The 72,089-nt window shown below is 40.6% G+C and overlaps 3 protein-coding genes across 3 annotated transcripts in view; 1 reads left to right on the forward strand and 2 right to left on the reverse strand.

Moving 5' to 3' along the window:
- Nucleotides 1–6,695: 6,695 nt before the first annotated feature.
- Nucleotides 6,696–50,653, reverse strand: arhgef2a (Rho guanine nucleotide exchange factor (GEF) 2a). Its single transcript, XM_069715101.1, has 23 exons — nucleotides 50,418–50,653; nucleotides 42,057–42,219; nucleotides 41,349–41,416; nucleotides 36,629–36,677; nucleotides 36,207–36,339; nucleotides 35,350–35,459; nucleotides 33,981–34,124; nucleotides 33,379–33,629; nucleotides 33,028–33,153; nucleotides 31,334–31,451; nucleotides 30,621–30,697; nucleotides 29,207–29,378; nucleotides 27,178–27,254; nucleotides 26,871–27,043; nucleotides 20,231–20,298; nucleotides 19,003–19,191; nucleotides 17,994–18,077; nucleotides 17,092–17,141; nucleotides 13,780–13,815; nucleotides 13,652–13,699; nucleotides 11,006–11,332; nucleotides 9,111–9,273; nucleotides 6,696–8,183 (listed from the first exon to the last, which is right to left on the reverse strand). Exons 1-23 carry the CDS (start codon nucleotides 50,478–50,480, stop codon nucleotides 8,155–8,157), a joined length of 2,718 nt encoding a protein of 905 aa, XP_069571202.1. The 5' UTR covers nucleotides 50,481–50,653; the 3' UTR covers nucleotides 6,696–8,154.
- Nucleotides 50,654–57,517: 6,864 nt separating this feature from the next.
- On the forward strand, nucleotides 57,518–59,120 carry c1galt1a (core 1 synthase, glycoprotein-N-acetylgalactosamine 3-beta-galactosyltransferase 1a). The gene is given in 2 exon segments (XM_069715134.1): nucleotides 57,518–58,123; nucleotides 58,971–59,120. Coding segments are annotated over 2 exon segments (756 nt in total).
- A 2,217-nt stretch (nucleotides 59,121–61,337) lies between these two features.
- Nucleotides 61,338–72,089, reverse strand: part of col28a1a (collagen, type XXVIII, alpha 1a) — a 41,316-nt gene continuing 30,564 nt past the window's right edge. Inside the window, exons 32-35 of the mRNA XM_069715131.1 lie at nucleotides 71,861–72,089; nucleotides 69,675–69,823; nucleotides 68,314–68,581; nucleotides 61,338–62,650 (exon numbers count right to left, since the gene is read on the reverse strand). The exon at nucleotides 71,861–72,089 is cut by the window's right edge and continues 326 nt beyond it. Of these exons, the coding sequence (XP_069571232.1) occupies nucleotides 62,478–62,650; nucleotides 68,314–68,581; nucleotides 69,675–69,823; nucleotides 71,861–72,089 (819 nt within the window). The 3' untranslated portion in view covers nucleotides 61,338–62,477. The remainder of the gene's footprint in view (nucleotides 62,651–68,313; nucleotides 68,582–69,674; nucleotides 69,824–71,860) is intronic.

Here is a 72,089-nt window from a genome sequence, read left to right on the forward strand (position 1 = left end):
TCAGTGAGGAGTGCATCGACCATGCTCATATTTAATAATAAACCCACATCAAACTCTGGTTCACTGATTGGTCGTACATTATGCCTTGGTCTCTCAAAAATAAGTTGAGCTTCGCAGTGGTACTTTAGCTACTGGTAGTAAAACTATTGTTCTTTTTTTTTTTTTTAACAATTACAGTCATGTTTCTGTATTAACGTAGGAGACTGCTGTTTATTTACTGTTTAAAACTGATGGTGAACATTGTGTCTTCAAACCACGTCTGCTACATAACTTTAACCACCTGTTCATTGTAACCATGACGGTGAATGTCTTCTAATCTTTTCACTTATATCAACCAAAACCATGATCCTCCTTCACACGTAATCAAATCGGTGACATATCTTCTCCTCTGTGTGATGTAGTCTATCAGAGGGGAGTAAAACCATCTGTATGGTGTTAAGGTGTCTTGAAGGATGTTGATTTATTTTTTTCACTGCTGGAGACATTCTTCACTTTTCAGGCAGGACAAAAGAATGTGATGACTGAGCTGCATCCTCGGTGAAACTTAGTACTGACTTTAAACAGTGTCTAAACAATAAAGCATGTTAAATCATAACTAAAACCGCACACTCAAGAATTGAACATTTGAATATAAAAATAAACTGTTCAGATGCTCCTTTATGTTTAAATAATATTTGAAGCATTAATGTACATGAAGACTTGGGGTGATGAGGTGGGAAGTTGTGGGCGAGAACAAACACAACTGGCAGCAGGGATGAATGCCTGTCCTGTAACCGTATTCCATCACCTGGCCTGTAATGCCTATAACTGGATCTCTGCTGGGGATGGATGGGGTACAGGCCTAGTGGGGGAATATGTCACTTATTCCCCTCTAGGCCCCAGTTGGGTTATTAATAAACATCTTTTGGCTGACATTGTCTGAGGGATTAGAATGAGAGATGGTGTCTGTAGCTATGCACGCAGGCAGACATGAATGCAGATAAAAAGGAGGGGACACAATGACTGCTGAGGTTTCTTACTGTACTTTGGAATTATAAATGATTAGCTGCACTCTGTGGCACACTGGAAAACACATTTGTCGGTGAAGAAACAGTGGGTTGGTGTCATTTTCACCCTCTGTGTGTCGGTGGGTTGTTGTGTTAAACAGTGACCTTCTCTGTAACGGGTGTCTGAAGAAGTTCATATCGGTTGACCAGTACAGCAGGAAGGGGCTTACATTCTGCATATTGTGAAGGGGTGTGTGTGTGTGTGTGTGTGTGTGTGTGTGTGTGTGTGTGTGTGTGTGTGTGTGTGTGTGTGTGTGTGTGTGTGTGTGTGTGTGTGTGTGTGTGTGTGTGTGTGTGTGTGTGTGTGTGTGTGTGTGTGTGTGTGTGTGTGTGTGTGTGTGTGTGTGTGTGTGTGTGTGTGTGTGTGTGTGTGTGTGTGTGTGTGTGTGTGTGTGTGTGTGTTTGCGCATGTTAATGTAGGTGACAGCATGTGTTTTATCTGCGTATTTGGCATCCCTGATTAGAAAGTTGAATGTGAAACAATTCATCTTCAGATTAAAGATTAAAAACAATTCACGTTGTTGCTGTTGTCCAACCATCAGGAACATCGGACCCCGCTTTGGAGTCTGTGGTGTTACAGTTCTATTCATGACTCATGTTATTCACAAAACACACTGTAAATACTGTATAACTAAATAAATGTGATGGAAAACAGATGATTTATCAGGAACTGGGAAATGAGAAACTAACAATATAGAAACATGATTATATTTATAATAAGTGCAAAGCTATGTAGTACAAATTCAGAAATTTGAAAATTGACATCAGTGCAGTAAAGACCCACCTCACCCGGAGGTGGGACACCCTGGTTTCTGCTTATAGAAGCTGAGCTTTTTGAACATCGTTTTCATCTTACAGGAGGGAGGACCCAGAACTTATGTGTGAGGTTTTGCAATATCAACTAGATTTAGCAAAGCAACCTCGTGCAGAGGGGTTGGACTCACTTTTTCTTCCATTCATAAAAAAAACAGGAGGGTCTCACACTCACAAGTCACCAGCTGACACTTCTGTGATGGAGTTTTCCCTGCAGGACAAGAGGTGTTGTGGTGGGGAAAGCTCTGATTACTGTCTGTGCACCAAACAGCAGTTTGGATGTTTGAGATGAAGGGTAAATGTATTCCTGAATAACTATAACTGTAACTAAAATAAAATGTATATTTATATTTGCAGTAATAAAAACTGGTTATGGCAGATAACAAAACTGAATGTTTAATCAGCGTGTAACTTTGCCAAAACAATGTTGACTCCATAATGTTTCTCTGGACTCCTGCCCAATCTCAACAATGATTCCACAAACAGCTGCATACCATTGAACCACATGCTGTTGAGGAAACAATAAGGCCTTCATAGACAACCTAAATACTTCCTGAGGAAAACCTGGGGCCTCATTTGTAAAACAGTGTGAAGGATCCCTTCTGGAAGTGTTGGTGCACACAACAGCTACACATAACGGCATAAAATAATACGATTTATAAAACTGTGCGCATGCTAACCTGCACGCAATGTGTCCTTTAAAAATCACAGGCCACCTGGTGTGCACGCAGATCAGCCTCGTATTCCACCCTCTGCACACACATTCAACCATAAATTGCCAATCACAAATCAATTTATGAACATTGCATTTAAATAAGCAGGCTGATCAGTGGTTTGTCAGTGGTGAGCAACAACGTAGAGGAAGACCATGAAATTATTTTTGACACAGAAATCAAAGTGCTTGTGGGTGAGGTGGAGCAACTGTTCTGTGGCCGGAGCAGGGGGGTCACAAACTAAATAAAATGCTTCAAGTAGCAACATGTTGCTGCTGCAGTAAATGTGGTGAGTTCAAGCAGGACAGCAGCCTACCTGACATGATTCAAAGTCAGAATCAAAGGTTGGTGCAAAAAAAGAACTGCATCCCACCATTACAGCATGGCTGCTTCTGGAGGGCTGCCTCTATACAAACAAGTGAGTGTGGAAGTCACCTTGATGTCTCCAGTGTGCTGCATGGCCTGACATGTTCACTGCAGTGCTTTTACACACACAAGCTAAATGAAAACTCATACTAGGGGATTTATGCACAGTATTAGAAAATATTAATAAAAACTATTGAAGTTCTGTTCTGCAAGTCTCATCAATCAGTTAGCCTTGTTAACTGGGGTTGAGATAAGAGGGACTCTTTAGGAAGGAGCATATATTCACACTTATCAGGGAAAGACAGGTCAGACTTTACTGAACCCTGCCACCTGCCACATTCCAGCATCATCCTGCAGCTGCAGTGCTCCACCACTGACCACAAAACCTAGTGCAGCCCTTTCCTCAGCACTCCAGGGGTGGAGAATGTGATGGTTAGACAACAGTGATGAAATATTGAGTAGAATTTGATTTGAATTGGCTTATACATTGTACAAATGAGATGTGTCTCTACAACCCTATTTCCAAAAAAGTTGGGATGCTGTCTAAAATGTGAAGCAACAGAGTTAACACTAGGTAGTTTGTACAATAGTTATGGCTGACTACTACAGGCACTAAATACTTTTCTGGATTGAATGTTTATCATGAAGTGGATCTATATAATATGATATGAGTGAGGTCGTTGGCCAATAAGACGGATGAGCTCGGCGCGCTGGTAAAGACCCAGAGAGAGTACCGGGAGTGCAGCATCATGTGTTTCACCGAGACATGGCTGCACTCACATCTCCCGGACCACAGCGCGGCCGTACCCGGCTTCAGGACTGTTCGGGGGGACAGAGACGTTGTTCAGAGCGGCAAGAAGAAAGGTGGAGGGATTGCAGTCTATGTGAACGAGAGGTGGTGTAATCCCGACCACGTGTGTGTGAAGGAACGTTTCTGTAGCCCGGACATTGAACTTCTTGTCGTGGGGATGCGCCCGTATTATGTACCGAGGGAGTTCTCGTCCGCCATTGTTATCGCTGTGTATGTTCCTCCATCAGCTGAAGGAGTTCTCAGGGTTGACAGGCAGATTGGAGTATTACTGCACACACTCGGTCTATCCTGAGCCGAGCCTAAAAATAAAACTATCTATACCAGTCAATCTCTGTTCTTATCCTCATCTAGCCTAGAGCACTTGTAATGTCCAGAATAATGAAATTGTGGATACAGACCACCAAAATGAGCTCAGACATTGGGATGAGCTCACTGTCGAGCCGATGCTGCCGCCTCAGCAGACCAATTCCAGATGATGACATGATGACAATAGCAAACATTCTCTGTTATATCTTTTATTTTCTATATGGTAACACAATTCACATGAATGACAAAAGGTGTGCAAAAGAAGGTGTGCAGTTTCTGGCTTACACTATTTAACCTCACACTTTGAAATACATAAACTGTATCAGAGGAATATAGACCTTATGCCACTAATATATCATATCTCATTACTATGTTGGCTTTGAATATTGTTTGCTATCAAAATTTTATGAATCCTTTCTGACAAAAGTTATTACGTTTCAAAGAGATTATGAACTATAATTAACTCATATTAGAAAAATAAGCCCACAGTTGGAGCATTCTAATATGAGGATTTCTGTGGAAAGGTCACAATCCTTTTGCAGCCACAGAAAAACTTGCATAACTTAGTTAACATATTATAATTAGCTCAAACCTCTTTCCACAATATTTACATTCAAAATCCACTGATATGAAATCATTTTTGTCTTTTTAATGCATGCATAAAAGATCATTTTGAGAGCATGTTTCAAGCACTGGAATCAAAAATTAAGTATGTAAGTGAAAACATATGAACAGAGCAAAAAATGATTGATATTGCAAAGACATTATCCCTTACAGGTCTGTTTGTTTTGGCCACAGACTTGATCATTTTGCAGAGAAAGCTAGCCTCTTTATTGTGACAAAAAACATTTTCGTAGCGAGTCAGGTCTTTTTAATGCAAGCAAAAATGATCTTTAATGCTTGCATTAAAAATACTTCATACACTGAAAAGTTACAGATTTATGCAAAAGTTTGCAACCCACATTCAATTTGGTTGCTTTTTGAGTCAAAAAGAAGAACCACTGCAGCAAACAGACATTAAACACCTTTCTTTAAATGTTAATGCACCGGTAGTATTTACATGAATTTAAAGAGCAGAACACAAACCGCCATTGTAACCTTTGCAAAAGTTTGAGCCCCTTTCCACTTGTACTACTTCACAGAAGTTTAACTTTTTAGGCCTTAGTTGACATGTTAGGACTTCTATAACAGGTCAGAAATTGCCATTAGAAATTGTCAGGTGATGACAGTTCTGGAGCTGATGAATCATTGGACTTTTCAAACCTTGCAGTAACACTCCGCCATGAGCTCCTTTTAGCAACTGACTGAGCATCTGAAAATAAGGCTCACTGATGCCTACAATGCAGGGGAAGGCTAAGAAGGATATCAAAGCGCATCCAGCTTCAATTTCTACTGTATGAAGTATCATTACAGAAATCAAAACATCTGGAAGACCAATAACATTTTCAGATCAAACTGCACATCTGCTGGGTAGAAAGATAAAGCATATCGCTACAAAGGAGCAGCAGGAAGGTTCTTCTGACACAGGAGTGGTGTTTATCCACTGTTCAGCACTGATGCCCAAACAGGGTCTGTAGGGAACACTAAACAGAAGAAAACTTTTCTGACACGTTTTCACAAAAGTCAACATCTGAAGTCTGTAAAACAACATCTGGTTAAAATAGAGTTAAATTGAAAACAATTGTTGTGGACAGAAGAAGTTAAAATTCAACTATCTGGCCTAACTCACCAAACACAGTTTTGCACAAACCAACGGTGGTCCATTTGATGAAAAGAACACCTTCACTACTAATAGGTATAATGGTCAGGATCAGGATAGTGTGGCAGTCAGTGGCACCAAACATCGTACAAACAGAGAGAAGAGTGGATTCTACTAATGTCAGCAAATTTTGGATGCAAATATCACATGATCAGTCAAAAAAGTGAAAGTGATTAAGAGGTTGGTGATCCAAAGCAGACATACAGTAAATCTCCATTGTGAATTTTCTCAAGAAACGCAAGCAGAACCTTTTTGAGTCTCATCACCGGTGCATCACTGACAATGCATGGGGAGATCTTAAACATGCTGTGTGTGCAAAACAGTTTTAAATATCTCAAAAATTTAAGTGATCGGTAAGAAAGCGAGGATGAAAATGACAAAATCTAAAACAACGAAGTCTCTTAGCTGACCTCAGAAAGCATTTGATAGTTGTGAAATCTGCTAAAGGGAGGTTACCTAGTACTCACTTAGTAGGGTGCACACATTTTTACTAACTGTTTGCTGCAGGGGTCTTATTTACTCTTTTTTCTTTTCAAACAACAGATTACGTAATTTTACTCGAGGTGACAACTTTTGCACACAACTGTATATCTTAAACAAAATATTGCATTGATTTGGTAGATGTATGTAAGTTTGCCACCTGGTAGAAAATGTGTTCTATAGAATATGCAAACCTGGATGGATGGATGGATGGATGGATGGGTGGGTAGGTAGGGGTAGGTAGGTAGGTAGGTAGGTAGGTAGGTAGGTAGGTAGGTAGGTAGGTAGGTAGGTAGATAGATAGATAGATAGATAGATAGATAGATAGATAGATAGATAGATAGATAGATAGATAGATAGATAGATAGATAGATAGATAGATAGATAGATAGATAGATAGATAGATAGATAGATAGATAGATAGATAGATAGATAGATAGATAGATAGATAGATAGATAGATAGATAGATAGATAGATAGATAGATAGATTGATTGATAGCCCTGACATACAAAGTGTGTGTATATATATATATTGTACATAAAAACTGTACATACAAATTAAGGATAAAAACACAGAATAGGTAAAAGCTGAAGGGAAGATCTTGAAGTCAGATAATACTTTCAAGGTTTAAAAACATGCAAATCAACATGCCAAGCAGACTAATAACTACTTGTTAACTACAAATGTAAAGCCCCTCTAAGTCTGCTGTTGCATCAGAGATTTCATAGCTTGGTCACTGAAAGTTACGTAAAGGTATTATTATTAATGTCCAGATGATTATTACTTTATTCTGAAAATATGTTTTGTTGAGACTGATGAGAATAATGGCCTCTCAAATGTTTGTCAATATAAATATTTAAGTTCTTAACTCAGGTGTTTGCACGCAACAGGAGCAGTCTGGGAGCTCATTGATCCACCCCTGGTGATATAAAAGGCAACTCAGGTTACCGACAAATGAACTTTACACACAAAGGGGTGCCAATTGAGAAACCTTTTCACCAATTAATCTGGTTTAGTAATTTACCCAGCCCTGCAAGGCCACCAAGTGAGACACTTTAGACATTTAATTAATGATTGGAAAGTAAATTGGGAACACTGAAAGCTCCCGATGCAATTAATTTATTAACACCCCAAAATCAGTGATGTATCGAGCACGTTAGTCTTCATTGGTGTTGCAAATGAATGGATTGAATTGGGAGCTTTGAGTGTGTACAATCTTCTTCTGCTCACTCCATAACATTATTTCAGCACCTAATTTCATTATATTGGATGAGTGTTCTCTGTTCACGTTGACATTTAATTAATGATAAAATAGCAAATAGGTTTTGAGTTAAATAATCTACATTTCCACTTTATTACCTGATATACTGACCTCGATGACCCCAATACCTTCAACTGTCACAGCTGAGAGTGTTGAGGCTGGTCATGATTAAAGTTAGCTGTGACACACTTTCACACTATTAATTAGCCCTGTAAATAAAATACAAGCTCTTTAAGATAAAGTTATTGCGAAATCCTCTTTTCATTATCGTTGTGTTGGATGCTGTCATAACAAGGCCTCAATGCTTTTGACTTTGTCTGTCTACATTAGAAATTCCTCTTTCACCTGTTTAGTCAAGTGAAGTCACAGAATCATGAAAATCTAAACGATTCGAAGCGTAACTGAAAAATAAAACAGCTCATTGTCACAAGCCATCTATTCAAAAGCAAAGCACCTAAATATATAAGAAGACTTAAGATAAACATGTGCATTGTTGGCTACAATGCTAAAAAGCATAACAACATTTTCTCATTGGAGTCAATCAATACATATTATAATCAAATAGATGCTCATTAGCACTGTGAAACATGCCGAGGATCAGATTTCTGTTGCAATCTCTTGAAAATCTGAAAAAGAGAGAACAAACTAGAATTCAGCTCTATATTCCTCTAAATACACAGGAACATTTATGTTGTGTTGTGGTTCTATAATCTAACTCATCTGTCAAAAGGTGCAATTCCAGTATTCTGCTACAACATCATGTGGGGACAAACTGTTGAAGTAAACACATCCTGCACTGATGCTTCACAATAAAAGCCACTGAGGGCTTATAGGGCATATTTCATTATGTTCCTGTTTTTGTGCTGATGTCACATGTCTTTAGTGCATGTTAAGTCACTAAAGTTTTATATTTATATTTAATATTTTTTACTGCTATTTTATTGCTTTTCTATTATTCTATTATTATCTTATTGCTTCTGTATGCTGCTGTAGCGAAAAAAAATGTCCCCTCGGGGATTAATAAAGTAACTACCTAACCTAACCTAACCTAAAGCAGTGATTGTGATAAAAGTAGAGCAAATAATTGGAATTAGTCAGACTAAGGGTAATTCCACCATCATTCAGTGTCTTTAATCTGTCTTGTGCTGCTGTTACATTATTTGAGATTCAGCCATTATTTAAATTCAAGTTGTATTCATGAATTTGAGAGAAGGCTGAAAGCACTGTTCCACTGCATTATGGTTAAACCTGTCACCACACCGACTAATGATGTCATGGAATACTGGCACAGCCTGCTCATCATCACTCCAACTAAATTCATATTTCCAATTTTACATTCTGTATATAAACAGTACCTTAATACCCCAAAGCAGTTTCTTCCCAACTTAACTGAACTGTGAAATGTATTATTTATTAAGTGTATTCAAGAGTACAATTTTAAACATGAGATTTGAAAAGTATTCTAATAATGTGCCAATGAACAGTGGACAAAGACTGTCTGTTTACCAGACCTGAGTGGAGCCATTCATTTTGTTTTCTGTCTGTATCCTAACCTTTGGAGCTTTCAGATGCGGTCCCATCATCATCATCTGATGTCACGTCTACCTCTAGATCACTGCCTTCCTGGAGCCCTTCTGATTGATGAACAGGTTCCTGGCCGGCTCGTTGGGTATCAGCTCCAAAGAAGGTCTCTCTTCCTGGCTGAAGTGATAAAGGCTAAAAGAGCAAAAAAAAAAAATACAGCAAAGGAGACTGATATATTCATCTATCCATAGAAAAATGCTTACCAAAAGGACCACAGTTTACTCTTTATGGTTGCACAGCATGGGTCTCCAACACTTCACTCGCAAGCTAACAGTAGCTCATTACCCGTTTCCGAGTAGCTCGTTATAGGTACGAACAATATTTACATAAGTTTGACAACTCAAAGTCACTTGATAAATCTGTTTAAATTTGTATCCAATCAAATTCACAGATTGTGGCACAAAGTGATTATTTGCCAACCAGCTGTCAATATTTCTGAGCTGCGGTCAAGTTTGGTTACGCAAGAAACACTAACATCAGGTGATGTCATCAGGCTAGCAAGCATGCAGCCGATTTGACAATGACTGCTGATAGTAGCCAGGCCAATAAGGCAAAAAAGTATACTACATTCATGAAGAATGGGAAACGGAGTTTTTTTCACGAAGGTAAATGACAGATGTGTTTGTCTAATTTGTGGTGCAAATGTGTCAGTCGGTAAAATATGAAACGTCAAGCGCCACTTCACAAAAGTTCAAAGCACTTTTTCAAGGGACTTTCTGACTGGAAGCACTCAACAAACACAGACGAGGAATGAGTTGGAAACACTGCTTAAAAGACAGCAGTCTCTGTTTATCAACCCAACAACAAAGGCCAATGCAGCAATGGAGGCTCCGTTTAAAGTGGTGCACATCTTAACCAAGCACAAAACGCCCTTAACCAATGGCGGGATTGTAACAGACGCAATGACTGCGTTGGCCAATGAAGGTAAAAGACAAATTATGTCTGCAGTTGCCGATGTAAAACGTTGGTGCCAACACTGTGACAAAGAGTGTTGGCTGCAGATGTAGCATAGCTGCTCAAATGGGACGTGGACAGGTGCAAATGGTTTTCGATGGCGTGTGATGAGTCGGTTGACTCCAGTGATACAACCCAGCTGGCTGTCTTCATTTGGGTGGTGTTTTGATGACTTCATACAGCTCTCTTGATGATTCCATGCTGTGCCAGTTACCTCATTAATTGTTTAAAAGACTGAATGCATGTGAACTACAGACAGAAGGAATGTGAAGGCAAGTGGTGTAAAACAGTGACCTATGGAAAGAAAATAGTAAATAAAGTAAGTAATACACATTGTTTTGTTTTCTGTGACAGATGTGAGTAGTGAGCTTCATCAATTGAAAACGTGAATACATGCTAATAGAAAAAAGCATGCACATGCTGTTGAATTTAAACTTGTAATATAAAATGTTTGTGTTGAATATCAATTTGTTTTTGTTCACATAAAAGAAGATGATTCAGCTTATTTAAGCGGAGCTCAGCTATGTGAATAAATGTTACTAAATGTAACTTTTTCATTTTGTCAAATTAGCTCTCAAAGGAAATAAGTTGGAGACCCTTCTGGTACAGGTTCTTGCATGGAATTTGCTTGACAGATCTTCTAACCCTGATTTTATGCAATAAGATTCTGCTAAATTTGGGATTGAGACTTTCATTTTTTTAAAGACTGACAGTGAGGAGTTCGAAAAACATTGGTATTTATTAGACAAAGCAGGTTTAATAAAAATTATGCCACTTAGTGTTATTATTAAGTTGTACGGTCTAGTGAAACTAGAAATAGCTTGGAATTTAGAGTTAGAATATCTGTCTCTTGAAATCAGATGTTTGCTAGTTTCCTAACATTATGGAATTTCAATACAATTGTTCTTACTGTAGAGACCTGCTCCCCCTGCTGCTGGGAACCCGGTGCAACCCCAGTGCAGACCTTCATGTGTCGGACCTGCCTCTCAAGCTTAACCCGGGCCCTCTCGCTGTCTTTGAACCGGCTCTCAGTGTCCCGCAGCCTCAACAGCTCCTCCTGCAGGAGGCTGTGTTGTCTCTGTAAAAGAGCCAGTTCTCCAATGGTTGACCCCACACTGGCCTCCCGATGTCCACCATCTCGCCACCGGGGTTGCCATGCTCCTGTTGTAGCTGGTGCCACACTGTCTTGTGACTGCAGCAGCAACTCCAAGATAGAGTCTTGTTTGATGACAGCACCCTGCAGGACAGGATAGAGAATCATTTACTGATAGGACAAGAATACTGGCAGCACTATTGTGGGTTGCATTAAACTCTACACTTAATTGTTACATCTGCACTTCTACGATGTGAAATTTGAAAATAAGAGCATATCATGATGATCTTGTGAAGCGATAGGCCACAGCTTCACCAGTTTGCTATTATAGAGAAAAGGAATTTAATCAAAGACCTGTTTTAGGATAATTGTCCTTGTACACGTAATGATTTCAAAATAAAAGATGTCTGTTCATTTCATTTGGGTGGGTGGTGCATCTAGCTTGATTGTTTCAAGGTAAACTCTTTTATCAGTGAATATATGATTAAAAGCTGCAAAACAAGTCTAATGTGTGGTATATCACAGTCCTCTGTGCCATAGAGTTCCATTGTTGTCACTTTAATGTGTTAAGTGCCATGAAATAACCTATGTTGTGATTTGGCGGTATATAAATGAAGTTGAATTTAATTGTTGTCAAAAAACCTTTAGAAACACATGAATGAGCCACACTGTTGCACTGGATTCCTTTATTACCATGAACACACACCTGTTTCTCAAAATACTCACTAGAACACTAAGGGCTTGATTTACTAAGATCTCAAATATAGGTACTAAATTGCGTGTTTTTTCCAAACGTTTGCACATTTATTTTGCACCCGTTTTACAGGTGATTTTCTGAGAGTATTTGCGTCACTGATATCAGGTGCAAATCGTTGTATTTAAATGAGGGTTTGCATGTGTTAAAGAGATTCCAGCGATGGAAAACAGAGTGACAACAAAAGCAAAAGCAAATCTGATCCCATTGAAATGAAGAAATCTAAAAATAAAAAGAACAAAACGCTAAATAGGAGATTATCAGCGAGGAAGTCTAAACTGTGGGAAAAAATAAAAGGCGAAAAAAAGGCTTGAAAATAAAACGTCGGCAAATAAAAGAGGAGGAACCGTTATTCGGGTTTGCTGTCACATCCTGAATGTGTCCCGCAGAATTCACAGGTAGCTTCATAAGGTTCCCGATGAATAAAAAGTCACCTGTTCATCACAGAAAGATCTGGACCTGCTGCTCGGTGTTTGTTAGAGGATCTCATCCACCTGTTTTATTTGCTGACGTTTTATTATCAAGCCTGTTTTTCGCCTTTTTCCCCCCCACAGTATTGACTTCCTCGCTGATAATCTTCTGTATAGCGTTTTCTTGTTATATTTATATTTCTTAATTTCAGTGGGATCAGATTTCCATTTCCTTTTGCGGTCGCTCTGTTTTCCATCGCTGGAATCACTTTAACACACGCAAACCCCTCATTTAAATACAACCATTTGCATTTGATTTCAATGACGCAAATACTCTCAATAAATCACCTGTAAAACGGGTGCAAAACGTTTTTGCAAACCTTTGGAAGGAACAGGCAATTTAGTACCCTTTATTTAAGATCTTAGTAAATCAGGCCCACATTTTGTGATCTTCAGTACACACCTATAGACTCAGAGCTACAGCCGGATGGTGCCAGCAGTGATGAGCATAGAACAGGTGGAAGGAATCGTTTTCGTGAGCAAGTATTTCTCGTTATGTCACTTGATCATCATCATCACCTGTGTTACACATATATTTGTAATTTCACCATGGATTTGATACTGAGCAGAGAGTGGACATAACATTTAGTTTCAGATTTTTGGGGAGCAGAAAGAAGTTGCAGTTGGTCAAATTGGTTAGTTGGGGTGTTGGGGAGAGACATCTTGCACCCACTAACCTGCTGTGTGAGTCATGCAGGAGAGAGGGGTGAACTTAAGGGACGGATTTGTGTCTGTGTGGCAGATTTTCTGAGTCTGACACAAAATGTGCTGGGCACTCTCTGTTCAAGTCCATGGTGAAATCGCAAATGCACAATTAACAGTGGTCACAAAAGTGTGTGTAAAATAGTTGCCAATGCCAGTTGGAATAATTCTTAAAGTTATTGCTTCCCCCTGCTCCATGCACATTACTGTGCGTGTGCAACAGGGAAAGTCTTTTTGATCCAACCCTGTGATGACTATTTAAGTGACAAACACATTATGTTGTTATTGTTCATTAATCATGTGTAACTATAGAATGTTATAATATTTGGTGTAAGCTGTGTGCTGGTAGTGACAACACACAGCCCATAAAATAAACATTATAGTCCCTATTAAGACAGGCAGGAGCAACAGGTTTCACTCAGTAACTAATTCTACCCTACTCTACTCTCCATTAACTGCCCAGTATTTATAGACTGCATAGTGTGTAGCATAATATACGCTGTTCCATATGACTCTGAGTTAGAGAAACCCACTCACCTGAAGTGCATGGAGATAAACACTGAGATTCACCAGCCTCTGACAGATCTGTCAAACACAAGCAGCACACTTATTACTGATGTCTGTCTCAAACAGTCCCATTCTTTAAAAACCTTCATCCTTCTTACTGTGGGTGGTGACTTGTCTTGGCTCCTCATGCAATCCTTTAGAATGTAAAAACACACATTATAAGAGTACATTAGTAAAACAGTTCAAATTTACATTGTTGTAAATCTGACATAAATGGTTGCCTGGACATGTGTTCATGCCCAATGTGATCTAGCATCGGTTCTACCAGACACCCCCTCAAGACACCTACTACAACACCTACTACGACACCAACTACAACACCTACTACAACACCTATTACAACACCTACTACAACACCTGCTACAACACCTACTACAACACCTACTACAACACCTATTACAACACCTGTTACAACACCTACTACAACACCAACTACAACACCTATTACAACACCTACTACAACACCTATTACAACACCTATTACAACACCAACTACAACACCTATTACAACACCTATTACAACACCTGTTACAACACCTACTACAACACCTATTATGACACCTACTACAACACCTATTACAACACCTATTATGACACCAACTACAACACCTATTACAACACCAAACCTACAACACCTACTACAACACCTATTATGACACCAACTACAACACCTATTACAACACCTATTACAACACCTGTTACAACACCTACTACAACACCAACTATTACAACACCTATTACAACACCTATTACAACACCTGTTACAACACCTACTACAACACCTATTACAACACCTGTTACAACACCTACTACAACACCAACTACAACACCTATTACAACACCTATTACAACACCTACTACAACACCAACTACAACACCTACTACAACACCTACTACAACACCTACTACAACACCTATTACAACACCTACTACAACACCTGCTACAACACCAACTACAACACCTATTACAACACCTACTACAACACCAACTACAACACCTATTACAACACCTATTACAACACCTACTACAACACCTATTACAACACCTGTTACAACACCTACTACAACACCTATTATGACACCAACTACGACACCTACTACAACACCTATTATGACACCAACTACGACACCTATTACAACACCTACTACAACACCTACTATGACACCTATTACGACACCTACTACGACACCTATTACAACACCTATTACAACACCTACTACAACACCTATTACAACACCTGTTACGACACCAACTACAACACCTATTATGACACCAACTATGACACCTACTACAACACCTATTATGACACCAACTACGACACCTATTACAACACCTACTACAACACCAACTACAACACCTATTACAACACCTATTACAACACCTATTACAACACCTACTACAACACCTATTACAACACCTATTACAACACCTGTTACAACACCTACTACAACACCTATTATGACACCAACTACGACACCTACTACAACACCTATTATGACACCAACTACAACACCTATTACAACACCTATTACAACACCTGTTACAACACCTACTACAACACCAACTACAACACCTATTACAACACCTGTTACAACACCTACTACAACACCAACTACAACACCTATTACAACACCTATTACAACACCTATTACAACACCTGTTACAACACCTACTACAACACCTGTTACAACACCTACTACAACACCTATTACAACACCTGTTACAACACCTACTACAACACCAACTACAACACCTATTACAACACCTATTACAACACCTACTACAACACCAACTACAACACCTACTACAACACCTACTACAACACCTATTACAACACCTACTACAACACCAACTACGACACCTACTACAACACCTATTATGACACCAACTACGACACCTATTACAACACCTACTACAACACCTACTATGACACCTATTACGACACCTACTACGACACCTATTACAACACCTATTACAACACCTACTACAACACCTATTACAACACCTGTTACGACACCAACTACAACACCTATTATGACACCAACTATGACACCTACTACAACACCTATTATGACACCAACTACGACACCTATTACAACACCTACTACAACACCAACTACAACACCTATTACAACACCTATTACAACACCTACTACAACACCTATTACAACACCTATTACAACACCTGTTACAACACCTACTACAACACCTATTATGACACCAACTACGACACCTACTACAACACCTATTATGACACCAACTACAACACCTATTACAACACCTATTACAACACCTGTTACAACACCTACTACAACACCAACTACAACACCTATTACAACACCTGTTACAACACCTACTACAACACCAACTACAACACCTATTACAACACCTACTACAACACCTATTACAACACCTATTACAACACCTACTACAACACCTGCTACAACACCTATTACAACACCTATTACAACACCTACTACAACACCTATTACAACACCTACTACAACACCAACTACAACACCTATTACAACACCTATTACAACACCTACTACAACACCTACTACAACACCTATTACAACACCTACTACAACACCTACTACGACACCAACTACAACACCTATTACAACACCTATTACAACACCTACTACAACACCTACTACAACACCTACTACCACACCAACTACAACACCTATTACAACACCTATTACCACACCTACTACAACACCTACTACGACAATGGTTGCTACGACACTTAGTTTTATGTAAGTAACATTACCATACATACTGCGGGCACGTTGCATAAGTTAAATGTGTAATGTTGCATAAGTAATCTACTGAAGTTAAAATACATCCACATTAAATTTTGCTTTTCTCACTGACTCAAACAGTGGTCTCCAAGTGACCTGACTTCATCACTCTTTCTAATTCATTACATGGTTTCCTTCTTCGACCTGGGTCATCACAGTCCGACTCCAAAGGGCACCTTGTGCGGGTCCCTCTGAGGCTTTGACAAAACGTCAGTGTATGATTAACTGGGAATATAAACAGGCTTGTCTTGTCTGTCATCCTTGAAGATGAGTTAAAGACTCAAATGAATTTCCCTAGTAAAATAAATGTTATAATGCCAAAGTGTTTTAGTGTGAAAGTAGCTGGACAGCATCACGTGCCATAACTGTAGTTACAATAATACATCCATGGCTCAAACCACCATGCCATGTGCCGCATTTACTGTTTCAGTGTAAGCAAACTAGGGATAGTTTGACACTCCCACATGACTGTTCAGCTATATAAAGTTGGTAAGATGATGTTAACACTTTTCAAATGATGAGAAAGTATCAAGCTCCAGATCAGCCAGAGCCACTGCTCTAAAACTCCTTTCCCTTCAGCTACACCTTGGTCCCCAGCTCACCTTTGCTGCAAAGTAATTATGGGCTCCGTTGAGAAACATATCTTCATCACCTGAGAGGAGAGAAACACAGCAGTCACTTACAACTTGTTCTAGAAATATAAAAATGTATTTATACCAATGTCCGACCATTTTATTACAGCAAACAAAGATCAGACAGGGAGTTATGGTTTTGTTTTTATTAAAATTGAATTTGAATTTGATGTTCAGTCAAGTGTAAAAATCACATTAGGATAGTATCTGTACTTTTTTGGGGAACTATTTGTATGAGCATTTGGTTGCATGGCTCAATATGGTAGTTGTAATAACACTGTGTCCTGCTTCACCTGCTCAACTCTCAAGTTATTAATGTATTCACTGTTGTCAAATTTAGGTGAAACTTTAGCATTTCATTAATGTAACATCTCTTTACACATACAGTATATGTACATATACTGTATGTGTAAAGAGAACATTGGTAGGGGAGGCTGTGGCTCAGACGGTAGACTGGGTTGCACACTAATCAGAAGGTTGGTGGTTCAATCCCCAGCTCCTCCTGTCCACATGCCCAAGTGTCCTTGAGCAAGACACTGAACCCTAAGTTGCTCCCGATGGTGAACCATCGGTGTGAATGTTCTCCTGATGGCAGCACCTTGCATGGTGATCTGTCTCATTATTGTGTGAATGGGAAAACCATGTTAAAGCACTTTGAGACTGAAAGGTGATAAAGCGCCATACAAGTACAGACCATTTACCATTTAAAGTTGTTCTGTATGTATTACACACTGGATTTCTGTCTGTTTTGTGTATCCTCTATGTTCATCTATATTGTTAGTGATTATTATACTTTTGTGTTGCTGGAAAATGATGAAGAATGCAATAAAACATTAGTTTGTGTTGTAAGAGAGGAATTTTTACTGACTCACTGGTTTCTACCATCATGTGGTTGTGATGGCACAAAGCAGGGTTGTCCATGCCGGAGCCCAGAAGAAGCTCACACAACCTGTCCACTGTGAACACACACACACACACACACACACACACACACACACACACACACACACACACACACACACACACACACACACACACACACACACACACACACACACACACACACACACACACACACACACACACACACATGCATATATATCTTTATAACTCAGATGTCATTTTTGCTATTAACTTATACAGTCACTTCAGAATCTAGTCATACTCAATCACTTTTTGCACACTTTATTGTGTTTTCGATTTCATCCATTATCTATTACCCTTTGACCTGTACAGACTCACGGTGGGGCTGGAACCTCCCCCAGATGACTTTGGGAAAAGGCAGGGTACACGCTGGACAGCTCGCCAACACAGAAATACAGACAAGCATGGATTCTCACATTCACACCTAGAGGAAATCCTCAACATGCAAAACTCCACACAGAAAGCTCCCGGCTGAGGTTGGAGCCCAGAAACTTCTTGCGATGAGACCATGCTCACCACTGGACCACTGTTCCGCTTGAGTGAAAACATGTGTTTTGACATTTTTACTCTTTCTGTACAATAAAGTGTGCACAAAGTGTAAATTAGTCAATTGAATTTGTTCTTATTTGTTGCTTAATATTTCTTGAGTGTAACTTGTATGGGTTGTCATTTAGATGATGTCACTCATGCAAAAAATTTAATTGTGTTATTGTCACTAACCCAGTCAGAAAACCTCATTTTAATTTCTGTCTGCTACAAAAATAAGTTAAAAAACTACTACTTCTAACTGTAAAAAAGGGAAGTTGTGTCCAAACTAACTAATGGGTGTGATTATTTGTTGAAGTTGTATATATATATATATATATATATATGTATATATATATATATATATACATATATATATATATAAAGTTGTAAATAATATTTTTTGGCACACAATAAATCTGGAAGAATTACCCTCAGCTGTGGCATCCAGCAGGAGTTTTTCTGCACGGGGAGCTTGTGGTGTGTCCGCCCTGAACAAGTAGCGAGTGATGGGAGGCTGAAGGCCCTCTTGACCACTTGTCACCTCTGCCAGCTCACAGAATAAAGTCACCCTCTCCTGTAGAAGCTCCAGCATTTCCTGGTCCTTGTGCTGGAGGTCAGCTGTGGGTGGTGGGTGAACATTAATTAATCATGGATCAGACACAACTTAATTCGACAAAAGACAATGAATTCTGCCTATTCCTAAATCCCCTGGTCAACACATGTATACTTTAAGCGACACACAGCCCTAATACATACACCCAACATATTATAGCATCATAGCAATATTGTGATCAATAGAGACAGTAAATTAAAACAGAGGTTCATTGTTTTCTACACAGAAACCCCAGAAAGTGCCATTAACACCATGGTTCAAACAGAATCAAAACAGAAAGAAAAAGGCTACTGATAGAAGCACATTTTCTGACATCACTGAAATATATAAGTAAAAACAATAAATAACAATGTGCCCTTTTTAGAGCAAATGGAAACAAGACAAATGCAAGTTGAAAATAGTTCAAACAGAGCATAAAGTTTGGATGAACTGGCACAAGAGAAAAGGAGAAGGCTCTGGAAGAAAAAGAATCTGAGCAACCTGAGTGTCACATGAACGAAGCCACACACACACTCACAAGGTTAGTGGGAGGTTACAGGAACAGCTCACATTTGTACATTTCGTGCATTGGTTGTTTAAGTTGAAAAGACACCAACTGAAAAAAACAACAAAGTAACAATTCTCTTTTTTATTAAGTTTTGGAGCAGCCTTACATCGGGTGTGAGGAAATACGCTTCTGTTTGGTTTATGAACTTTCTATCAAATACCCTGAGATTGTTTAGACATTTATAAATTCAGAGGAACTCCTAAAATACACTTTTATAGTAGGGTAGTCGTAAACTTCTGAATTGCCATCCACATCTATTGTTCAGTGTAGGTCTCGTGTTGAGTTCATGGGTAGCTCCCCTCATTTGGAAAACAATCAGTTTCAAACAAAAGTGGTGACACAGATTGTTGTAAGTGACTTACAAATGTAAAAACTTTCCAATTAAATGTTTTCTTCAATTAAGGATGCAGTGAGTCTGTATATCAGCTGCTTGTATTGCTTTTTTAAAAATCAGTCATTTCATTCATAAAAAATGAAATTAATGTTTGTCTTCTAACCTTTGAGCCGCCGAAGGTGAGCCTTGTATTCAGTCTCAATGAGGGGGAACTCCTCTCTTGATGGGCACCTAAAGAAAGTAACACAAACTCTGTTATTAGTGATATGATGGACATTAATGTTTCGTTTTTTCAATTTGGTTCGTTGGGTTTTGTGCTTTTAGACAGGCTATATTTACAAATTATTAGGCAGATATAATGCTGCACCACCACAGATCATGTCTCCCAGAAGAGATAAAGAAAAACAATTTTATACCAACTTAGGTTTCACTTCTGGATTTCTACTAATCACTACTATTGTTTTTGTTTTTTGATTGATGGAACAATATAACATGACTCAACATACAGGATAGAGGAGTTTCTTAGTAATGAGGTCACAATGCCTTGAATGACAAAGCATTTAAGGCAGCTTAAGAAGAAACGCGTTCTTATGTAGCACAAATAACTTCAATCAAATGGAAGTTTTTCACCTGTCATGGTACAAGTTTGTAAGGAGACACAAGTAAGCCCCTCTGTGCTTCTCTTACTGTATCCCAAAGCTGCTAATAAGATCATACTGCTCAGTCTTTGAATTGTGCATGAGGAGCTGACACAGTTGTCATTATTGTAATGATATTTTGTTACTTTCTGTTGCCAACACACTGTGCTGTGCTGCGGTTTATGGAATTTTCTTAGTTCATCATCTTCAGAATAAGTCTTGAATCATCTGTCAGCTAACAGCTGTGTTTAGGAATCATATGCCCTAAGCAAAATCCAAAGTTCATCACCAACCAGTCCGTTTGTCCAATTGATTTTCCCAACTCAGAGACAATCACCGAAAAAACAAATCTGGTAATTGGCAGCTCCATCGTAAAAAACATTGGTAAACATATTCCTGGGACCTAAGCAGGAAATGCTGAGTCATATGTTAAACTGCTGGTAAATATAGCATGGTCATTATTCATGCTGATGGTAATGAGGCCCAATTACAGCAATCGGAGGAGTAGTTTCCTTTTTCAATGTGAGCAATTTTTCAAAAAGTTTTGATGATGACCTTTTTTTCCACAATGAAAATAAAACAAAAACTGAATTTAAATCTATGTCAATACGATAATTATGACAACAATATTTTGCATGTTTGTTCAACACATGAATACAAAACAAACATGTTCAAGGTGAACAAATTGAAAGATTAGCTAATTACTGTTTTATCCCCAAAAAACGTCTGTGGAATCAGACACTGTTCAGTAAATACAGAATAACTCTTGGTTAGAAGCAGCTGACGTGTTTCACTGCTGGTAATAATTAGAACCTTACATTCAGTATCATTGTGTCTGTCAGTAATGTTATCTGATGTTACTGTTTTATGAACTAAATTCATGTATAAATCACAACAAGAAGCAACAGCCGAACATACAGGGAGAAGCCAATATTTATAAAAAGGTAAGTGTGGTGGCGGGGTGTGGTTTGGCTCCTCTGCAGGAGTGACTGATTGGGGGAGTGGTTCAGGGACCGGTGCCTTGAAGAGGCTTAATTGGCACAGCTGCAGGGAATCACTGATTGTCTCTCCCCAGATAAAAGCCCTAGCAGGTCACCAGACGGGTGGCACTCCTGACAGACTGAGCAGCAGGCTGGCTGCACACTGGAGGTGGGTCGTGGGATGTGTGCTCAGAGGATCAGCAGGAAAGCACACAGTAGTCGCTATTGTTTGTGTTTGAATAAACACATCGGAAACCGTATTTTGTCTGAGTGTTGTTCGTTCACGCTGGAAGAATCCACGGTGATGGCAAAATGTTCGTCACACTGGCGCCCAATGTGGGGCTCAGCAGGGAGATGGACAGACAGCAGATGGGCATGCCAGCGCAGCCGGTCCTCACCATTGGACAGATGATGGGGAGATCGCGACCATGCAGCGGGACCTTGCTGAGACCAACAGGCAGTTCCTGGGGGCGCTGCTGGCCCAGGGGGAGAGGCAGGCTCAGGTACTCGGGGCTCGCAGCAGTCGGCTGCAGCTCTGCCGCCGTCGGCCGGCCTCTTCTATGCTGGAGGGGACGGCCCTACAGAAAATGACAGCAGCTGATGACGCTCAGTCATTCCTCGACAAGTTCAGGAACACATTTCCTGACATCAGGAAAGCCATCCTGGACCGGCTGGGCCTTTCACCGGAGGAGCACCGACGGAGGTTCCGTGAGGCCAGGCTGGAGCCAAAGGACCGGCCCTTCGCGCATGCCCAGCGGCTGAGGGATGCCGTAGCCAGGTGGTTGCGACTAGGGAGCTCGGTGGGGGAGCAGGCTTTGCTAGAGAAGGTGGTGGTCGAACAATTCCTGAAAGGGTCTGCCAGCCAAAATGGCGGCGTGGGTCCACTGCCACCATCCTGCATCGCTAAATACTGCCATCATTTTGGCAGAGGACCACCTCGCTGTCCACTGCAGTGGTCAGGGAGACGACAGGCGCCCGCTGGCTCCAGCTCAGCTGACTCCCGCCCCTCGGAGGAGGGTCCAGCCACTGCTCTTGGCTCGGCACTACCACCTCCGCCATCTCACCCTCTCACTCATATCTTGTCTCAACAGGTCCCTGCAGCTGCCGGCGCCTTCCCAACCTACAGGGGGCCCCTCAGACGTCAGGGCAGGAGTGTTGGAGGTGCAGGCGGCCCGGGCACTGCCGGAAGGAGTGTCCACTCCTGGACGTAGACCAGGTGATCCGGGTTGCCGGCCCTCCAACACCCTCCCCCGGTCCAGGGTCGACATACCGTGTTCCGGTAAGGATCCAGGGGGTGTACATCAGGCAATGGTGGATTCTGGCTGTATACAGAGCCTGGTTCAGCCCGGGGCGTTGGTGGAGGCATGGTGGGTGCAGATTAGGTGTATGCATTGGGATGTTCACGAGTATCCCATAGTGTCAGTGGAAATTAGATACATGGGGAAAAAGCATAGTGTGAAGGTTGCGGTGAACTCCCACCTACGCACCCCCTAACCTTGGGAACAGATTGGCCGGGGTTTCATAAATTAATGGGGCAGTGTGCAGGGGTCAGACTGTATAGAGTGAGTCGTGACACTCAAACAGGACAGGAAAACACCCAGTTATTGGTGCCGAAAAGCCGCCGGGCAATAATTTTCCAGGTGGCTCACTATAACCCGATGGCTGGCCACATGGAATATGCTAAAACACTGGCCCGGATAATGACCTGATTTTATTGGGGGGGAATGTGCGCTGGTGGTGTGCATCCTGCCCGGAGTGTCAGCTGGTAAACCAGCCGACCATTACAAGGGTGCCTTTGCATCCTCTACCATTGATGGAGGTCCCATTTGAGCGGATCGGCATGGACCTCATCGGGCCATTTCACCGGGGTGCACGCAGATATCACTTTGTGTTAGTTCTGGTGGATTACGCAACTCGATATCCCGAGGCAGTGCCATTGCGCAGCATTTCTGCAAAGAGTGTCGCGCAGGCTCTGTTTCAGGTCATCTCCCGAGGCGGAATTTCGAAAGAGATTCTGACTGACCAGGGCACCTCGTTCATGTCACGAACACAGAGAACTTTACGGATTACTGGGGGTTAAGTCTATTCTGACCAGTGTATACCACCCACAGACCAATGGTCTTGTTGAGCGTCTGAATAAGACTTTAAAGTCCATGATCCATAAATTTATCCACGAAGATGAACACAATTGGGATAAATGGCTTGATCCTCTGTTGTTTGCAGTGCGGGAGATCCCCCATGCCACCACGGGATTTTCTCCCTTTGAACTGCTGTTTGGCAGGAAACCATGAGGGGTGCTCGACCTGCTTAAGGAAAACTGGGAGGAAGGTCCGAGCCCCAGAAAAAACGAAATTCAATATGTCCTGGACCTACGAGCAAAACTCCTCACACCGGGAAGGCTGTCACCAGGCTGCTCCAGGCCCAGGAACGTCAACAACGGCTGTACAACAGAGGGGCCAAGCTGAGGCAATTCACACCGGGAGAAAAGGTACTTGTATTGCTTCCTTCTTCCAGCTTCAAACTCCTCGCCAAGTGGCAAGGGCCCTTTGTGGTCACACGGTGAGTAGGGGATGTTGACTATGAGGCGGTGCGTTCTGACAGGGGAGGAGCTACACAGCTCTACCACCTCAACCTCTTAAAAGCAAGAGGTTTGTCACAGCAAGCTAATGTTTATCTACGTTATTTATCTAATGCAACACAGGTGACAGATGTAATGCCAACATTACTTTCAGTCTCATATGTTGCTGTCAGAAGAAATTAGTCCGTTTCAGGTAAAGTGAAGGCACTCCATCTCAGTCATACTCACATTAGACAAATAGCTGTATTAATGTTATCCAGCAATTCTCTTCTCAAGCTGAACACGGACAGTAAACAACATTTTAATAAAAAAGTAAGTGAACCATCTTCTAAAATCGTCTTCTCTAATCTTCAGTGAATGTTACTGCAGTAACGCTAATGGTAGGTTCAGCAGAACGGAGAGACAAAAGTACCATGGACAAAGTAACACGTGCAACCATGGTAACTACACAAAGAGGACAACAGCTGTAACTTCAAAATTCTTGCAAGATAAAATAAATTAAATACGCAACAATGTTCATTGCTGCTTCTGGATCATGTTTCTATCTGGTTTCTTCTTTGGAGAGTTTTAACCTGCCCCGACCTGCTGGATCCCCGACGTGAAGCTGCTTGCAGTTTTAATTATCTCTTGTTTCTCTATGCTGCTCTTTTCTCTCACCGCTCTTTCTGCCCCCAAACCGGTTGAGGCAGATGGCCACCCATCTGTGAGTTTAGTTCCGTCGGAGGTTTCTGCTGTCAATAGGTAGTTTTTACTTCCAGCTAATGTGCACATGGGAATTGTTGTTAGTAATGTTGTCAGGACTTTACTATGTTTAGCGTTCTGAACCTACAGGATTATCAAAGACACCATCCCATCATCCCAGTCACAGACTTTTTCAGCTACCGCCATCTGTCCGGTGGACTCGAGGCTCAGACCTGCAGGCTCGGCAACAGTTGTTGTTTTTTTCCACCATGCAACCAGGCCCATGAAAATTTGACATGAACAGTGCAGTTCTCTTCAGTTCTACACAGCCATCAAAAAAAATAAATCCATCACCACATCCTTCATCTTCATCTGGTTCAGCTCTGCATCCTCACACTGCAGCTGCAGCACATGTACAGAGAAGGTAATCAGCTGAACACTCTCCTCTCACACACCTGCATTCATTCAGGAAGAAGAGATGAGCGGGCAGGATGCTGGAAAATCCGCACACTGTTCCAGCAGTTTCCATCAGAGAGGAGACGGACTGTAAGAGCTCCATGAATTCGGACAAACCACCACTTGCACAACTTTCCCAGGGCTATTATTCACATAAACAAGGACCCTTCACTCATTCCTCCTGTGTGAAAAATACACAACACACTACCGATTCTGCAATTGCACAAAACTGCCATGTCATATATAACCAGCCATGAATCTGACATAAACAATCAATGCTTGGAGTATTTTTGTGATTGTTGCTCCAAAAATATTTTTTTTCAAAACTTGTGATCTAATTTGTGGAGTCAGTTTTGTTTGTACAATTGCGTGAATTAGAAAAAAACTGCAAGTCGAGAAAACAAAATGTTTTGTTTTTTTAAATATTACCCGATAAAGGAATAAATATATAGTCACTAACTTTGATAATAATCATGTTGTGCATCACATAATTATTTTAGTTATCTTTTTTTAAATGATCGAACTTGGAAAACAATGGGGATAAAAGTTTAACAGAACAGACGGTCTGTGACTAATACAGAAACAACGACTACATCAGCTGTCAAAATAAAAGCCATAGATGCTGTTGAATCCATGTTCATTCAACACAGACCTGCTGGATGCACACAAACAAAGTGCAGTCTCTTACAACTTCACGTGTGTATACAATTATTTTAACATTTAGTAATATGGAATCACTTCCTTTGATAATAAACATTTAATTAGAAATTTTAATGCGAAGACCACATTTCCAGCAAATACTGTCACTTTTGGTTTTTCTTTTGGTTTTATTTGATGATGAGAAAACAGGAGCAGAGCCTTCCTGATTGAAAATGAGATATTTATTTTTAAAAGTTTTGTTTTAAAATATTTTACTTCATACCGTAATACTTTCAGCACAGTTTCTTCTGACCACATCTTTTGCAAAAAATTGAGGGAAAAAAAAAAAATGCAAGCTAAATATTGCAGAGTTTGCTCAAATTTGCAACTATATTATACTATGTTGTATCCAGTACTACATGACCTCATCTGATTGCATTGATCATTTGAATACCTCCTATCAAATAACACAAAAAAACAAAACACTGTAGATATTCTTATTGTTCTATTAGTGTAAATGGTCTATTTCATTTTTTTTTTTTTTTTTTTTTTTATCTCAGAAATGTATGTGTGCATGTGTGTATATGTAAGGTTGTGAGTATATATATGTATGTTTCTTTAGAGTTTTCTTAGGTTTATATACTGATTTGTTCCTCTAGTTTGTTCTTTATTTTTGACACCTGCACCAAGTGAAACTCCTTGTATACCTGTACTCGGCCAACACTAAGGATTTTAATTCTGATAGATTGTTCGGTCTCACTCACAAAATATTTTGGAGTTATTCCTTAAAATGAGGGAAAGTGCTGTGTGTGTGTTGGTGTGTTTGCCCACCTGCTGACAGTGTGCTGGATGTGGCGGATCCAGATGTTCTTGTCCTCCTTGCTGGCAGCATGGAACTCATACATCTCAGGAGGGGAGGAGTCACTAATGAGGAACATGCCTCGTTCCTGATTGGCTATATCCCTGATTATCAGGTTCTGAAGTGATAGTACTGGAGGTTTGTCCTTAATCACACAACAAAGTATTGTTTGGAGAAAGTGACACAGAAAAAAGGTGAGAGAATGACAATGAAATTATCCGTTGCTGAATTCAGTTTAATTTTAGTGTGCTTTTGTATCTCTGTGAGAAAATGTCTTACCAGACACGGAAAGATGAACCTCTGGTCTTTCTCCTGCAGTAAAACTAGGATGTCTCTCATCAACAAGACCTGCATATCTACACACACACACACACACACACACACACACACACACACACACACACACACACACACACACACACACACACACACACACACACACACACACACACACACACACACACACACACACACACACACACACACACACACACACACACACAGATACGTTATACAAAAGTACACTGAAAACACAGTCAGAAGTTGTCTTTGTCCATCATGTGAACACATATAAAGCTAAAGTCATATCAATCTGGATATTAAAGTCATATCAAGGTGGAGGACTGCTGACTCGGACGGGGGGCATCACCGGGCGGTGGAAAGAGCACTTTGAGGAACTCCTAAACCCAACCAGCTTTTGAAGCCTTGGGGGGAGTCGCACCCATATCCCTGGCAGAGGCTTCTGAGGTAGTCAAAAAGCTCCTCGGTGGCAAGGCGCCAGGGGTGGATGATGAGATCCGTCCTGAGATGCTGAAGGCGCTGGACATTGCTGGGCTGTTTTGGCTGACACGCCCCTTCAATGTCGCATGGGGGTCGGGAACAGTACCCATGGACTGGCAGACCGGGGTGGTGGTTCCCATCTTCAAAAAAGGGCACCGGAGAGTTGCTCCAACTATCAGGGTATCACACTACTCAGCCCCTCGGGCAAAGTTTATGCCAGAGTGCTGGAAAGGAGGCTCCGACCGTTTGTCAAACCTCAGATTCAAGAGGAGTAGTGCGGATTCCGTCCTCGTTGTGGAACAGTGGACCAGCTCTTTACCCTCGCAACATGACTGGAGGGGGCCTGGGAGTTTGCCCATCCAGTCTACATGTGTTTTGTGGACTTGGAGAAGGCTTTCAACCGGGTCTCACGGGGTTTTTTTTGTGGGGGTTGCTGCAGGAGTACAGGGTGCCGGACCTGTTGCAACGGGCCATCTGGTCTCTGTACAACATCAGCAGGAGCTGTGTTCGTATTCTCGGCAATAAGTCAGACACGTTCCCGGTGGGTGTTGGCTTCCACCAGACCTGTCCTTTGTCACCGGTCCTGTTTGTGACCTTCAGGGACAGGATATCTAGGCACAGCCGGGGGGAGGAGAACGTCAGGTTCAGGGGTTTCCGGATCGCATCTCTGCTGTTTGCAGATGACGTGGTCCTGTTGGCCTCTTCAGACCATGACCTGGGAGAGGGAAATCTGGGTCAGCTTGCTTGGCCTGCTGCCAATGTGACCCGACCCCAGATAAGCGAAAGATGATAGATGGATGGATGGATGGATGGATATCAATCCCCAAAGCTTTTGCTGTCATCTTCTGTTTTTTTTTCAGCTCATGTTACTTGTTTTGCTGTCAAAAAGAAAAAACAGCAATTTGAAGGCATCTCATGACCCTGTCAGGACCAGAAACAGTGACTATAGAGAGTCATCTGTCAAGCTGAGAAATACAGTGTCACACTGTGTCAGAAAATGTCAAGCCCAAAAACCATAAAAATGTTTACATTATTAAGTTAAGAGTCAACAAAAAAATATCACATGGGAGCAAAATTAACTGGTTCCAAGAACTTTACAAGAGTATTTTTAGTGTGTGACAGAAATAATAATAATATTGGTTGTTTGAAAGTTAAACAATCAAAAAAGCAATCAACTCCTTTGTTTGTATTTCGTCCAACGTAAACTAAAAATTCTTAAGATTTACTTTTGGCCTATTGAGTTCTATTTTCTTTATTAACATTGGGCCAGATAGATTGTTGTTGAATTGTTGGGTTTTCCTCTACAATGTTGTGTAGTTCTGTTGTGACAACCTTACTTTGTTAGCGCTACATAAATAAAACTGACAAATTATAACAGTAACTTTCTTTACTGTAGCCAGTAGTCAGTGTTAACCTATACCTATACTTAACCTACCATTGTTAAAAGAAAATATTGCTCTATGTAGCACTACATACTTAAAGTTCACTTACGTTGAACCCAAACTGATCTTTTCACCATGTTGAGTACCTTTAATCCTGGATCCTGGAGTTTTAAACAGAAGGGTCCCTTCATGGACCAGTTTCCTGCGGAGCAACTCTCCTGGCTTGAAGAGTCCACCGTCCCTCACTCTGGTCTCCGCCCGTTGGTCCAGCTTGGTTTGGATCTCTTGCATTCGCTGTGTTTTCTCCAGTTCCTCCATCTGCCAAACAGGGTAAAAGTCATGGAAAAACAGTGGATTAATGAAACGGGAGTTAACCGAAAGATTGGATTCAACATGAATGTATTCTCAGTCATCCAGGTCGTGGTCAATCTAAGTGTTTTCAAAAGGTAAGTGGACTTTCTTGAGTTTTGGATGAGAAATTAAAAACTCTCCTCCAAAAGTCTTCCCCTCTCATCCGAAAGGCTTCTTCAGTTCTAACAGACTGGAACATTTAGTCCGCTCAGTCGGTGCAACTGGGACAGACAGAAATGAAAAGTGATAAAGCAGTGAAGCATCATCAGCTGAGATGTTCTGAGATGTAGCCTTGAAGGTTGGAAGGACTATGAAAGTTGTCTTTGACGTGTCTGATTTGTTAACTCACACTTGAGTTTGATTTTTTTTAAAGTGAAGTAGCAACAGTTAACAGTCATTATTTAAAAGATGCACAGCCACATTTATGATCCTGATTATGAGATAGTTTTCTAAAATAACAAAGTAATCCACAACAGACTAAAACAATGCTTCATAATGTGCCTGAGAATCTTCAGGGTTTTAAGATTTCTTCAATATCAAAGCAACTAGGTGATAGTTGTCAGTACATCAGCACATTAGGACATAGGTTACTTGATGTAAGCTACTTAGATAATTATTAAATAATGAAATATATAAAATGGGGCTGATGCTGGACAGTGCACCTAATGTATTAATGGCATGTTTCTTACATATGTTCACACAAGTAATGTTTTTAAACGTGATGAAAAAAAACAAAACACTTAAATTAACATCCAAGCTTATGTTCATTACATTCAATCAGGTGCCTTCACTCATGTCTTGTCAAGCTAAGCAATGATTAATAACCTTAAGATCTTATTTATTTGATAGTGAGTTATAATTATGTAAAAAAATGTTTTTTTTCTCTACTAGAAAAAGTATAGATGCATTGACTTACTGTCGTTTAATTTTTTTCAGCTGTTCTTTCACCTTAGTGGCCATCAGACAGATTCAGTATCAAAATCAAGTTCAGATCCATGCAACCTTTCTCGTTTCCTATTTTTTGCCTTGAACATAATTGTTTTTGCATTAGAGTTACGAATGAATGACAAAATAAAAATATCATTTTCATTTTCGGATTTGGGGTTTTTAATTGGATTTGAAAGGAACAAACGATACACAGATTATTCAGCATGGTGTTGTGAGTTGTCATATTCTCGCTAATGTAGTAATCAGACAGAAGTTTGGTACCTGCTGATCTATTGAGCTAAGAAGTTCTCTGACCATCGAAAGAGCCTGCGCCACAGAGGAGGCCTCTTCTTCATCATCTGGATGCCACACAAACACACAGGCATTATTGTCATTGTACAAGAAACAAAGACAACAAACACCATGTAGACATATTATCATGAAGTCAGCCTTATCCATCTTTTTTTTTTAATCCTTAAACTATTCATGACAGTTGCTCAGACTAAACAATAACAAAATTAAACTTGAATAAAACCGTATAGTAAGATGAGTTTTTTAAGTGTTTAAAGTTATAGTTCCTCTTGCTGAAATTAATTTTGGCTCTGTTGATGGGAGCACCTGCTATTTTTGTTCATATAAGTGCAGCAGCAATGGATACACAATCTTTGGTTGATAAGGTCAAATATACAGGTCTGGTAATTGATTCTTATCTTCTTGGTCATTGGCACCAATCATGTTGGTGCAGGAGGAAAATTACATAATGGTTTCTCTGTGAACTAAATCAGATTTTTATTTTTTTGCCAGATCTGTGCTGCCAAAAAGCTGCTGAATGCAAGTTGATGGATACATTGAACGTCTTCTTGTGTCATGTTTGCTGTGTACAGGTACGTATATTGCTGGCTGTTTTTTTTTACTTTGTTGTATGTAAATAGGCATGTAAGTATTATCTAAAAAAGTAAACAGATAACAAGGCCATCATAACTGAGGTGATTCACCAGTAGTGTTGTCCAGAATGCGCTGAATAAGGACAGGATACTTGGATATCCGCTGAGTCACCAACAAGATGCACTCCTGAACACCATGGCAACGCAGCAGGGGTCCTCGACTCACTCGCTGAGACAGTGAGAGGTTACAGTTTAGTAACACAAAGACAAGTTGATTGAAAAAAAAGAAGAAAACTGTAAGGCCAACAGTCCTTGATGTTACTTGTATAAGTTTTGTATATATTATAAACATAACAGAAATAGCTCAGAGAAGCCCAGTAGCTCAGTTAGAGTGGAGGACTTTGAGGGTTTTACTGACCTGAATACTGTAAGTGCACAATAGAGGAGGATGAAAACAACCCAGACAACCAGAGTAGCAAGCAGCCAAAAAGGGTAACAACTGAATCATACACTGAAACCAACAACATTTATTAAACTGGATGTTCTTCTTATGCTTCATAACCACGCTGAATGCCAAAAGACAAGTATGGAGTTTACCTACAAGCAAAAAAGAGATCTTCAGAGAGAAGTCTGTCAAACCTCAGTTGAAATACTGTTCATACGGACATAAAGAAAGAAAACATTACACTGCAAAAGACAGTTCTTGATATCCAAACCAGGAGTATCCATGAGAATCTATTTATAGTGGTGCTAATGAAACCCAAATACAGTAATCATCTTTTACTAAAATTAAAGTGGAACAGCTGTGTGTGGGGTTTGCAGGACGAGACCAGTTGCAGTCATGGATAACTACTGTCAGGGTCGACACAGGATCACCACCAAGTCTTTCTCTTCAACTCACTCTCATCCCTGGATCAATGATGCCAATGGTCAGATTTAATAAGAAGTTAAAAGAGTGGAGTGCAGCTGGAAGAAATTCAAATACAGGGTTCATCTTCTCTGTCTGAAAGAATTAATGCCCATACTGAACAAAAAGCATCAAAAAGGTGCATGCTGCCTAATTTGCTGCCGTAATCAGAAGCAGTAGGTTCCTGTTTAACACCACTGACCACCTTGTAAACACTGATCATCCGGCTGCCTCCTCCCCAGTAGACCGAAATGTTTGTCTTCCTTTGTTTACAAAATCAATATCATTTGATCTCATTTTAATAATTCTTCTGCTTCTTCTGATCTACTTTATTGTCTGAGTTCTCCCGTCTCTCTACATAGTCTGTTTGAAACAGTGTCCCATATGTTCCTGTCCTCTTGTCCATTAGGCGTAATCCCCCACATTCATTAAAGAAGTGTTGCCTACTTTGGGCTCTGCTTTACTCTCCATAATTAACCTCTCTCTCACCTTTAGCTCTGCTCCTGATGGTTTGAAAATGGCATGCGTCCATCCCATTTTAAAAAGCTGCTCTTGAGCCAACCCAACCAAAATAACTAGAGACCTATTTCAAACTTCCCTTGTCCTGTCTCCTCCCTTCATTTAGGACAAGACACATCAGACAAGACATCAAGACATTTCAAGACATCAAGACATTTCTCATTGTCAGAATCTAATCATTCAATATTACTGTACAATTCCAAGTGACCTGTCTCAATGAATTTCAGTAGTATTAGTAGTAAAATAAAAATGTCTTTGATATGAAGCCTTTAGTAACTTTTGTTTTGAAAATCTTTAGTTTCTTATTATAAAGTTACTTTAATTCCCATGTGCATGCACCACATGCTGTGTACTCTGATGTGCTCTGTGGTTCTCTTACCCGAATGAAGAACTGAAACCTCTTGTCTCTAGCCAGGAGTTCCTTGTATAGTTTGACAGCCCTCAAGTGGCGGCTGCAGAACTCAGCATAGGCCTTCCGCATGTCATCTGCACACTGGCCTGAGAACTGGCAGAAGAACACATGAACAAGTTGTTTTATCTGTGTGAATATAAAAGAGAGATCTTTTGCTTTAATGTCAACGAAAGTCTTTGTAAGTCGTGATAACATCTGTATTTGCGACATGACTATAAGATCACTGTGTCAGGTAAAAATCATTGCAGACAATAGAGAAGTTGCAAAAATCATTATTTAGAAATGAACAAGTCCAATGTGAGAAACCATGGAGGTAACCTGCTCTAGGAGAATGTCCCCCAGCTGATAAATGGTGAAGTTGCGGCCGGATCCTGGCTGCAGGCTGTTGTTGCGCCTGAAGATAAGTTGTGCCAGAAAATGGGAATGTATCCTGGTCAGCTGGTCCAGGCAGGGAAACATGGTGTGCACAGTCGCGAGCTCCAGTTGCAGCTCCTCCAACATGGCCTGCCGGAACACCCTGTCCATGATGTGCAGCGTTCGCATGTGGTGCAGCTCTGTTTGAATCAGTTCTAAGAAGGACACACCCACATCACACTCAAACATCAAATAATCGAACTGACTGCAGCAGTAATAATGGTTCTTTGTAGAAAATGTAATGAGAACTGTTTTTTGTGCATTTTTAAAATTGAAATTTCAATTATTTCTATCAACAGTTAACAATACAGACATCCTCTTACTAGCAACATAACTTTCAACCCTCAATCAGCGTTCACTGAGCTGAATGGAGACCATCAGATATAGTTGAAAGCACTGATGCTAGTACATTGAAAGTAATCTTTAGCAATAGAATGTCTTCAATAATGGGAGGTAAAATAAAGGTCAATTAACTACTGTTGAAAAATACATTATATTTTTGTCACCATAGATGACATCCTGCCTCTTGATGACATTTTTGCAGTGTGACTGCAAGTAGCAGCTGTCCACAGCCATGCTCCACGAGTCAGCCTTAAAGTCCTGCTCCTCAAGGTCCATGTCCTCCAGTAATGAAGAATAGTACATGTCTCCTAAACAGGAGGGAAAAAAATCGTATAAGAATCGTGTAAAATATGATGCAGTGCTCCTATGCAGACATGCAGTGCCAGATACAGTTAGTTACCTTAAAATGCATCCACAGATTATACCTTGTAATGCTGAAAGATACCAGCATGCATTGCCTACTGCTACTTTTGATACTACTTTTTGAATACTTACTTTCCCACCTAGTTAGTTTGTGTGTTTACTAGTCAGTCACTGACTAAGCTGAACACAGCTTCTAATTCAGCACTTAAGGGGAAAGTTAAGGGAGTCTTAACTTACAGCACTGACTAACTGATGGAACCCACTTTGAAAGTTGTCAAATCACTATTTTATTTGTGAAAATGCAAAAAAAAGAGACATTGCATTTATTTTTTCACATCAAGCTGTCTGTTTTGTTCAGATCAAAAAACACAATATGTAGGCCGGTCAAATGTGGACTAGATTATCCCACAGAGGTTTAAGATTCTGTAAAACAGTTTGTGAAACATTTGACCTATTTGTGAAAAAAAAGGATATTTCACTGAGTTTCTTCTGTACATTTCTGAATTCCATGAAGATCTCTTTCTTCTTGCTTAAAAGAAAGCTCAGTCTAAAATATATTTCTACCTTTTGAAGTACAATGAAGACATCGTTTGGTCAACTGGTTGGCTTACTCTTCAGATTCTTATGTCAAACCTTATTTCAACTTTCTCAAAGCTTCTGCCAGCTGTTGCTGTAGTTCTCTCTCTTTTTTTTAAAGCCTTTATTGTGGCCTGTGTTAGAAGTACCATAACTCGACCATTAGTGTGCTTTTTCCTCCATTACATTGATATGTGGAGACATTTGTATATATAGATTTCTGTCAGTACTTCATCCACATTTTAATGGAGAAATAATGTATTAATCTCATTTATCTGTCCACGAACATCCACCATCATCGGACATCTTCGGACTCTCCTCTTCTTCCCCTGCTCACAAGTTGTCCCCATTATCTTCTTACCTTTACCAGTGTCCTGACCTCACACCTACCTGCAGACATGACCCCAACATCAAAAATGTTCATACTCTACACCTGCACAGAAGCCTATTCACCTGCCACAATGTGTGTTCTGTCTCCAAGTTTTAGCTTTGTAGCATTTTTGTTGTAACAGAAGTAGTGATTTTGAACTGTGCAAGTAGTCTTGCACCTTGCACCCCATTTTGCTGCTACTCATGGTCTGTATGTTTTAATACCGTCATCATTGAGAGACTCCACTGACATGGCTCTGGCCCTGAAGCTGAGGGAGTCTGTGGACTGAGACAGAATTCTGCGCAGCCCCAGAGGAGAGTCATCGTTCAGGGTCCTACAACACACACACATATCAATGAGAATGAACTACTGTGCAGAGCAGAGCAGACAGAGAAAACAAAGGGGAGAAGCAAACACACAGAGAATTTGCAACAGTGGTAACTTCATCATGAATTAGACACAGAGACTTTTCAGAAAGGTGAGCTGGCACCAATGTTAGGAACAAAGTTCATAAGCCGCAGTTAAACTGTTGTTACATACCAAAACAAATACACCAGAGTATCTCGTCTATGGGGCTATTTAAAGGGTAATTTCACCCAAATTTGATTGTGAATAATTGTATTCATTTTGAATAAAGTAGCCTCATGTTGTTGTTGATATTTAGCCATTCTGAGGACAACTGCATGGTTAAAACAGCACATTCAAATGTATCAAAAAAATCTGTTGGTATCTGCAGGAAGTGCTACTTCAGATATTTGGTTTAGTACATGAAGGAACATGGTCTGAATAGTTTTCTAAAAATACAGCCCAGGAAGTCAGAGGTATCTTTAGACAAATGGAAACTAGGCAGTGACCAGCAATTATTTAATCATCAATATCAAATCCAAAATCTATGTTTAAAATAATGTGTGTGATGTAGACCTTTCTGACACAACAAAGACACACTGATATTCTCTCTGTGTACAGAAGACACGCTAAATATCAATCACGTCCCTATTTTATTTTAAATCAAACTATAACACTAATGAAAAGATATGACAGATATACAACAGTCCTGCTGGCCAATGACAGTGAGGCTCACCCTGCAATGTTGTTGGTGGAGACACTCTTGGACAGGGACAGGCCGGAGAGACCGCGGCGGGATCCCAGCAGAGTCTGTCTGAAGCTGTCCGAAGGGTATATGGCTGAAGTGGGACGTTCACGCATTCCTGGAGCTGCCAACGGAAAATGTTGCAAACAGAGGAGAAGGAACAAGATGAGGAGGTGTGACTGGAATAGTCACAATGTAGGTGGAGGAAAAAGAACGATATGACAGCATGATTAGGAGGAATATAATAAAACAAACAGGAGAAGAAAGGAAAAAAACAAGTCATGCAAAACAGCAACATAGAGAACAGAGAGGGAGAAGAATTCAATAGCAGGTGTAATGAAGGGAGAAACAGTTGAGGTAAAAGGAGGAGACTGAATAGACTCGAATGTTACATGTTAGAGAAAAGCTCTTACTTTTTGTGCGCAGCGTAACATTATTCCTCATCAGGGTCATCTTCTGCTGCTGTGATAATAAAAGACACAAGTTACACCAGTATTGCACTTTTCCACATTCTTACAGTTTAAGCCATGCATTTCCAATTCAATACAATTCAACATTGTCTATGTAGCGCCAAAACACAACTTTGGAGAGAAACCCAACTGTTTACTCATGTTTACTACATGAGTAAGCATTTAATGACCGTAGAGAGGAAAAACTTGAACAGAACAGGAAAGTCACTTTTGTAAAGTTATGAGCTACAAACCTTTCCTACAGTACTACATGTGCAGCCAATAATGTTCACTGATCCAGTGTCATTTGTTTTTACTGGCAGCTGACAAATGATTTGAAAATGTAAATATTGACTTATTTATGTATTTGTTATGGCATTTAGTCATTTAACTTCATTTAAACATAACATTTTATGTTAAATAACAAGCTTTTTTAAACTGATAGAGAGCAGCATTCATAACTAAAGCTGAATATGATTTAGCATACAGTGCGGTGTAGCTCTTCCCGTCTGTTTGAACTGTGTAATTGTCCATGAATGGGACCACCGTGTTTATTATTTCCCTTCTTCTGATGACATGACGCTTTTATACAAAGTGTATCGTATTGGTATGAGCGAAGACAGATCAGTGCGGAAAGGAAATCAGTGATATCACACATCATTAGAATGAAGAAGACCTCTGTTTATTAACACGCTCAGAAGCTCCTCACACACTGTATTACTCACGTGACACATTTTCTTTGTGAAATATAGTCTTTTATTTTTCCATTGAATATTGTTGTTGTTATTATTATTAGTGGTTGTAGTAATAGTAGTAGTTCCCAGTATTTATACTATGTAATAAAATATTTACAACGTTTGTTGCTTTAGGAAAAGCCCAGAAAAGATGAGTCAGAGCACCCTCATCTGAGTCACAGTTGTTACTGCACTTCATTTTATTCTGCTCAGCCAACTTTGGAAGATTTATTTTTATACTCACCTATATCTTTATACTTATGTTTGGTTGAATATTAATTTTGAATGCTTGGTCAGTAGGAGTATTGTTTTGTGTAATTCACAGTACAAAGTCTCAGTCATGAGGCAGTCTTTGTGTTTGATTATAAGGACTGTGAATGGTGTGAAGGGGTTAAGGGGAACCATTCTGGCCCCACCGGTGGATTATTCTAGCCTGGCAGCGCTGACTGTCGCTCGCAGCTTCAGTTTTCTTGTCTGTGATTACAGTCTGGTAATTCAGCTCGTACTAGCGTTTGCACGGCCACTCTAAAGAGCGGACCAATCAGCAACCAGGATCGGTGGTTAAACGTGTTTGTCACGCCCCTCCTTTACTGTGATTGGACAGCTGGTGACATTGATGAGCGCAGCGTTTATTTTTCAACTCTCAAAAAAAATCACCAAACGTTCAACGCTTCGATAGTTGCAGTGGTTGCAGAGTATCTGCCGGTTTTGGCACCAATGCTGATTGGTTCAAATTAACCCGAGGTCTGCTCCCAGTAGGATGAACGACTGCAAACTATTACTTGTGGAGGGTACCAAGACCCATATTCACGTAGTGAAATTGGTTCTGGTTCGTACCAGACTATAATTATCCACCACACAACTCCCATGGAATAGATTGTGTAAGTGTAAAATATGTACAGCATTATTGATTGGTGTCTACACTCTGTTTTTCTATACAAGAAAACATTGTGCTTATTACATTAATTTAGTTTATTGGGACCTCCATTAGCTGCTGCTTTGCTGCATCTATTCTTCCTCTGGTTCACAAGAAAATGTTCAAAGTGACAATGCAACCATAACATCTTACATCATCATAAAAGGAACAGGACAAAAGACTTGAACGCACACAAAGACAAGACGAGCTCCTGACAGTACAATAATGAAATAATTATAACATACATACACATCACATTTGAAAAACATGAGGAACAACTTTCATGACTCATTTTTGGCCATTATATGTTCCGTTTCAGTCCAATATCCCAGTAACACTATAGACAGACCCTTCACAACCACAGGATACACACACACACACACACACACACACACACACACACACACACACACACACACACACACACACACACACACACACACACACACACACACACACACACACACACACACTCAACTTACAAGAGGCAGCCAAGTTTTTAAAAACACCTTTTCATGTGTATCTTGAGGAGCTGCTGCCTGTCTGCAGCTGGAACACTTTTCACCTCCATGTGTTTCATGACTTTTTTTCTTTTTTTTTTAACATTCTGAATGTAATTTTGCTGTTTTCTTGTTTGATATGTGTATTGAGTAAATTCCAATAGTGCACAGCTTGGTACATCACTGTTGGCTTGACTGAATTTGTTTTTGCTTTAGATAATGATTCCCCTTATCACATGTCTGGTAGAACAGTCAAAATCTAATAACAAACTCTTATATGAAATAAAAAGAGTCTATGAAACATTTCTGATAAATACAAGCAATAAATAAAATAATCTATTTTTAACACATAACTAAGCTCTACAATAATGCAACGTAGCAACATCCCTTCTTTTGTTACAACATTGCACAACACTGCTCTGTTTTGTAATATTTGTTTATATTGTTCACTGTAACACAAATTGTTGGGCAATCCTCCTCTCTGGATCAAATGATAACTATTGCTCTATTTTTTTTACTTTGATAATTGTTTGTACGTGATTATGTTTTGTTATTGTAAAATGAATTACTTTTTCTTTAGCAGCACTCTTGACTTGTCTCATTCTCATTCTCTGTTCTCTTTGATTCGGTCTGTGACATAAAACCAGAGTCAAGTGTCTAGTTGTTTTTTGAGCCAAAATATTTTTCACATCTTTTGATAACAGAAATATAATTTCTCATTTTAGCAACTATTAGCAACTTAGCAATACTTTTTGTCTTAAATACATTCAGGACCAACGAATAGCAAATCAAAATTTAAACCTATATTATCTCATCGTCAGTTTATGCTGAGATATACATTGTTGAAACATCTGGAAACATTTAAATATTGACCATAGAAGACAACTGGTCATTTGTGGAAAAATGTACAGTAATGGCCCCAAAGTGCTTCATTAAGGCATCCCATACCTTACAGAGCTAATAACTGAATAACTTCATTTTAAGTCTTAGCGTGTCCTATTAACTAAATAGGTCTTTATTCATGATAATGCTGTCTGAGTCATGACTCATGACAAGAATGCTGCTGTGAAATAATGTAAGCACCAACTATTTTCTAATGTTCACATTCTCTCAGGCAATAATCCATTTGTTGACAGTAGTGTCACTTTTGTAATTTTCCATTCATGGTTGTTTTTTCTGCTAGAAATTTCAATAAAATAGCCTCGTAATGAGAAGAGGTTAGAAGAGCTTGGAAGATAGTTTCCTGGGATTAGAAGACCAATCAAAAGGAACATTGAGCATGCATTTAACAAAATGAAATCTTGCAAAAACAGTCAAACTGAAAAGCCAACCTAACACTACCTCTTTCAACTAAGTGATAAAATTTAGATTAAAAAAAGAAGGTAACCTGCCAGCATCAGTGAAAACTGGTTAATGCTGCCAGTTATATTGTTGTTACAACCCAGGATAAAGTAGCTGGAAACCACAAATCTCCAACAATTGTTTCAAGCAGTGTTTCAATGTGAACATTTTATAACTGATAAATAATGAATGGAAAACCCTGTTTGTTAAAGCTGTAGACTGTAACTCACAGAAGAACTCTCTTGCTCAAATCCCACTGAAGGTCCATCCATAATCTACAACTGCTTTATCCTGAAGAGGGTCACGGGGCTGCTGCAGCTGACTTTTATGTGAAGGCAAGGTACATCCACTCCATCGCAGGGCCAAAACAGAAAGACACCACAGGCAGACATGCATGCGCTCATTCACACCTACAGGCAATTTAGAATAACCAATTAACCTGACATGCATTTGTTGGATGGTAGGAGGAAGGTGGAGTACCCAGAGAGAACCCACGCAGGCACAGGGAGAACATGCAAACTCTGCACAGAAAGGCTCCTGCCCCAGCCAAGGCTCGGACCCCTGACCCTTCTTGCTGTGATGTAGAAGTGCTAACCACTGCACCACTATGCCGCTCCCCACTAAAATGTACAATTTTAAAATTACATATTTTATACTTAGTGTCACAGCAGAAGTCAAATTGTGACCATGTGGTGCTAAAGTTTGGATTAAATATCTGCAGGCTCTCTTTGGTCACCAAAAGCTCCAAATCGTCCAGTGGAAATGTCTCAGTAATGTCTAAAGCCACCATTCAGCCCTGAATGAAAGCTTTAAACATGTATCTCACATGATTGTCCATTTTTGTCTCAGAATCATGTAGTGTAAAGCGGCCTTGAAGAGAGAAAAATGTTGCGACTGTTGAATATTCTTTTTCTTTCATGATGTAAATCTTTTTAAAACAAAAAACGATCCGATCTCTCTAAATATGTGGGTGTGTGGAAATATTTAAGTGTTATCTGAATGCAACTGGACTTGCTTGTGGCTCTTGAAGACGTTTCAACTCTTAAAGCCTCCAGGAACCTCAAGTAAGTCCGATTGCCGACTAAGAATCTTCACAGACGTGTAGAAATGATCCACCCCAAAAGTCCTGAACTCATTTAATAACATCCTTAAAAATGTGGTCATGATGGTGTGCGGTGAAGCCGGTGTCTTACCCGCTGTTTCATTTTGGCACAGTTTGGCAAAGTGTCTCGACATCGGTTGTGGATAGTGATATTGCATGCTGGAAAAAAAATAAAGACACAAGATAAAAACAAATAAAGAACACATAAAATTCACCTAAAACAGCTCATTATGGCCTGTATCCAAAAATGTGGACACTAAGACATTATTTTAAGCATGCTTCACCAGGAGTTCAATCCCCCACTCAGGACTAGATGACTTTCAGTTTAATTCATTTCAGTTCAAAGGGATTTTATTTGCATGAAAGATAAAAAATAATGTTGCTTTAGTTTCTCTAAATATTTGGAGTACACAATAACTCTAGCATGAATTTGAACACAATTAAGACCTCAGAAACTCTCTATCCACCTACATGGTTACTCTGGATGGTGTACCCTTGGCCTCCAGCACCACTGTAAGGAAACTAATTTAGTTATTTTGTACCAGGACTTTAAATCACAAATAAAGCAAATCTCAAAGACTGCCTACCACCCTCCCTCTCAGAGTGCAGGCACCTAGAAATAGAATGGGAGGCCCCCCACCCTATAAGAGTGGGGGGCTGTATGTTTTTCAGTGGATGTGTATATACTCTTACTGAAGTCAAAACTGACTGAACTTTTTGCTTCTCAGCTACTCTACCCACCCCTCACTGTATAGTGTATGTAGATATAGAAATACATTTGCTGAACAATGTTACTTACTAGAGCAGCTGAGGGCCTCCTTTGCTGTAATGCTCTTGTTGCATGCTGAACAGAGAGTGGTTCCTGAGACTGTGAGTGAAGTGAAGAGGTGACCATTGCTGTAACGTGCTTCCCTGTCCCTCGCCGCTTTCTCTCGCTCCCTTATGCGTTCCCTCTCTTTATTCTGGAAGAGAAACACAAAGAAAATGTGAAAAACTTCTTGCATATTTGTCAATGTCACAAAACATATTACAACTGATGCATGGCTTCTGCTCATTGATGTCTGTCAGCATCATGCTTATTGCATGTGTCTAAAGACAGATAGGACTTAAAAGCAGCAAGATGTCATGAAAACAGCATTATTGCTAACCATGTGGATGTGTCAAACTAACTGTGGGGTCAGTGGGGTCAAGGTAAATTACAGCAGCTGTATTAATTAAAAGTTGCCAATTATTGAGTTATGGTCACAAAATGTCAGTGCCAGTTTTTAAGAAATTACCTTAACGTATTCCTAACATATCACATTCAAAAGAATGGGGCTGATAGGTAGGATGGATGTGAGCTCATATTGACTTGACCTCCGACCTTTGATCACCAAAATGCACTTAGTTCATCCATGAGTCCAAGTGAATGTTTGGGCCAAAATTGAAAAAGGTCCTTGAAGGTATTCCTGAGATATCGCGTTTACAAGAACAGGAAAGATTTAAAGTCACAGTGAATGTCACCCCTGACCTTTAAAAAGCAAAATCGAATCACTTCATCGTTGAGGCCAAGTGAACATTTGTGCCAAATGTGAAGATATTCCCTCTGGGCGTTCCTTACATATCGTGCTCACAAGCATGAGTCAATGTAAGGTGACACTGACCTTGACCATTGACGCCCAAAATGGAATCAGTTGATCCTTGAGATCAGAGCTAAAGAGCTAAATAACTAAAAGGCTCAACAGAGCTGTGACTCTGGGTCAGCTTGCCTGCAGTGCTGAAAAGAAACCTGGGGTTGTTCTTGTTTTCCTCTATTAATGATGAATAATAAACGATCCAGGCATGATGGAGCACATTGTTATATGCTATTAGACTCATAATTAGTGGGATGCCACATCCTTTCCAGGATTTAGCAATGTCTGTTTTAAAGAGTGCATTTGTGAATTGTACCAAGATGCTAGTATCCACGTCACCAAAATGAATGTTAAAGTCATCCACTTTTATCACTTTATCACTTTATCAATTAGTATTTAAGGATCGAAGAAAAGTCTATGTCAGATTCCTGACGTGTTGTTAAACTGCAGACTTGTTCTGAAAATAGCCTTTGGTTCATAGGGTTAATTTGTTAAAGATTTATTCCCCTGCACATTAGCCCTGATGCTGAACACAGGCTCCGCTAGCATCGCTTAGCTATACAGCCACTTCTTTTATGTTGAATGGTCAAAAATTGAATTGCTCACAAATTGGCTATAAGAACAGTGATGTGATAAATGAGTGCCTTTTTGTTCCTATCTGCAAAAAACCAGTGCAAAGAAGATCAGTATCTCTTAAACAATGAGTTTGTACACCAAGTGGCAAATGTTTTTGTTTGTTGTGCACAAAAATGCAGATACCAGTGTAAGTGTAAGTTTTTACACTGCACAAAATTGTAGGTTACAGAGGTAATCGCAGTTCTCTGATAAAATGAGTAAGGTATGTCACTATGGTGTATGCCTGTTAGAAAAATTACTCAGAGGCTGGATTCAAAATCAAACACATCGGACATTTATTCTTGCAAGTAGGAGCAAATACATGTACACTCAAAGAAGGATGTCCAGCATTGCTCAACGTCTCTCCTCCGTAGGGCAGCTTTTATACAGTATGACAAGCAGTTGACATCCACCCCCACTCCCTTTAGATCTAAGTTCAGTTGTAGGTCACAAGATAAGGACATATGGACGTCGTATAATTAGACATTGTAAATGACGTTGTAAATGACGTTATAAATGACGTTATAAATGACGTTATAAATGACGTTATAAATGACGTTATAAATGAGACACTGGGAACTTCTTAAACCACAGGCAAAGAAAATAAAACTCATCTTATTTTCTTTGCATCAATGCCTCACCAGTTAGTCCTCAGAAGTTCAATAGCATTCTGTCATTCAAATGGCTAGCAGTCATGATGACTGCATGGGGGGAATGGAAAGACACAGCAAAGCAGGGTTCTCAGGCATAAAGGCAGGATTGGGCCTTGACGTTCCACACGGGCCTCCTGCAGGAGTCAGGGTGCACCAGAAGTGTGTGGACAGTGCTGAGCACTAGAACCAGCAAAAGAACGGTTTCAAGCGAGAGCAACTTCAGATCCACTCAATCAAAGTGTTCAAATGAAGTTGAAACAGTACATCAAAAACAGGTGACAAGTCCCACAATGAGTCTCAGGCTCTGACAAGGGATTGTTGTCATGCAGCCTTACCATCAGAACCTGTACAGCACACTGCAATAGCTGCCAGGTAAACCTTTATCAAGGAGAAGGCTTTGCCCTTGTCCAGTAATTATTGCAGAAACATTATGGGTATAGAGCACTGGAAGGGAACCTCAAACACTCCCGCTTACAATCATACAGTCACCTGGTAGACAAGGATACATTATTCCTGATGGTTGTAATGACATTCAGTGGAAGTTCCAGTTCATCCAGGTTTAGCCTCTTAAGGGCCAAGTCCAGACCAACAGCCATATTAGGAAGGGATGCAATATTCCCCCTTGTGCCTGCAAGGTTGATTGTAAAGGAGCCCTGCCAGTAAGGGGATTTCAGAATTAGAAATATGCCCTTCTTCCATACCTGGGCAGCATAGGTGGGGTCAGGGCCAAAGTTGGGAATAGCTTTAAGAAGAAGTTGCAGCCACTTGTTGTAGTCAACTTTGACTATCCCCACTGGTGCATCCTGGGACACAAAATGTGGGGCACTGATCATTGTCCGTTGAGGCAAACAGATAAATGCTGGGCACACTACGGGCACCCAGATCTGATTGGTTACCTCTGGATGGAGTTTCCATTCCCTGTACAGAGGATTTCTTTTGAAGAGCCAGCTTGCAAAATGGGACCCTACGTCCAGGATGGAGGGTGCTCTCAGTGACGAGATTCTTGCTGCTCCACAAAGTTGGTGAGTAAGTAAGTCTCTGCAACGGAGTGGAGCACAATCCACTTTGTTTGTAAAAGTATGCTAACACAGTTGTGTCTGATTTCCAAAAGATGAAGAACCCACACTGCATTCACAGTCCTGTGCTCATGGGTGGTTCCCAACCCCTGACAGATCCCATTGGGGTCCCCTGTGTCAAAAAACCGAGGAGCATGTTCCACTGAAACCTCCACCAGGCGGGCCATGACAAGTGTGGTCCAGGCTGAGGAATGCAACCCAGCATTGAAAACCGCGGGTGTACAGGTAGCCTTAGGGAACTTCCACTATAGCCGATGCCATCAGTCCCAGCAATTGTAAGCATGTCCTGAGGGGCAACAACTTGCTCCTGTGAAAGAGGGCTAGGCACACAAGACATGCCGTGGCTCTCTACACTGACAAACAGGTGCTGCAATAAGAACCGTGTTTGCTCCAGCAGCCTCTGGTGTGACTCTGCTGCGAGAAGCCAATTGTTTATGTGGCTACGTGGCTATGCATATTTCCTGGTTCCTGAAGCTGCCACTGTGCAGTTGACAAACACCCAAGGGCTTACCAAGAACCTGGATAGAAGGACTATAGACTTGTAGAAGTTGCCCTCGAAGGCAAACCTCAGGAAAAACCTGAAAGGAGCATATATTAGTTGCAGGGTACTCAAAATGCAGTAGGGTTGAGTGTGGTAGCATGCTGGACTTGCAAGACATGAGATGTCTGTTCAGAGCCAAAGTTTGGGTGGAGCCCTAGCTCCCCTTTTTGTGCAACGACAAAATACCTTGAGTAGGAACCACATTAGTTCAACACCAAAGGCACATCTTGTATCGTCCCTCTCATTAACAGGTGATTATATCTCATCCCATAATGTGACGCATGGGAAGAAACAGTTGAAACGGGGTGAGGTTAGAGGGAGACAATAGCAAACTGTAAACTCTATTTACTGTCCCGCACCAGGCGGATTTGTGAACAGTTAAACTAATCTTGTCATTAGGCAATTATATGATATTACTATAAGGCATGGCTTCACAGGTTTAAATGGGCAAGTTACCCCAGAAAGAAATGCAAGAGACATTGACATGCTGGATGGCAGTTAGTGAATATACTGTATCAGATGCCAAGGACATTATTAATGTGCTTAAACCAATAAAAAACAGCTGCAGCTTTGTGATGAGAAAGAGCCCATGCGTTAGCATGATAGAAAAGAGCATGTTAAGCAGTGCAGGAGATTCCCCCACTGCGGCTGCTTTGAGCTGTCCACCCAGACATCTCAGGACGATACACAAGCAAGTTATACACAGATGTCCTTCTAGCGAGCACAGGGCTGAATCCATGCTTTAAAACCCTGCCTCAACCAGAAGACAAGCAAAGAGAACCTGTCTATGCACAGATATTGGAGATGTCAGCAGATCTTCACCACAAGACAAAGTACTTTATTGTGTCTGTCTGTGCACGTGATTGAGACAATGAAATCCCACTCTTCCTATAGTTAACCTAAAAAAAAAAAACAAGGACAGCAAGCCTATGGCTGATTTAAATTTAAAAAATCCAGCGAGATACAGAGGAGCAAGTCCGGTCTGGCAGATACAGAGTAGACAGCAAAGATGGGCCTAATCTCAGACCAACCTCCCCCCAGAAAGAGTGCATTTGGGGACCTTTTTTAAAACTCAAAGAGTGTACTCCAATGGAACCAACATACAGATGGAAAAAAGGAGTTGATCATACACAAGTGTGTCTGGTTCTGTCTGCTCTATTCCACTGCAATGGTGGAAGGACAGAGACCAGGTCAATCCCCTTCTTGCCTCGTTGGCCAGCGCCAACAGCGGACAGCTTGTCTTTTCAACTGCAGGAGAATGTTAATGATGAAAGGTCCCTGCTGTTGCCAGAAAATGTTGACTGTTTTGTTTTCCTAACAGAAAATATGACGTCAGCTCCAGATGAAATGCCCCTCTTAATGCTGCTGTTGAAAGCTCCCATAATGTTCTGGGGACAAGTTTATCAGTCTATTTATTTTATTGGACCACCACAAAACTTTCTGACCACCTCTATGACCTCCACTAGATAAATTGGCAAGCCTTCCCTAAAGGCCCCAGACTCTGCCTCCACCTCGGAGGACATGACACACGGGTTCAGAAGATCTTCAGTGTTCCTCATGTAACACTGGCACAGTACAGAAACGCACAATGCAGAGCATATCTAAACACATTGGTATTCTGGTGTGGCGCAAGGGACTTTGTTCCATGCTTGCGCTGATTTGCAATTTTTGTGGACCAAGGCAAACCCAGCTGCGCCAAGATGGCCGGAATGGCGTAACATTCACACACAATGTAACACAATGGGGGTTTGTCGTTGAAAATACACAAGTGCAGTGCAACTTTGGTGTCAACTTTGAGTTCAACCTGTGCCTCTGCCAGCTCAGATCCTATTAACCCTATTAAAACAAGATTATTATTTTTTTTTTTTGTAATGCAAGCTTCAGTTTCAGGTAATCATATGAAAAAATGAAGGTGACTCCTGTGTATTGAATTCCATGTAAAATAGGCAGTGAGGGTGTGCCATGACGCAGAAGCCAATCTCAGCCGTAAAATATAAAAGGCAACTCAGGTTAACTACAAATGAATTGCAATTGAATTGCACATAAATTAGTAACAACTGAAAAGCCTTTCTATGTATTCATCTGGTTTAATTATCTTGCCAGCCATGCAAGACTACAGTGTGGAACTGCGTTATTTACGCACAAAGCAGTAACCTTTTAAGCAATTTACAAGAATTATTTATAATGTTAGTTACCTCTTCCCAAGCTTGTGATCAGCCCGTGGAGGCCAACTCGTTGTCCCATAAATTCATTGATTAAATCCTGAACCTCCAGACAAGTATGTCAGTTTCATCCTGTGTGAACTTTTCATGGTGCTCATGGTCTGCTCCTTCTTCCTTCATAAAAACCTGAGAGTCTACTGCGTAACGGGGGTCTTAAAGGGGATGAGAGGAGCTGGTTTGATTGAACATGGTTATGGTCGGCTGTGACACACCTGCTGAATATAAATTCCTCCTACATCCTGCGCTTGTGTTCACCAAAATACCAAACACATTTGCCGCGCCTACTTGCGCCGGTGCAAGTTGCGCTGTACCGCGGCGGATGAAAACAGGGTCCAAAGTCTTGTTTCAGCTCAGCTTCTTCAGTGTACTGTACATATTGACTCCTCTGACAGAATTGGGAGATTTAACCCACTGGATTGAAAAGGGGCTTGTTTTTAGTCGTTCCAAAGGTGCATTCTTTACATTTCCTGCTGTTCAATTCTGTCTTCCAAGATGTTGTTGGACAGCAATACCATCTTTAACTTGTTAGCCCCCTGATGTCCCCACATTGTTTCTCTAATCATAAGCCTAAAATATATGGGTTGTTTTCTAAAAACTATTGCATACTTCTGGTTGCAGGTGACCATGCACTTATATGATATAAGGCAAATTAAACTATTAAAATCATATTGCATGTAAAACTTTCACAATATTAATGGGATTTCTTTGCAAAAGTCCTGTTAAATCCTCTTTTCCTTTTAACACCTTCTCCGTGACTCTTCACCATTTTTCTTTTGACTTGGTACATGTTTTAACTATGTCATTTTATAATACAATCTATTTAGCTAGTTTGCAACATTAGAGAATGAAGGCTCTGTCAATATAGCTTGCGATCATATTTTTGCCATGCTCTTATCCCAGCAAGATATTTATATCTTTGTCAAAATGATTTCTTTCTTTACACCCCCAAAAATTAAAGAGGGTTTTGTAACCCAAAGTAAAGCTTCAGCGATTACTAGTCAGAGTCAAGAAGTTCAAGAAATAATGTGATTAAACCATCATCCCATCCAAACAGTGTGGCATGCATTAAATTGATCAATGCAATACATACAATGTATAGACAACAAAAAGCAGCTCCTCTCTAAAACCAGTTACTAAGACTTGCTGGTGTATTTTGGGTGTTAGTTCAGTGGTGGGATCTGTCTAGTTATTTCTGAAGCCAAGAGAACACTTAATATCTTGTTAGCTTGGCTGTTATTTCAGCTGCAGTTCAAATCCAGAGAATAAACATCATTATCAATAAAATCATAAAACGGCACGCACGGTGGTGCAGTGGTTAGCACTGTCACCTCACAGCAAAAAAGGTTCCGGGTTCGAATCCGGTCCTGGGCCTTTCTGTGTGAGTTTGCATGTTCTCCCTGTGCTTGCGTGGGTTCTCTCCGGGTTCTCCGGCTTCCTCCCATCATCCAAAAAAACATGCACCTCAGGTCAGGTTACCTGGTGCCGCGCTAGTGGCAGCCTGCTGCAGCATCTCCCCCCTGAGAGCCCCCCTGCTGTAGTGAAGACATTTCCCCTCGGGGATTAATAAAGTGTATAAAATCAAAAATCAAATTAAAAAATCAAGAGAAAAAGAGGTATATCAGATCAAGCAGAAGGTCAAGAGTGCAGTGTGACAATGGTGCGCAGCCAATGGCTTACGAGAACTGCAAAATGTGAGATGCCGATTACATAATCAACCAAGGTTAACTTGTCACCACCTATTTTTGTATGATTGTTTTTTTTATAAAGACAAACCCGCCCGGCAAATGAGAATACCTCAAATCTGCTCCTGCAACACTGATGCAAAAGCCTTTATCCATCTACATCCGATTACTTTTTGATGCACGTATTTTTACATGATTTCAGGCCTACAACATTCTAAAAGAAATCCGTAACAGCACACACACTCTCTCATTTCTATGGCAACAGTTGCTACAGTCAAATATCCAGTGAGCAAGCACACTGTGTACAAGCAAACATACACACCACCACCTACATTCACAAATGAAGGCAGACTTATCCTGTACACCTAGATTAGAAATGATGTGCTGCTAATGCAGCAATACAAGGACCCGTATCATGAGAGGCCTCCTGTCTTAATGAGCAGGCCCTGTGTCACACTGAAGAAATGTTTATAGGTTGAGAATGCAAAACAAGAAATGACAGTGATGTAGAAAGTGGAGGGGCAGGAAAGAAAAAAAACAGCATCGTTCAACAGTGATTTCTACTTAACGGACCTAATTAATACTGTTATAATAACCACTAACCACTGAAGTTACACCATATTACACAAAAGTAGTTGTTTTTCATGTCCTATTAAAACATTGTGTACTACGCATCAGCTGATGTCAGTCACATGCCACTACCTCATGATTTCGTCATGTCAAACTCAGTGAGGAAGAGGAACATAATATCAGCTCACCCGCAGGTTGATCTCCTTCATCCTTTCTTGGCGCAGTTTTGACAGATTGGCAACTCTGGACATTTTCTTACGGCAGATTAACAAGGCAGCAAGCAAGTCAGAAAATATTATATCCAATATTACTCTTTGTATGCTTCTATGTAGATCTCTCAATTCCCTACCAAAGACAAAAAAAACAACTAAAAATATTTCCTCATTGGTCAACTGCAATGTACTTCTGCTTCTAGTGAAGTGACTGTTCCTGTGAGAAATCTGACTTCTGAATCATCACCGCCCCCTCGCTCTCTCTCTCTCTCTTTCTCTCTCACTGACTCTCACACATACACACAAACACACACTACACACACAAACACACACACACACACACACACACACACACACACACACACACACACACACACACACACACACACACACACACACACACACACACACACACGCACACAATGTTCATCTGTCTGTCTGTGAATGCCTGGAATAGACTTTTATTTGCTCTTTACTACATCCCACTATGAAACCATTTCCAAATTGTTGAAATTTTACAGTAACTATTCTCACTAAAGCAAGAAAAAACAAACTGTAGCTTGTAGCTTGTTTGTTTATCAGAACTTTCAATCATACTGTAAATTTGAGAGCATGTTGTGTGTGATGTGTTGGTACCATGACAAAAACTCAAAGGATCACACAAGCGTCAGAAAATATTTGGTAGGTAAGCAGGTGAATAGAATGTGGGACCAGACAGGTGAGTGGAGTTTATTTCGCTATTATAAAGTCTTTAGTAATAAAGGGGTATTGAATTGGTTTAATACATGATCATTTAAAACATTTTCTTTCACACTAGATATTTGAAATACGTTTCACATAATTTACTGGGTGGGGAAGGCAGGCCAACGTGGGCCTTTGAACTCAATTAAAGTTATAATGGGAGCGTATAAGGATTACTGCATTGTCAGGGCCACTTTCCGAGTAAAATAAAAAATATTTATTTTAAATGTCACTGTGGACACATTGACACAATAAACTTCAGATTCAAAACAGTACAAGTGAAAGCAAATTGTGAAATGGTGGAGCAACAAAGAGCTTCAGAGCCAGCGAGAATTAAACAGACCCACCTGAACAAATGTGAATGTTTTCAACAGTGGTCCACTCACAGAAGTCATTCACACTTTTACTAATGACCAGTAGTAACCGTTGAGCCATGCAACACTGGCATCACATGAATTATCCACCATCTTCATTCTCAGTCTTCCAGAAGTTCAGCATTGTTTAGCATTAACACATCTATTTTATGGTCTAAATCTCACACTGTCAGTGCACAAATATTCACATGGACTCAAGGATGAAGTGAATAGATTTTGGTGATCAAAGGTCAGAGGTAAAGGTCAATATGACCTCACGCCCCCCATATCCGTCTATTTCATTCTCTTGAATTCAATATCTCTGGAAAGCCTTGAGAGAATTTCTTTAAATTTGTCACAAAGATGAACTGATAAAGGTACCTGTAATCTCCCAAAACACATTTGTGGCCAAAACGTAATAATTCATATGGTAATTATGATGACATTTCACACAAATAGGATAGAGGATAACATTTTTATTATTCTTGACTGCCTATTATTCAAAGTCAAAACTGAAGGGCAGAGGTGGATATTATGACCATATTTCACATTTATAACAGTTAATGAAATGGTAACATCACCCCAGGTGTCCATCTAGAAATGTTGGTGAATGTATAGACCTTCTGTACTGTAAGGATTGAAGTTGTGTGTGAACGCATTTTTAATTGATAGCTTCTTTGCAGCAACATCTATATGGGTTTGGACAGATATGATGTACTTCATAACTTGAGTGGTTAGCGGAGGCATACAAACACTCGGCAGTAATTAGTTTCCTGTCTTGGGGGTTCTACTCTAAAATTTGGAAATGGAAATCATAGTGAAACATAGCAAAGAGCAAATTAAAAAAGTATATGGATCATTACAGACAGATAGAGGAACACTGTGTGTGTGTGTGTGTGTGTGTGTGTGTGTGTGTGTGTGTGTGTGTGTGTGTGTGTAAACAAGTGAATATGAGCATTTCCTTTGTCTGGTGGCAGTAAGTCTGCACCAGTACAGCAGGAAATGTTGCAACACAGAGCCTGCAGTCCTCTTGACACATTGTTTTTAGACGAGCAGAAAGGAACATCAGCACAATCAAGTTTTAGGTTTGTCTTTACTCAAATCTATTTTTTTAACCAATGTTAGCAACATGGATCAGCCGCACAGGATCAATCCTACTGACAATTCAATTTAGGGTCAAATAGGGTCAAGACCTTACACTCGTTTAGAGTGGAACTCAACAATTCATGATGCACAAGATGTAGTGGTGCTCTCTGTGATGAACGTCATGTCTTGAACCTTCAATCTTTAGAATAAGACAGATATGATCTTACTAACAAAGCCCCCATGTCAGTTATATTTAGGGCACGAGCACCGAAGGTGCAAAAGCCCTACTGTTTCTCAAGGAATTATTTTAATTTTTCTCGTTCCTTATTATTCTTCTTCTCAAAGTGATTTGCTTTATCATATTCAAAAACTCATGAAAGTTGATACACATATGTCTCCCGGCAAAAAATGTCATATTCTACTGGAGTTGCGAATGTGCGTGGCCAAACGGCTCGCTCGCCGTGACACAGGAAGTTGATGTGTGAGGTTAAAGGATGCTGGAAACCTCACAAAACATGTCACATACATCCGGCGTGGTGAGACGATACATCTGATATGGGTTTTGTGAGTGGGCGTGGCCAAATGGCTCGCTAGCGCCCCCTAAACTGCAGCCCCGGCATCTGGTTTCACCTACATGCACCAAATTTGTTGGACATGTGTATCACACCGAGATGTACTAAAAAGTCTCTTGGCATCATGAATTTGTTTTCGTCCAACGATGTGCACGTGACGTGGCGGCCATTTTGAGCATCTCGCCATGAACCTACAACTGACTGTAACTTTTATGTACATATTCCGATCTTCCTCAAAAATGACATCTTTGATAACAGTCCCGCTCTGAAGACACCTGTATGGTAATATTTACTCATAGTCATAGCGCCCCCTGCTGGAGACAGGAAACAAGACAAAAATTAAAACTGCAAGCGGGGATATGCGGTCTCTCGCGCCCTGCACATCGGGGATCCAGGGGCCCCGAACCGCCGGATCCCCGACGTGCACCTTGCGAGGGCCCGCATATCACTGCTTGCAGTTTTATTTTGACATTTGTAGTTACATAGTTATGCCTCTGGAGGGAGGAGTTCATGAAGACAGACTTCCATAGTTAATCATGATAAAATGCTGTGAACAAATGCCTGTCAAAGGGGAAAGAGACGGAAGGAGGGGACGAGTTTTTCTTTTTTAAAACCATAGTTCAGGTCAATAATACGTGTTCATGAATTGTGTTAATCCAAGTTGACTTCCTATTGTTTTTGTTGTTGCAGTTAGAATCCAAAATGTTGCATTACCTCAGTTTATTGGATTTAATGTAAAATCTCCACTCACTATATGAAATTATAACTCCCTTATAACCCATTTCCCAGCTATAAATTCACTATATTTTGAGGTTTTTTTTTAACAAAGTCACAGCTGGTAACTTCAGCTCGGTGTTCAAGACCATCATCCCAGACACCCTCCAACATTAAACTCACCCGCCACACCAAACTCACCCAGCTCACTGTGCCAGAGTCCACCTGTCAGTGAATCACAAACTTCCTGACTGACTGCACGCAGCAGGTGGGGCTGGGTGTTACGACTGTGGTCGTAGTGTTGTATTTGGGCATGTCTATTGTTGTATCTCAAATTGTTGTCCCCAATTGTTTTCCCCGAGTCCGTTGATAGAAGCAGTCTTTAGGCATTTACCAGTCTTTGTTGATTTTTATTAAGCGTAGTTTACAAGATATCTTGCATAGCATACAAGACATCTTGGAGAGCCCAACATCAACCTGAGGTCTCTTTGTTGGAGTCTAACTTCCCGCTTTCCGGCACATACCCTTATGCTATTGGAAGAGGCGTGTCCTATACTGTGACGGGAACATTTGCATAGTATGTTTGTCTGGTTGTTTTCCACTGTCCTCCGTTTAAGCCACACCTCCTCTTGCCTGATAGGGAGTTGCACCCCACGTGACCCTTCCATACAGATTCCTGTTGTCTATGATAATACAAACAATCAACACATTCAGTTCCCTCGAACACATTTCATTTCCTAATATGATGCACTAGTTGCATCCTACTTTTGGCCATATTTCATACCCGTGATGTTTTCTGCATAAGCAATGTGTTTTACAATGATTACAATCAGTATGTATTTTGAACGTACATCATATGAGCCCACATATGCTTTAATCAGATCTATATTCCACACTATTTTCTTTTGTTTCAGTATGAATGAGAGTTGCAGCCGGTGTGTATGCAAATGACTGTGCAGGTGCACTATCCGGATTGGTGGAAAGCGTCCTGGCAATGATGATTGGGCTCCGGGCCAGATGACGTCGACTACTTGAAGCCGACCATGACGTTGCTCAAGGCAGGAGGAATTCCCCGCAGGATCCAACTGGCCACACGCATGGCAGTTCGTGACTTTGCATACCTTTAGTGGTGGAGCTTGTAGGGGTGAGCTGCCATTTCTGTTAACCATTTTCTCCTGTGTTTGGTTAGGTTAGGGAGGTAGGAGTTTGTGATTTTGTTTCATTGATTTTTAGAAAGGTTAGATGATTATGTTCCGAAGCTAGTTTTGATTTGTTTGTTGTTTTGGCCTTGGCTCACCCCGAAGGCATTTTTAGTTCAGATTCTCAGTTTTTCTAAATCGTATGAATAAATTGTTAATGGTCTGAAAAGGCTTCACGTGATCCTGTGGCTGCTTGGGACCTGGAGAAAACGGGGGCTAAAAACATATACGCATGTTATGTCTTGGCCACCCCGAGACGGGGCATAACACTGGGAAACTTAACATCCAGCACCAGGACAATCAGCACTGGCGCTCCCCAGGGGTGTGTGCTCTCCCCACTGCTCTTCTCCTTGTACATCAACAACTGCACTGCAGGAGACTCATCTGTCAAACTACTGACATTTGCAGACGACTCGACGGTCATCGGCCTCATAAGGGACAGTGATGAGTCTACATACAGACGGGAGGTTGAACAGTTGGTTCTCTGGTGGAATCAGAACCACCTGGAGCTGAACCTGGACTTCAGGAGGAGCCCCCCAACACTGCCCAAACACACTTTAACACCCCAGGGTTTGATCTTCTTGGTAATGTGCTGCTTGAGAGACAGGTGGCCTTTGAAGGGAAGCATCTGCTCGTCAGTCAATTGAAAATAGAGAGAAGAACCCACCTTCTGTCAAAACGTGATGGATGGTGACCTTTGACCTGACCTGTCAAGTGATTTATGACCGCTAATCCCCACCCGTTTTAAGGTCCATTAAGCAAGTAAGTAAGGTATTTATGGTGGATGACCTGTGACTCGTCTAGGTATTTATGATCCTTTTTTACATTATTTAAAAATAAGATCCAATAAATACAAAATATTCCAGTACCTGGTGAGGCCTTCCCAATAGGAGTCCCACTGTTCAAATGCTGAGCTGCTGCAGACCGTTTCGCACTCTCCCAGACCCATGAGCTGATCCCTATACCCGTCCACCTCCTTCCCCCCATCCCCGATCCCCACAGTGCTGTCCCCACAGGGGCTCCGCCGGTGACTCATGTCCCCAGAGGGACTCCGCCGGTGGCTCATGACCCCACAGGGGCTCCACTGGTGGTTCATGTCCCTGGCCATCTGAACCAACAAACTTGCTGGTGGTCACTTACCAAATGTTTTAGCTTCGTGTTACGGGTCCCAGGAATGGTACCACAGCAACAACAATGAATATCCTGTAGGATACAGGTAAAGTTCAGCAGCAAGGTAGGTAGGTAGGTAGGTAGGTAGGTAGGTATTTACTTTATTAATCCCCGAGGGGAATTTTTTTCGCTACAGCAGCATACAGAAGCAATAAGATAATAATAGAAATAATAGAATAAAATAATAGAATATAATATAATAATATAATAATAGAAAAGCAATAAAATAGCAGTAAATAGCAGTAAAAAATATAAATATAAAATGCACAGTATATACAGTACATTATATATCTATATATATTATATACAACAAACCAAGAAACACAGTCAACGTATATATATATATATATATATATATATATATATATACAGTACAGTATATATTATATACAAACAAACCAAGAAACACAGTCAACAGTGTTATTGTACTGTGATGGATTTTGCCAGAGGTGAGTTATCGTACAGTCTTATTGCAGTGGGCAGGAATGATCTCCTGTATCAGGAATGATCTCCTGTATCTGGAATGATCTCCTGTATCAGGAATGATCTCCTGTATCAGGAATGATCTCCTGTATCTGTCCTTGTGACAGCGGAGCTGGAGGAGTCTTTTAGAGAAAGTGCTCCTCTGTCCCTGCAGCAGGTGGTGGAGAGGGTGGACAGGATTATCCAATATGGACAATAGTTTGTTCAGCGTCCTCCTCTCCACCACCTTTTCCAGACTGTCCAGTTTGTAGCCGATGATGGAGTCGGCCTTCTTAACCAGTTTGTTAAGTCTGTTGGTGTCTCCGGCTCCAATGCTGCCCCTCACAAATTCTATGAGGCGAGTTGAATGGGAGGCTTTTTGGATCCGACCTCTAGTGGCACTCGGTGGTATTGCAGCTGAAGGCACTTCTGCTTCGGCCTCATTTTTCAGACCCGGAACGTACGAACACCTTTATATACAAGTTCTGTGGTCAGAACCAAACTATTAGCCTGTCCAACTAACTGCTTGAAGCTTTGCAAAAAAAATGGTCAATTATTGTATTCCAAAGTTTGGTAAAATCATCGAATATTAATGTTTTGTTCCATGTAAGCAAATCAATTTTAGCTTTGTCTCGACAGTCTGAGTGATATTTTGTACTAATAATCCTGAAGAGTTACACCCATGCAACATCTGATCTTTTGCGTTTGTGCTACCACCAGGGGAGAACAACAACTCGGTAGCTCATTCCTCTCAGACAACACGGATCTTATGCTGGATCATGACAGGACCCAAGTGCATGGAGTCTCGAACCAAGCACATCAGGGAAACGTGGGCCAAACGCTGCGACAAAGTGCTTTACATGAGCTCAGTGAAGACTGATTTCCCCACTGTGGGGCTGAATGTGGGTGAGGGGAGGGACCAACTGTACTGGAAGACCATCCGAGCCTTCGAGTACATCTACGAGCACCACCTGGATGAAGCCGACTAGTTCCTGAAAGCAGACGACGACACGTTTGTGGTCAAAGAGAATCTCCGCTACGCCTTGTCCAAATATGATCCAGAGAATCCGATTTATCTAGGCAGAAGGTTTAAACCTTTGGTCAGTCAAGGCTACATGAGTGGAGGAGCAGGTTATATCCTCAGCAAGGAATCACTTAGAAGGTTTATCAAAGGGTTCAAAACTGGAGAATGTACCCACTTCTCAACTATAGAGGACATGGCTCTGGGGAAATGTATGGAGACCATGAAGGTGGAGCTAACAGACTCCAGAGACGTGATGGGGAGGCAAACATTTCATCTTTTTCCTTCAGAAAATGATCTGGTCAGAAAGCCCCCGAGACCACGGGCTGAGTTTCTGCTGTACGAATACTATGAACCAGTTGAGGTAAGCGCAAAGTCTGTACAAAGTTTTAATTAGTACTAAACTATTGGTGGCCAGCCCTCCGATGGGTGTCAAGATATTTCTGTCTGCACCAAAGTGGTTGACAAACTGCTGTCCCTAGATTAAACATATCATTTGATATAACGTGGGGTTTTACAGCCATATCAAGGTTCTAGTCTGGTTAAGTGTTCCATGGGTGTAAAAATGAATAAACTATTTCCACATGATGGATGGCTAAAGTAAGGAAGATGCAAATAACAAACAAGCCAAAGTCTGAAAGCTTTGTGTGTTATCAAATACACACCACCCTGCTCACAGATGTGATGTGGATCATTTTATAATGTTACTTCCATAAATGAAGTGCTGGGCCACAGAAGTGAGCAGGTTGTTTAAGAATAATTGGCCACAGTCTCTACCAGGTGTTTAGTGCAAGGCAGTACTTTCATTTACAACTAGTCTGCAGGGATGTACTCTGGTTAACATTATTCCGGTCCACACCTCTAACTCTCCGTTTTACTTGCATACAAATGATCGGAAAGTTTCACTTACAGAAATCATGAAATATGAATACGAAAGCAATTTGAAATAAGGTTTTAAGTGTTCAAAATCTACACAAACAGGAGGCGCTCACATATAACATGCAAACCAAACTGAGAATATGTTGAATATAACAAACAAAAAAAGGCTTTAAATGAGTTACTGCACAGTAAATAGGGTGGTAATGATTAAGCTGGACAGTTGGGAAAGCAGAGTGTGAATTGTGTTTAGCACGCTGTGCTTTTATCTTGTTAGTCATCCAACATTCAAACATGCATGCAGTGTAACTCTAACCGCTCTTGTCTCTCTCCAGGGTCCAGGTTGCTGCTCAGATTTTGTTGTGTCCTTTCACTACATTTACAACGTTCAGCTGTATGTGTTGAACTACCTCGCATACCATCTGCGGCTATACGGATACAAATACAGATTTAATCCTGATGAAAAAGCCGATGTTAATGTCTGAGCACTAACTGGAGGAGAGGCCAGCTGTATCTGCAGGTTTCAGAGCCATGTTGAACTTCTCACCATAATACAGTTCATTTTGTGTTACCCTAAATATAAAACTTTTCCGCCACCTGCCCAAGTGTTCCTTCCAAGGTCGTATATCAACTGTGAAGACTGTGTCCATGATGTTCGGGAGTGTGAGTGGGTACGTTTCACTAAGCTGTCGCCTCGTGTAAGGCGACTAATGGAAAATGAAATGTTCAAGTGATGCATCCCTTAAATATTCCTTTTGTGATGATATCATCACATAGGACGATTACTAAGAGTGATCTTATCATTGTACCTGAAGACGGGCGACTTTTCTCTCTGAAAAAAAACATCTGCAGACATTTTGTGTTGATGCTACTGAACACCAGCTTAACGTGCAGCTTGACAGCAACTTGGATAAAGCAGATGTTGTGACAGGCGGAGTTTTTGAGTCAAATCTGGGGGAATATCCAGTAATACTTTTGCCATATATTGAAAAGGCTAATTTATTGAGTGGCATATTTAAAATAAAAAAGGCTTGTATATTGCAAATAGGGATCAGAAAAGCTGGAAGAAAGGCCAAAAAATGTATTTGGTTTGTTTGTTTGTTTTTTAAAGGAAAAAGATGCTGTTGTACCTGCTTTTCCTGAAAATAAAGCTACATTTTGTTGTTTATAGGACATCAAGATAATAATGCACTATCAATACTCATACTTTGCACATATCAGCTCACTGCACTATCCAGCAGCTCAAAAACCCAGCCAGGACTGTTGCCATGTCAAGACCATAGATTCTGTATAAAGATGTTTTACCACTTCATCCCACTGTACAAAAGTGAAGCCAAACTATCATGGAGATGGGTGGAGCCATCTGATTGGTGACATCACCTGCAACCCCAATGTAGCTAAATGTCACCACACACTCACTTCATGTAGCTCAGCTGCTGCAATACAACACTCGCTGATCACTTTTAATGGTCTCAATAAAAATGATCAAAAAGTGTCACTGTGTGAAGAATAATGGGACCGTCTGATCCACACATTTCGATGCTCAATGTTACAGGACACACTACTATTCTTTCTCCTGGAGACTAATGCGTCACTGTTTCATATTAATCTATTATAGATTCATTCATTATTGACGAGACTAATGAAGACCAATCATAGCTGGCTGTTTTTATGACCTGTATGGTGTCATCAGGAAGGAGATGCCAAGGACAGACGAATGCTTTAAAGCTGTGTGTTTGACAGAGTCTGTCTTTAGAAAAGCCTGAAAAAGGAAGAAAATATGATTGTGAACCTGACAGCCTGAGCACTTCATCTTGGCACCCAAAGCTGCTCTTTTTGTTGAAACGTTGTGTCCAAGATGCCACAGTTGCCATCGTCCATGAGACACTTCCCAGGAATGAATGATCAAGTATTGTGCCTCATTTTTTGTCCCCACACCCTTTGCCTTTCAGGTGATGCTATTTTTATGTGGACAGAACACAGCATTACATGTTCAGATAGATGTTGCTTTCATGTTCATGTGATAAAGATAAAGCTACTGCTAGCCACCAGTTAGCTTAAAACAGAGTCTGGAAACACGGCTACCCTGTCTCTGTCCAACAATCACAAAGGTCACCTGCCAGCACCTCTTAAACTCACTCATCAATATGTTGTATTTCATTTGTTTTATCTGTACAAAAATGGTGTAAAGGTATCAAATGGTGGTGTTATGGAAGGGTTATGACCAGGAGCAGCACCTACTTTCTCTGCAACACCAGAAAGTGACTGCTGCTGCCCAAGAAAAGTACATAAATCCAAAAACGTTTTCCATGGCTGCTAGTTGTTGCTGTGTTTTTACCAGAACAGTGGACTCATCTAACTCTCAAATAAGCGTAATTGAACAGTTGCCTCACATACCAGCATATTTTGGGGCATCGTGATGGAACCAGGAGATTTAACCCCACAATTACAGCATCCACAGTTGCTTGTCTTGGCTGGGGACCTTTCATTCCTGCCTGTGTTTCTGTCACTGATTGTCACTGGACATTTTGTTACAGTCTCTAATGTCAGAATTGAGATGCTGATAGAGGCTTCAGACCTCCAGCTGTGTGTACTGGATGTCAAAGCTCTGTCTCGGTTACACTTTAAAAAAAAAAGGTTATTAAAATGGACAGCGTTAAATTCTGTAAGAAATTATTTTATTCATTGAAAAAAAGGTTATTTTGTATATCTACTTACTATTCCTTCTCATACTTGTACAGTGTTAAACAATAAAGGATATTTTACAGTCATGTGCCTCTTTTCATACAACATTCATTGGAGGTTAATAGATTTAGTGAAGAGGAAGTCAAACAACTACAACTTAAGAAGGGGACACTGACACAGCTACAGCATGATGTGGACATCCTATAAACAGGTTACATTGTGTTTCCTTAAAGGTTCAATCTTAAAGAAACATCTACACAACACATCCCACAATTTAATACCCTCAATTAAAATATAAAATGTTTGGGGTCCATAAACTACATCTGTAACAACAGTATATACAGTAGACTTTATTCACATTGCAGGTGGAAGTACCTCAATTCTGACCTTTGTTTTTTGGTCTGTGCCGTATTATTTAGTGTTTAGTCGTACAGATTAAGATGCAACTATCAGTTATTCGGCGATTGCTTGACACAACAACTCACATAGACACGTATGTAGGGATGCAGAGTTAGAACAAACTAATTGTGCATTCATTGCTGACGTGAACACTGCGAGATCCTGGTCAAACACACTGTGACGAGTAACAGGAACACTTTCAGACACGGAGGGAAAACAGGTATGTTTTCGTCTGTTTGTTTTTCTGTAACAGATATTACCCACAAACCACTTCTCCTGACTGAAACGGATTCAGATTGGTGATTATACTGTCTACCATATAACAGTAAGTACATTACTCATGGTACTGAAGTTGAATGTGGTGGCTTGTAATTGAGATAACACAGGTCATCATCGGTGTTCGTCTTAATGAATCCAGGTAATCCAAAGAGGGGCAGACTACGGTGAACCTGCCTCATGATATGGACCCCTACAGGTCGGTGTATGAATGAAGCTGTGTGTCAGCCTGAACCAAAACTTGACAACAATGGAAAGAAAGTGAGAATAAAATAAGTATTGAACAAGAGCACCTGCAGTGTGAATGCGGTCTGAGAGACGGTGTGGAGGTCCAGATCTGCTCTCCATCATCTCCTTCACCTGCAGCGGTCCACAGAGTGCGACCAGGACTCCAGTCAAACGGCAAATCCTGCGTCACCAGTCCACTCTGCTGCTCAGTGACGTTGATGGAGCTTTGTACGCACCCTTCTCCAAACAGTCTGTTACGTGTAGACGCAGGTGTTCCTGCAGCCGGCTTCAGTCTCAAAGTTATTTGTGTTGCCTTGACAGCCTCCGTACCAGAACTGAGCACAGGCGTTGGCCTCGGGGTCGTAGTACCAGCGGACCACGTACTGCCGACAGGGACCGGGGTTGAGAGGCTGACCGCACTCCTCACCTGAAACAACAAGAAGGGTGTAAACTGTTTCACCTGGACTGATAAATTACTGCTGACATTTCAGCTATATTTCACAGTTTCAACATTGTCAGGTCATTCTATGAATCCTGTTGGCATCACTGAGATAGAATGAGATATTCAAAAAGGTTTCTGATCAGCTACAACATACAAACACTCCATCACTGGTAAAAGCCAGAATTTGAAAATGGAATTTTAGTCAAAGTAAAGGCATTTGTAGCAAGGTTGGTGCTACCGGGGTCTCTCCTGGACACAGATGACACGCTCAGTCGTACGTTCGGGTGTAAAATGCCTTTATTTGCCCTGCCCATACACCAATGTCTCCGTGCAACCGCTCCTCCTCTTCCTCCTTCTCCCTGCTCCCTTTATAGGGGAGAGCTCATCAGTCCCTATTCGGCTCAGCTGTGCTCATTACACCTGCCCGGCACCGTTCCCTGAACCACTCCTCCCACTCTCTACCCCTGCAGCTGAGCTAACCACACCCCGCCACCACAGCATTCTAAAGAGAAATATACACTCACTGACCACTTTATGAGGAACACCGTATGAATAGAGCTTCAGTTCTTGGTGTCATAGATTCCAACAGATGTTGGAAATATTCCTTTGAGATTCTGCAGGAATTAAGTGATAAATGACATAATATCACCTCTGCAGATTTATCAGCTGAACATTCATGCTGCCAGTCTCATGTTCAACCACATTCCAAAGGGTGGAAGCCACTGAACTCACTGTCATGTTCATGAAACCAGTTTGAGATGAATTCTGCTCTGCGACATGATTCATTAGCATGCTGGCAGTAGCCACTATAAGATAACTTTGACATTAAAAACATGATTGATTGGATCTAAGGGACAACCAATCACACATCAGTCAGCAGTGGTAAACTTCAGATATTGTTGCAGAGTCACTAAGATCACAATTTTTCTCCATTTTGATGTTTGATTTGAACAATAACAATAAGATCCTGTCCTGTATTTGCAGGAGTTTATATATGCCCATAGTGTCAAATGAATAATGAAACAAATGAGTTGAACTAGAGACACAGACCTACATTTTTGTCTCAGTGGTGAGCTTTTTATTCTAGCTAGTAACGTCAGCTATCAATAAATCAGCAGAAGAACAGAGTCTCCCTCACCATGTGAAATGGATCTGACAACGTCTGATCAGATCATATAATAAGCTTTGATTAAAAGCTCTATTATTTCATTGTTGGTTTTCTTTTTTGTAAATGCGGTTCCTTGTTAAAGTCATCCATTGTCTTGAGTGGGTAGAACACATTTTAGATCAGGTTTCTGTTTCTTTTCAATAATACATCAGGCACTGCTGCTTTTTCACAAGTCTAATTTGGATTAAATAGAAAATTGTGGGCCTTAATTGACTTCACACATTAAAAGGGACCAATAAAATGTGTATGTGGTTAAGAAGGCCGGCTCCATCATTGGCTGCAAACTGGACAGCCTGGAAAAGGTGGTGGAGAGGAGGACACTGAGGAAACTATTATCCATATTGGATAATCCTGACCACCCTCTCCACCACCTGCTGCAGGGACAGAGGAGGACGTTCTCCAAAAGATTCCTCCAGCTCCACTGTCACAAGGACAGATACAGGAGATCATTCCTGATACAGGAGATCATTCCTGATACAGGAGATCGTTCCTGATACAGGAGATCATTCCTGATACAGGAGATCATTCCAGATACAGGAGATCATTCCTGATACAGGAGATCATTCCTGATACAGGAGATCGTTCCTGATACAGGAGATCATTCCTGATACAGGAGATCATTCCTGATACAGGAGATCATCCCTGATACAGGAGATCATTCCAGATACAGGAGATCATTCCAGATACAGGAGATCATCCCTGATACAGGAGATCATTCCAGATACAGGAGATCATTCCAGATACAGGAGATCATTCCTGATACAGGAGATCATTCCAGATACAGGAGATCATTCCAGATACAGGAGATCATTCCAGATACAGGAGATCATCCCTGATACAGGAGATCATTCCAGATACAGGAGATCATTCCAGATACAGGAGATCGTTCCTGATACAGGAGATCGTTCCTGATACAGGAGATCGTTCCTGATACAGGAGATCGTTCCTGATACAGGAGATCGTCCCTGATACAGGAGATCATTCCTGATACAGGAGATCATTCCTGATACAGGAGATCGTTCCAGATACAGGAGATCGTTCCAGATACAGGAGATCATTCCTGATACAGGAGATCATTCCTGATACAGGAGATCATCCCTGATACAGGAGATCGTTCCTGATACAGGAGATCGTTCCTGATACAGGAGATCATTCCTGATACAGGAGATCGTTCCTGATACAGGAGATCGTTCCAGATACAGGAGATCGTTCCAGATACAGGAGATCATTCCTGATACAGGAGATCATTCCAGATACAGGAGATCATTCCAGATACAGGAGATCATCCCTGATACAGGAGATCGTCCCTGATACAGGAGATCGTTCCTGATACAGGAGATCATTCCTGATACAGGAGATCGTTCCAGATACAGGAGATCGTTCCAGATACAGGAGATCATTCCTGATACAGGAGATCATTCCAGATACAGGAGATCATTCCTGATACAGGAGATCATCCCTGATACAGGAGATCGTCCCTGATACAGGAGATCGTTCCAGATACAGGAGATCGTTCCTGATACAGGAGATCATTCCTGATACAGGAGATCGTTCCAGATACAGGAGATCATTCCTGATACAGGAGATCGTTCCAGATACAGGAGATCATTCCTGATACAGGAGATCATTCCTGATACAGGAGATCATTCCTGCCCACTGCAATAAGATTGTACAATAACTCACCTCTGGCAAAATCCATCGCGGTACAATAACACTGTTGTCTGTGTTTCTTGTTTGTTTAAATATACAGTGAACCCTCGCTATAACGCGGTTCACCTTTCACGGTCTCGCTGCTTCACGGATTTGCATCGTGCATTGTGTTCTGCATTCTGATTGGCTAAACAGTCTCTCCGCTTCTTCTCTACCTGTTTGTCAATAACGTTGCGGTTTAATATGTACACGTACGTAAAACAGCTTGCCAAATTTAAGTTTGCAAATTCTCTTGCAATTTCAAGTTTCTCTAAAACCCATAATGTCGACAAAACGTTCTGCACCGACAAAGGCACTTGCACTTGTTCTTCTCTTGAAAAACCACACCTGCACCGCCGGCTTTAGAAGAAAGAACCGCTGCAGAGCGGAGTCAGGATGCAGCGGCTCAGTCAGAAGAGCAGTGAAATACACGAGTCACTATTTGTCCTACTGTACTTTGTATTTGTTTTCATAATCATTTTTCATTTCCTCCCGTTCTAATCCAATGACTCGGGTCGCAGTGGGGCGGTGCCGATCTCAGCAATTTGAAGCCTTCAGTTTGTATTGATGATTAAAATTATTATTTTACAGTACAGTAGTTATTTGTAAAAAAAACATTTATACAGTACTTTTATTTGTTAAACAAATGCTTGGGCCTGTAAAAAGGTTTTGTTCTTTGGTTTCAATGTATTATGGAGTATTTCATTGTATAATAATTGTAAAAAAAATAAAGGTTACTACTTCACGGATTTCGCCTATCACGGTTTCTATTTGGAACGTAACCCCCGCGGAAAATGAGGGTTCACTGTATATATATAAACTTTCCACTATTGTTTAGTTAGTTTTAATTTAATTTAATTATTCTATTTTATTTTATTTTATTATTGTATACACTGTGCATTTTTATATTTAATATTTTTTACTGTTATTTTATTTCTTTCCTGTATCTATAAATGCTGCTGTAGCGAAAACATGTCCCCTTGGGGATTAATAAAGTAACTATCTATCTATCTATCTATCTATCTATCTATCTATCTATCTATCTATCTATCTATCTATCTATCTATCTATCTATCTATCTATCTATCTATCTATCTATCTATCTATCTATCTATCTATCTATCTATCTATCTATCTATCTATCTATCTATCTATCTATCTATCTATATCTCAGCTCCCTATTATTGAGGATATGGCATACTCTGCAAGTGGTAGAGGAAGGTTTTTACATAATTTATGTAAATGCAGTACAACCCAGTTTCCAAAAAAGTTTGAACACTGTGTAAAATGTAAATAAAAACGGAATGCTATAATTTGAAAATAATGTAAATCCATATTTAGTTGCAGATAGACCAAAGACCACATATCAAATGTTGAAACTGATCATGTTTCTATCTGGTTTCTTCTTTGGAGAGTTTTAACCTGCATTTGTGGACGCAGCGATGAACTGTGTTCACAGATGATGGTTTTCACAAGTGTTCCTGAGCCCATGCAGTGATTTCCACTCCAGAATAGTGTGTTTTTAATGCAGTGCTGCCTGAAGGCCTGAAGATCACCACCATCCAATATTGGTTTCCAGCCTTGTCCCTTGTGTTCAGAGATTTCTCCAGATTCTCTGAATCTTTTAATGATATTATGAACCGTAGACGATGAAATCCACTAATTCTTTGTAATTTTTATTTTTTATTTTTTATATATTTTTTTAAATATTTTTTATATTTATATTTTTTATTTTATTGCTTTTCTATTATATTATTCTATTCTATTATTATTTTATTCTATTGTTTCTATTATTGCTCCTGTATGTATGCTGCTGTGGTGAAAAAAAATTCCCCTCGGGGATTAATAAAGTATATACCTACCTACCTACCTACCTACCTAGTTTTACGTTGAGGAACATTATTCTTAGATTGTTGAACTATTTTCCCACACAGTCTTTCACAGAGTGGGGAACCTCTCCCCATCTTCACTGCTGAGAGACTCCGCCTCTCTGATATCATATTTTTATACCCAGTCGTGTTACTGACCTGTTGCCATGGTAACTTAATTAGTTGTGGGATGTTCCACCAGGTGTTTTTGTTTTTTTTTTTTTTTTTTTAACAGGGCCTTTTGTTGACATGTTACTGGCATCAAAATAGAAATGAGGATGTACATTTTATGATACAATAAAATTTCTGTTTCAACATTTGATATGTTGTTTTTTTTCCTTTAAAAAAAAAATTAAATATGGGTTTAGATGATTTGCAAATCATTGCATTCTGTTTTTATGTAAATTTTACACAGCATCCCAACTTTTTTGGAAACGGGGTTATAAAAGTTCTAAATGCTATTGTTTTTGTTTTACTGTTGAGTTACAGGCAACAAAATATTCTCATAGGATCTGCAGTAATGTACTTGTCATGCAGAATGGCTCCTGACAGTGTTATATTTTCATAAAATTGAAAGAAGCATGAAATTTACAGTATTTGATTAAATGTCCATTGCAACACCGAGCCCCATTAACAGGTTGATGTCTTTTTGAGCTGTGTGGAGTACTGAAGTTCCACTTCTTACCTGTCCAACTCACAGTGCAGTTTATTTACATGTCACAAATAAAATCACATAACCCTCTCTGAAAAATGTCTATTTTTTATGGTTTATACTTTTTGCTCTAAAGGGAATGTTTGGTTTCACCAAAATAAATGTGATGGAGTTGTACTGAAGTGTTTGTAGTACAAGACTGAAACAGTCTTTCCAGGAAAGAGACATGTTTGAGCAGCAGGGTGTGTCAGGTATTTATCTGCTTGTTTACCTGATGCTGTTGAGTCTGTCAGGGGTGGAGGAGGAGGGCTGAAGGGTGCCTGAGTGCTCTCTGCCTCGTACAGCCAGTCGGTGGGACTCTGAGGACCCACCAAAGAGGTCTCTCCTGGGCCCTGCTTCCCCGTGCCACCAGGAGAGGCCAGCGTGATGTCCGGCAGCTCGTTCCAGGGCTCCACCAAGAATTCAGTACCAACCTGGTTCTCATCGAGCCGCCCCGACTCAGCAGGCCGAACTGTTACTGCCTCCTCTGGGAGTTCAAGCTGAGAAGTAGAGAATGAGCACAGGTCAGATACACACAAATACATCTTATAGTTTGAATGCAGTCTCTTCAGGCCACCATTCAGCCAGTGAATTTGCATAATTTCAGAGGATGAAAATCCACCTCCAGACAAATGTTTGAGAGACACAACCAGGTGAGCATCATATCATCTTTCTGCAGCCTGATCACCATGAAGTTCAGTAATATTTATTGTTCCCAGAGGATGATCTGGTGTTCCACTTTTCTTTTTTCTGGAGTTATTGTTCAGCCAGATTTTCACCCTGATGACCATCTGAAAATACACTGACCAGACTGAATGAAATGAGCTGTGGATGGTCATCTTCCCCAGAGGATGAAGCTAAAGCTGTACAATGACCTGTCCTCTATCGCCACCATCAGGTCACAGTTTTCAACTTGTACTGACAGAGTGTCTGATGAGCACATTCATGTTTCCTCTAAAATGACTTCAGATGTTTTGTCTTCAGGGTTTTTGTTTTACTGAAATTGCAGTTGAAGCACTGATTCATTTGTGAAGTCTTCCAGGTTGGAAAAGTTAGATTTTCTGCTCGACATGGACACAAATGTTAAAATGTGACTGAACATTAAACAAACAAACAAAAACATAAAGCGATACTGTCAACTCTTTATAACCTCAAATGTCCATATCAGTATTTGTCTTAAAAAAATTATTTTACTCAGGCTCTAATCCATAGGCTACTTTTTTGTTGACCTGATAACTAAACTACTTGCAAAGGAAAAAACGTGGTGCAGTTTATTGTATGCACATGTAATGATCCTACTGATACACTCTTCATTTCTATATGACAGCCCCGCTGTGACTGAACTTTAAGAAGAAGCAGACTGACCAACATACCAGCATCCTGAGAGCCATGCTACTAGCACGGCTAAAAGACAACAAACACCAGTCTCTACAAAATGTAACCCTTTTTTGTTACAGTTTTTAGGAAAAGTTAAGGCACAGCCAATGATCATGTATAAAATATGGTGTGAGTTTATCAAAAGATAGCAAGTCTTAATGTAACTAAGCATCATCTTTATATTTTCATGCATTAAGTCTATCTGTTATGACTTACTTGTATGTTTTCCTCCACTGGGAACTCTTGGGAGTGGCTGTCCTCCGGAGCTCCTGGGCGGGTTTCCACAGATGGAAAGACCAAGTTTGGTAGAAAGGCCATCGTGTCATCCTGCTCACATATCTGACTCAGTATGATACTTTCCAGAGCTGTAACAAACAAACAACAAACATAGAGGTAACATAAGAAGAAAGGTTTTTCTAGGTTGAACTCATCACATGAGATATAGAGAAAAGAATTGTATGAGGTGATGGTTTACACAAAAAAAAAAAAGTAGTGCTTGACTCATTTTTACAGGTTGTCAGTGACACTAGTGTGACTTGTTGTCCCCCCATGCTGTGACGCTGGTCACCCGACATACAAAGGGCAATCAAAAAGTTCCAAGATTTTAGTTTAGCCGTCATCCTCTTCAGATCAATCCTCATGCTGGATGTTAACAGTGTCAAAGCGGTGACCCTTTAGGTTTAATTGAATTTTGGAGAACAGAAAGAAGTTGCAGGCAGACAAATCTGGCAGGTAAGGAGGGAACAACTGTCGCTCCCCATTTCGCTGTCATGAGAAACTCAACTATGCGAGTGTGTTGTAATGTTTGAAAACCTAAGGTTGAGGCTTTTGTCCCGAATGTTTTCTCTCAGATGTCTCAATACCTCACAGTACAACTCACTGTTGACAGTCTGATCTGAGGGACAAATTCACGGTGCACAACCCCACGAATGTCAGACAGGACCACCATTATAATCTTGGTTAGTCTCTGATGTACTTTATTAACAGCACTGATAAAAATCAACATTCTCCAAACGTCACTGATGTTGTGGTGTTAATAAATAAACTGCATCGGGAGCTCTCAGTGTGCCCGATTTACTTTACAATCATTAGTTAAAAAGCCCAAGCTGCCTTGTGAAAGTTGTCTTTTGTGCATAAAATGACTCAGTATCACTCTGTGATTACTGAACCAGATGAGTAGATCAAAAGGATTTAAATTGTTACCCCTTTATATTTAATTTAATTGCAACTCATGTGTAGGTTGTATTAAAAAAAATGTTATTGTAATTATTTATGTAATTAGGATTAAATATGTAGAACATCCACCAAACCAGTCTGTGGGATTTTAGACAGGTCTGTTCATGTGTTCACGCTCTGCCCACTGATGCCATGAAATAGCCCTCCACTGACTACACTGCACTTTAAACCTGGTTTGAGCTGGCGGAGGCACAAATTTGACACCTAAACTGCACTGCACATCTCTACATCCTGTTGCATCATTCTGCTCATCTCTGAGCAGCCGGGTTCACGTTGATCTACAAAAAAGTGCAGAAAACAGCCACTTTCACTGCTAAACCTGCACTGGTTACAGAAATAGGGCCCTTAGTGTGTTTGTCAAATGGAATGGGTGAGAATTTGTATCTCAGTCTGTGTTTGACAATACAAAGACACATTGTTCCTTTATCCATAAGCATGTTTCTTCCCATTTTCACTACTTTTTTTTTTTTTTACAGGGTTTCTGTATAGTTCCTACATGTCTGTCTTCTTCCTGCTACATACTGACAGTTAGGCTAAAGAAACATGAGAAGAGACAGTTTTCCAAGAGTACAGGAACAATGTGGATGAAACATTATGAGCCAAACTGTCAGATGACAGTCATGTCACGTGGAGGGAATTAATGTGAATCTCACTCACCACAAGGAACACCCAGCTCAGCATGGCCAAGAGTGGAAAGTTATGAATTATAATTAGAGCCCCCAGGGTTTGTGTTGGGGGGAGGAGGGGCTTTGCAGGGGCGTATGAACAGCAGTAGCAGTGATGGCAACGGCCGCAAGGCTTTCAGGTGAGAGGTGTGAAACAGGGCATAAGTAGGTCATTTTTGTATAGCTTGTGCTTTTATACATCATTGTGAATCTCCACCATGAAAAGTCAAACTTAATCCCCTGCAGCTGGTGATGAGAAGCCAGAACATTGGATTGGATGAGCAGAGATAATGGTAACACAAGACAGACATAATAATATAAACACCAGCAGCTGAGTGTGATGTCTGTGAGCTCAAATTTCATTTCAATTTTAAATTGAGTTTTGGTGCAAAGTGCATCAGTAAAATTTCAAGGGTTCACATTATGTTGTAGTAAAGCGGTTGAGTATAGACCAGTTTGTTAATAGTTGTGTCAACATGCCAACGTTGTGTTTTTGCTTACTGGGGAGTGCCCTGAAGTCATCAATGAGGTAGACATGCTCTTCATCAGGATCAGAGGCAATAACCGTCATCTCAGCCTGGAAGTCTTCATACAGAGGGTCGGTCTTGTTCACCACTCCTATAACAAACATCTCAATTCCTTCTGCATGGGCCACTGCGGCTGTTTCTTCGAACTGCATCACATCACGCGGGTCAGCCTGACCGTCCGTTAAAACCAGCGCCACTTTCCT

Source organism: Brachyistius frenatus, unplaced genomic scaffold (genome assembly GCF_029030835.1).
Source record: "Brachyistius frenatus isolate BFR_SWC_R1_liver_20210118 unplaced genomic scaffold, ASM2903083v1 Contig_138, whole genome shotgun sequence".
Classification (NCBI taxonomy): domain Eukaryota; kingdom Metazoa; phylum Chordata; class Actinopteri; family Embiotocidae; genus Brachyistius; species Brachyistius frenatus.

Coding starts and splice junctions, on each gene's coding strand:
- arhgef2a (XM_069715101.1), bottom strand. CDS start 50,480: ATGTCCAGAGTTGCCAATCTGTCAAAACTGCGCCAAGAAAGGATGAAG. Junction 33,630..33,980: donor GAGGCAGGATGTCATCTATG/GTGACAAAAATA, acceptor TGTCCTTCTTAG/AACTGATTCAAACAGAGCTG. Junction 19,192..20,230: donor TCACCTTCGGCGGCTCAAAG/GTTAGAAGACAA, acceptor CACCACCCACAG/CTGACCTCCAGCACAAGGAC.